This window comes from Dendrobates tinctorius, unplaced genomic scaffold, assembly GCF_039654945.1.
Source record: "Dendrobates tinctorius isolate UK_male_01 unplaced genomic scaffold, ASM3965494v1 ptg000140l, whole genome shotgun sequence".
Classification (NCBI taxonomy): domain Eukaryota; kingdom Metazoa; phylum Chordata; class Amphibia; order Anura; family Dendrobatidae; genus Dendrobates; species Dendrobates tinctorius.
In genome coordinates this window covers 18,099,941-18,172,029 of record NW_027361808.1, presented here as the reverse complement: position 1 = coordinate 18,172,029, position 72,089 = coordinate 18,099,941, and the positions used below count along the sequence as shown (strand labels likewise).

At 45.1% G+C, this 72,089-nt stretch overlaps 1 protein-coding gene across 1 annotated transcript; it reads left to right on the top strand.

Moving 5' to 3' along the window:
• The first annotated feature begins 15,517 nt into the window (after positions 1–15,517).
• LOC141049045 (superoxide dismutase [Mn], mitochondrial) lies at positions 15,518–69,440 on the top strand. The gene is made up of 5 exons (XM_073545159.1): positions 15,518–15,674; positions 61,503–61,696; positions 64,592–64,708; positions 64,796–64,975; positions 69,083–69,440. The coding sequence occupies exons 1-5, from the start codon at positions 15,661–15,663 to the stop codon at positions 69,226–69,228; spliced, it is 651 nt and encodes a 216-aa protein (XP_073401260.1). The 5' UTR covers positions 15,518–15,660; the 3' UTR covers positions 69,229–69,440.
• The last annotated feature ends 2,649 nt before the right edge of the window (positions 69,441–72,089 follow it).

Below are 72,089 nucleotides of genomic sequence, written 5' to 3'. Positions count from 1 at the left end.
GGAAATCCACACCGTTTAGCAAAATCCAAGTCCATTAGGTTTAGCGCTGCTCCCGAATCCACAAAAGCCTTGGTGGAAAATGTGGACGGGGAGCAGATCAGAGTAATTGCCAGAAGAAACTTAGGTTGAACACCACCAACAGAAAACGTGTGTGCAAAGTGTTTCTCTCGTTTAGGACAAACAGAAATAATATGCGAGGCATCTCCACAGAAAAAACACAGCTTATTACGCCTTCTGAACTCCTGACGTTGCGCCTTAGACAAAACTCTATCACATTGCATAGGTTCAGACGTCTGTTCAACCGGTGGCAACACCTCTCATGCAATCCTGCGTTCACGTAAACGCCGATCAACCTGAATGGCTAATGACATAGAATCATCCAGACTAGAGGGAACAGGAAATCCCACCATAATATCTTTTACGGCTTCTGACAAACCCTTCCGAAAGAGAGCAGCCAAGGCATTATCATTCCAGGTAGTAAGGACCGCCCACTTTCGGAACTTTTGACAGTACAACTCTGCAGAATCACGACCCTGGTTCAATGCTAACAGGGTCTTTTCAGCCTGATCAATAGCATTAGGTTCGTCATACAACAACCCCAAAGCTTGAAAGAATGCGTTCACATTAGTCAGAATAGGATCATCTGGTTTCAAAAGAAAACCCCCAATCCTGGGGATCGCCAAGCAGCAAAGAGATGACAATTTTAACCTGCTGCGCGGAGCTCCCTGACGAGTTAGGCTTCAAGGCAAAAAATAATTTACAATTATTTTTGAAACTCAAAAATTTAGATCGATCCCCAAAAAATACATCAGGTGTAGGGATCTTTGGTTCAACAGCATGCGAACGAGCAAGGTAGGCGGAAATTCCCCGCACTTCCACAGCAAGCTGCTCCACACGATCAGACAATTGCTTTATCTCCATTGAGAGAAAAAAAAAAATTCCCCCTACGGCCTCAGAGATATAGAGGAAAGAATATACACACACTCTTTTTTTTTTTAAACACAATTCTTTCCTGCTATTGAGTACCCTAGGATCTGCGGTATGGCGGGTGATTCTGTTATGATTGAGTCACCGTAGGAGGCAAAACAGAAATGCTAGCTAAGTCCAGAAAACCAGAGAAGTTGGCAGCTATCGGATTGCAGACCCCTGAACCTATCAACACAACTAGCAGTAGCCGTGGGGGGTTTCTACGATGCCCTAGACCCCTCGATCACAGCCGGAGAATTAAATAGGCCTAAAGAAAGAAAGGGGAAATCTAAACTGCCCCAGAGCAGACCCCAAAGCAAAAGGCAGCCCCCAACATATAATGACGGTGAAGCAAGATGAAAACACTAACACAGACAGAAAGATATACTGAGCAAAGACGGGGCCCAAGCTTACTAGATAGAAAAGGACAGGAAGGCTGCTGTCTGCAATCCGTGAAAAACCCTATGAAAATAAGAGCCAACAGACTGACAGTGAAAAAGGCCCTGAAGACGCTAGGCTTCAAAAAAGCTATGTCAGTACTCAGGAATATTCTGAAGACAGAGCTACAGGCAAAAGGAGATTCAGCTCACCCCAGCAGGGAATGGCAGAATACAGAAAAGCAAGGAAAACAAAAACAAAACATAAATGCTAACAGGCAAAGCAGAAAACTTAGCTTTAGAGGAGCAGGAATCAGACTGGTGTCCTAGAAGTCCACAGAGAAATCACCCGCAGGGCAGATGGGCGTCGGCAGCCTTATATCCAGTCCGTGACTCCACTCAGCCAGTCATCCTCATTAGGCTCAGGTGCCTGATAATCAGGCTCATTACCTTCCTTTACCAGAATAGGGAGTTCACCAGACCTCAGTGACGAAGGGGAAAATGAACTCACAACAGGCTTCCCTCCTCCTCCTCCTGTTCCTCCTCCTCTGCTGCAGACGCCAGATCCTTAATGTGCGTCAAACTTTGCATGAGCAGACGCATAAGTGGGATGCTGATGCTTATGATGGTGTCGTCTGCGCTTACCAGCCGTGTGCATTCCTCAAAACACTGAAGGATTTTACAGAGGTCTTTCAGCTTTGACCACTGCACACCCGACAATTCCATGTCTTCCCTCAAACTGCCTGCCCATGTATCCTCCCACATATGCATTACAGCCTGCCTCTGTTCGCACAGCCTCTCAACCATGTGCAGGGTGGAGTTCCTGTCATGATCCCAGTGCAGGTTTTTGAGCTGCACACCTGGCGTTAATGTCTGGAGCTTGGTGCAGGTTTTGACCTGCACACCTGGGGTTAATGATTGTGGTCTCTTTCTGGTTCTGGGAGAGCTTCTTAAACCCCTGGGAAGCTTAAATCCCTGCCAGTTATACTTTTGCCTTTGGCCTAGTGTGCTGACCCCTGTGTGCCTGTTTATTGCTATAGCTTGTTTATATGGTTCTGACCCGGTTCTGTTTCCCGTTGTGAGTTTGCCTGTTGATTTTGTACTGTGTAGTTATCTCTGTGTATGACTCATTGCCTGTGACCTGACTACTCTCTTCTCATCCCTCTTGTACCTTGCAGCTATCTCTGTGTGTGACTTATTGGCTACGTCCTGACTATTCTCCCTGTCTATGCCTCTGGTAACTTTGTCTCGCAGTTACCCTGCTGTGAGTTCTCTTGCAGCTCCTAGCTCTGTGGAGTTTAGGCCATGCCCCTAGCAGACACGTGCTTCAGGTCCTGCGGCTCTGAAGTACGCATCTACTCGGCTGCTGTCCGCTCCACAGGTATCTTTGAGCACTGTTCGCTTTACTCAGGACACGCGCACTGGCTCAGTGAGCAAGTTCAGTGCAGTGTTCCTGACAGTTCCGCCTTGTTGCAACGTCTATGATTAGGCGGTGCTTGGGGAGGTGGAGCAATCGCTGCAGCTTCTGCACACGACTGGAGTGGACGGTTGGGCGACGGATTTGCGAGCACAGTCTTCGCACCTTATGAAGCAGGGATGTTAATAATTATTAAGGAAGCACTGCATCACCAGGTTCAAAGTGTGAGCCAAGCAAGGTATGTGTGTGAGTTTTGCACAGGCTATGGCTGCCACAAAATTATGGCCGTTATCACTGACTACCTTGCCTGGCTCAAGATGTAGACTGCCCAGTCATGACTCAGTTTGTCGCTGCAAGTAGTCGGCCAGTACCTCCGCGATGTGTCTGTTGTCGCCCAAAAACATCATCTTTAACACAGCCTGCTGACGCTTACCACTAACTGTTCATTAGTGGGACACCTCGTGTGCAACACTGGCAGCTGCGGATGGAGTGCTCATGCGACTGCGCTCTGTGGACGAGCTTTCGCTTATGGAGGAGGAGGAGGGTCGAACGCCTACAGCCAACTGTTTCCTATACTGTGGGCTAGGCAGCACTGTTCCACCGTCACTGTCCCCTGTGGAGCCTGCATCCACCACATCAAACCAGTGCACAGTGATGGACACGTAACGGCCCTGGCCATGCCTACAGGATCATGCATCTGTTGTGCGGTGCACCTTTCCACTCACTGATTGCTTGAGTGCATGGACAATGCGGTCTTTTACATGCAGGTGGAGGGCTGGGATGGCTTTTCGAGAAAAGAAGTACCAACTGGGTACGTCAAAGTGTGGGACTGCATAGGCCATGAGCTCACGGAAAGCTTCGCTTTCAACCAAACGGTAGGGCATCATCTCTAATGAGATTAGTTTGACAATGTAGGTGTTCAAACACAGTGTACGGGGATGAGAGGATGAGTACTTTCTTGTCCTACTCAGAGTGTCTGGTAGGATGAGCTGGACTGGAGAGCTGCATATGGGGGAAGTAGTGGTGGACTGGACGGAGTGAGACGGGGTTGGTGATGGTATTGGTGGTGATGGCCTAGATTCAGTGTTGTGTTGCAAAACCATTGTGATTCCCTGAGTGCTTTGGCATTGCGACGACACCTCAACATTTAGTGCTGGTGGTGTGCTTAACGGTGGCGGTGGTCTTACAGTGGGGGAAGCGATGGAGCGTTGCTGGCTACCTTCAGTTGGAGCAGGTGCACATGTGCTACCTGAGGTTTTGTAATCCGTCCACACTTGCAAGTGCATGTTGATTAAATGTCTAAGCATGCAACTGGTATTCAAATTTCTGAGTTGTTTACCTCGGCTAATGGTGCTTCCGCACTTCTTACAGGTAACCTTTGCCTCATCAGTAGGATTTTGGACAAAGAAGTGCCACACTGCACTCTTCCTACTATGGTATACATTTTCTGGCGTTGCACGCTGTGCTAAGTTGACCGTCTGGCCAAGCTGTCCTGCAACTCTTTTAGTTTTTGGTCCACTTTTTTGGACAGCTACAGGCCTGCCAGATAACCACTGCTGCGATGTCAATGCCTGCTGGGGATCCTTCTTCTTATTTGAACTATTGCCAGCGCCACTCTCCTCCCCCAATGGAAGCCAATCCGGGTCAAGAAGTGGGTCATCCATCACCTCTTCAGTCATCTGCACCTTCCTCTTTACTTTCCTCTGTGTCACCGTGTAAGGTAGTATAGTATGCGGGAAGGGGCACCTGAGTTTCATCAGGGTCAGATTCTGGCTCAGTAGACTGCGAGGGCAATGTAGTGCTCTGGGTCAATGTACCAGCAGAATCATCTAGCAGTGGCTGTGCATCAGTGCACTCCATGTCAGATTCATCTTGGACTGGGGAATTCAGGATTTGACTGGATAACCCAGGCATGGTATGTGAAAAGAGCTCCATAGAGTAATCTGAAGTATGGGCTGCCGCATCCTTAACTTTTGGTGGGGGGTGAAGGACACAAGGTAAGGTGTTTTTCCTGACCAGAACCCTGCACTGACGACTCCGTGCTTGCAGGTTTCGAACGTTCAGAATAGGAGGCAATAGAGCTGGTGGCTGTTTCGGCAATGTACGCCAAAACCTGTTCCTGATGCTCCGGCTTTAAAAGCAATTTTCCTACTCCAAGAAAAGGGAACCTTACTGGCCTTCTTGGGCCAGACGATGACGCAGGCTCCACACCTCCTGCCTTAGCTGCTATTGTGCTTTTGCCAGAACCAGCCGATGCACCACCACCATCAGTACCAGCTGCGACCCCCTGCCCACGTCCGCGGCCTCTTCCACCATACTTCCTCATGTTTGGAAAAATGTACCAAAAATACCAGCAGAGAGATGGTACTGTATGTGGAGCATCCAGCTGTGTAAGGTGTATTAAAAAAATTAAATCTACATATATATGTTGTTAGTCACTGACGCTCTCCCAGTATGTATTTGACCGTAATCCAACAAGCAGATATACGGAACTCTATCAGAAGTGTACAGCTGTATACGTTTTTTGTGTAACAATCTCCATATATGTATTTATGGAGTGTCACACACAGACACTGACTCTGTATAGACGTGACTGTAATGCGAACGGCAGATATACAATAATGTTTTAGAATCGGACAGCTCTATACGGTGTCTGTATGGAAAATTGTCAGTCTCCGTCTATTTTTATACGGAGTGACACACGCTGTATCTGTATAGTTTTGAGCATAATCAAACAGCAGATATATGAAACTGTTTGAAAAGCGGACAGCTCGAGGTGTAGGTCTGGAAAAATGGAAAATCTCCTTGGCTTGTTTTTCCAGAGTCACACACAGATAGCTTGTATTTGTCCGTGATACTAGCCAGTACACAGTAGTGTGTGAGGAGCATACACCGCTATACGGTGTCTGTATGGAAAATTGTCAATCTCCGTCTATTTTTATACGGAGTGACACACGCTGTCTCTGTATAGTTTTGAGCGTAATCAAACAGCAGATATAAGAAACTGTTTGAAAAGCAGACAGCTCTATAAGGTGTAGGTCTGGAAAAATGGAAAATCTCCTCGGCTTGTTTTTCCAGAGTCACACACAGATAGCTTGTACTTGTCCGTGATACCAGTCAGTACACGGTAGTGTGTGAGGAGCGTACACCGATGTAGGTGTGTGAAAAAATGAATGCTCGGTAACTCACCAGAACAAAATAATAAAAGTTGGAGTGCTTTGAAAAAAGCAGTTTGAACAGCAGTGTGCACACAGCACTGCAGCTATCAGGTAGCCTTAACCCTAATCCCAATCCTAATTCCAACCCTAACCCTAATCCCAACCCTAATTCCAGCCCTAACCCTAATTCTGGCACTAATCGTAATTCCAACCCTAACCTTAATTCCAACCCTAACCCTAATTCCAACCATATCCCTAATTCCAACCCTAACCCTAACCTTAGCCCAAACCCTAATTCCAAACCTAACCCTAATTCTAACCCTAGCCCTCACCCTAGCCCTTACCCTGATGGAAAAATAAAAATATTTTCTTTATTTTATTATACGTCCCTACCTATGGGGGTGATAAGGGGGGCGGTGATTTACTTTTTTATTTATTTTGATCACTGTGACAGTGATCAAAATAAATGAATCTGCAGCGTCGCAGATTCCCGGCAGGCGCACGGCGCATGCGCCCGCCATTTTCCAAGATGGCGGCGCCCATGATCCGGGACGGCGGGACACTGGGACGGCCAGAGGGAGTTCGGAGGCCTCGTGGAGGGTGATAGGGGGTGATCGGAGGGCGGGGAGACCGGAGGGAAGGCGGGGGGGCAGATTTTGACAGCGGCTGCCAATCGGTGCTGTCTGATGGTGGCGGCGGCCGATCGGCGCTGTCAGTCAGTTGGGGGGGGGGTCGGTTCAGTGTCTTCAGCCATTTTACCCGATGCTATATCAGCATCGGCCATGGATGGATTTGTAATATTTCATCAAATTTCATTGATGAAATATTACAATCACTTTTAACATCCAATCAGAGCGATCGTAGGCACGTGGGGGCTAAGCCACGCTCCCTAGGGTTAACTCTAAGGTGTCCTCTATGTGCGGGTCGTGTGACCTTTCAGTGACCCCGGTCACCTGACCCGCAGGGGGGCTTTAAAGTCATGACACCACATAGGCGTCATGAGTCGTTTTGGCACCATTTTCATGACGCCTATGTGGCATCAAAGGTCGTGAAGGGGTTAAAAGGCAGCCTAATCACCATCATCGCTGCTGCACACAACAAAAATCCTCTGCACACTAATTGTACAGTGAAAAGCGCTATTAGCAGAAGCATTTTTTTTTTCTTCTTCCCTGCCTAACGCTCTCCCTGTTCAGAATCAGCAGCAGCATCTCTCCCTATTGTAAGATCGGCAGAAGTAAGATGGCGGTCAGCGGTCACAGCCTTTTATACCCACTGTGAAGCCACACAAAGCCAGCCAATCACTTCAATACCCTTCTCTAAGATGGTGGTGGCCGCTGCGCATGTCACATTGTGCTGCCCACAGTGTGCGTCCTCCATCATTGGCTGAGAAAAGGCGCTGGAAGCATTGTTTGAAACGCGACTTTGGCGCTCGGCTCGGCGACCTCATGGCCGACCTCACGCTATGGTCGGGTTTCGATCTGCGAAACCCGACTTCAGCTAAAGTCGGTGATTTTTTAATTTGACCGACCCATTTCGCTCAACTCTAGTGCCAAATACAGAAGTGGTGACGTGTTTCTAGTACACTGTCCCACTCCTGGTTTTGGCTTACACATGCTGAGGTAAAACACTGACCAAATACTGATAGTCTGAACGTGATCTAATACAACCACGCTATACTACACTGCCCCTGAGACAATCCCTAGTGTCTCCCCACTTGACGCCATACTTGCGCTACAGCACACCACGTGAACACACTGCTAGTAATGACACTAGTGATGTGTCGTTCATGAACAATCCGATTCAAAGAGCCGGCTCCCCGCTGGGAACGAAATGAGCCGGCTCTGCACTGTGAACGAGCCAGTTCTTTTTTTTTTTTTTCTTTTTCTGGCGCCAGGCAGTGGCAGTGATTTATCTGGGAGGAGGCGGAGCTGTCAGGAGACAGAGAGAAATGTGTGCTGTCTGTGCTGGAGTGAGTGGAAATATTTAAAGTGATATACTCCTCCTAGCTTCAGACATGCATGCATGGCATACAGTATATGGCATGTGACTGTAGAGGGGTTAAACTCAAGTGACAGCAAATTGGTCTCATGTAGACGCTCACATATACTATAGCATACTATTAGTTAAAGTCAGCCGACTCAGCTCAGCAGTGCAGCACTGAGTGAGTGAGGAGGATTCAGGACAGGAACCCTACAGGGAGAAGCGTCAGTTCTTGCTGAGGGTAGGGTAAAGCTGGAGTCACACATAGCAACTTACCAGCGATACCGACACCGATATCAAGGTGTCAGGATCGCTGGTGAGCTGTCACACAGACAGCTTCACCAGCGATCTGCACAGCGATGCCGAGCGCCCGGCATCGCTTGCCGTCCCTGTAAAAAATAGAATTTAAATAAAAAATATAGTTATTCTCACCTTCCGACGTCCCGCGTAGCCATCCCGCCTCTCCACGCTCCGGTCCCAGTGATCCTTTGCGAGAATGACCGCAAGATGTCACGGTCTCGTGGGAGCGTGAAGTCTCGCGGTCATTCTTGAAAAGGATCACTGGGACCGGGAGCGTGGAGAGAGGTGGGATGGCTGCGCGGGACGTCGGAAGGTGAGAATAACAATATTTTTAATTTAAATTCTATTTTTTACAGCTGATCGCTGGTCTCCCGCCTGTCACACGCAGCGATGCGTGCTGGCCAGTGGGAGACCAGCGACCAAAAAATGTCCAGAGGTTTCTTGCAGTGATCAGCGATACCGGCAGGGGGGGCCGCTCGCTGATCGCTGTCACACACAGCGATCTCGCTGGTGAGATCGCTGTTACGTCACAAAAGTTGGGACTCAGCAGCGATCTCGCTAGCGAGATTGCTGTGTGTGACTCCCACTTAAGGGTAAGCAATATAATAAAGTGATTTCAGGCAAGACTGTGCAGAGATCTAGGTCCAGCCCCAATAATTAGGCCATGTGCACACATAATTTTTGGTGCTGCGGATTTGGAAAAATCTGCAGGTAAAAAAGACCTGCGGATTAGCCTGCGGTTTAGCCCTGCGGTTTCACACCTCTACAATGGAGAAGGTGTGAACCACAGCGGATTCCGCACAAAGAATTGACATGCTGTGGATTTGAACCCGCAGCAAATCCGCGCGGAAAAATCTGCAGCATGTGCACAGCGTTTTTCAGTTTACCATTGAAAACAATGGTACTGTACAACGCACCTAAAGCTGCTGCGGACCCACAGAGCCTGAAATGCTGCAGATCCGCAGCAGAATCCGCACCGTGTGCACATGGCCTTATAGGGTTAAGCTGGTTTCACACTTGCATATTTTGGCTGCACACGGATCCGTTTTCGTCTCCATTGACTTTCAGTGGTGACGGATGGGACTTGTGTGTGCGTCCAGATGTCACCGTTTTCCCACAGATCCGTGTGTCTGCATATTTTATCAGATGCACAAAAACACAACTTGTTGCAGTTTTGTGCCATCTGAAAAACACACAGGCACAGGGAGACGCACGGATCCGCGGCTACACGTCAGGAATTAACATGGAGCTCTATGGAGCACGGATCCAGGACAACACGGGTCCATGTGCAGGGATCCGTGTTGTGGCACTGATGCTCGGAAGTGAGGGATGTGCTGTACGGGAAAGTGATGAAACTGCATGGGAACAGACTGCAGACATAATATAGACTATGTCCGCATGCTGCTCTGTCATACAGTGATCTTTCCCGCCTCACTAGAAGGGCTTATGCCCTGTGTTATAGTGTGGTAATGATAATAAAATGTATTGGGAGCATGTATATGACATGGGGGCACCTGGTTAGGGGCTGCGTTCACACTAGAGTTGTGGTACGTTGCGTTGTGGTACGTTGCGTTGTGAAGCGTAGCAATCCTGATCCAGATTTGATCTCTATACTTAACATAGGGAGGCACGGACCTGCGTTTGCATCAGGATCAGGAGGCATCAGGATTTTCCATGTTCTCCCAAAACGCAGCTTGTTGCGAATTTTGGGTGTTAAAAAAAATCTGCAGACATCCTGATATGTGTCAGCAAAAATATATGATTGTCAATGTAGACGCACCTGAATCAGGATGCCTGCATCCAATCTGCATGCGGATTTCATACTGCGCAGGCTCCGAGGCCCATTTTCTTTCACCAGTCTCTCTCTCTCCTCTCTCTTCCCTCCCCTCTCCTCTCCTTTCTCCCCCTATCCTCTGCCCCAGAAGTCATAATTTCACATTTCCAACCAGATCCTCATTAGGGTGCAGTTTCATGCGTTTGCATCTATTTGCAGAAAAAACACGGATGCGAATAAATCGCGTCCAAGAGGGAATGACTGCAGCAATGAAGGTGCGGACTACTAGTCTGGGGGAATAGACGTCCCGCTGGGCTACTGCTGGTTCATTATCAGATCACCAGTGCCGATAGGAAACTATTCTTACTGCACATGACTCTATTACAATGCAGGAATAGGGAGTCAGGAGGAAGGGCGCCAGTGGGGGAACAGAAAGGATCTTTTCAGTGTAATATGGAAACAAAACTGGCCCTAGTCCAAATCATTTTGCAGGCTTCAAATAAGTACATATGCGAGGGTGTCCATGACTTTAATGCTGGCTAACCTTAGAATAGGTCAGCAATGTCTGATCAGTGAGGGTGCGACACGGAGCCCCCCGGCCCGGCAGCTGCTCTAAGGCTGTGTGCACACGCAGCAGTTTTTGCTGCGGTGTACAGTACCATGATTCCCTATGGGAATCAAAAATCGCAATACAGACGGTGCGGAATTTTTCGTGCAGATTATCTGCGGTTTTCAATCTGCAGAAAGAATTGACATGTCAATTCTTTCTGCAGATTCTGCTGCGGTTTGCCATCTCCTCCATTGAGGAGATGAAAAACCGCAGAGCAATCCGCAGGTAAAACCGCAGGTATTTTGAACTGTGGTTTCACCTGCGGATTTTACAAAATCCGCAGCGTGTGCACGTAGCCTTAGGCTGTGTGCACACGCTGCGGATTCCGCTGCGTTTCCGCAGCGGTTTTGGCCGCTGCGGACACGCAGCAGTTTTAGCTGCGGTGTACAGTACCATTCATTTGAATGGGAAAAAAAAAACGCTGTGCCGACGCTGCGGAAAAAACCGCGCGGATTTGCTGCGGTTTTGAATCTGCAGAAAGAATTGCATGTCAATTCTTTCTGCGGAAACCGCTGCGGGTTCCTATCTCCACCATTGTGGAGATAGTGAATCCGCAGGACCAAACCGCAGGCAAAACCGCAGATAATCCGCAGGTCTTTGGACCTGCGGATTATCTGCGGTTTTTGCAAAATCCGTGCGGATTAATCCGCAGCGGATTCCGCAGCGTGTGCACGCACCCTTAGTGTCTGATTTTACCATTCAGTAGGGTTTGCTTACATATTTTGCAGTGTGTGTGTGTTGGCACAGCTTCCAACATACCTTTTACGGATCATACTGTTATACAGCGCCAACACGGATTGCAGCACTTACTAATCCAGACAGGACATGTACAGAAAACGCCACAGATTAGAAAGGGATACATGGTAACAGCGTCGGACTGGAACACCTTGGGCCCACCAGAGAAAATCATTCTTGGGGCCCACTATGTAGCTGCATAGAATTAAATACCAGACCACCAATTGTGCGGTAAAACACGCTAATATCCGGGTATAATATAAGGTTGTACATGTCTTAATTATGTAGCAGGAGTTGGGGTAGCCCCCTCATAGAATATAAAGCAGCCCCCTCACATAGTATAATGTAGACCCCTAATAGAATATAATGCAGCCATCTCATAGAATATAATACTGCCCCCCTCATAGGGTATAATGCACCCCCTCATAGGGTATAATGCACCCCCTCATAGGGTATAATACTGCCCCCCTCATAGGGTATAATGCACCCCCTCATAGGGTATAATGCACCCCCTCATAGGGTATAATGCTGCCCCCTCATAGGGTATAATACTGCCCCCCTCATAGGGTATAATACTGCCCCCCTCATAGGGTATAATACTGCCCCCCTCATAGGGAATAATGCACCCCCTCATAGGGTATAATGCACCCCCTCATAGGGTATAATACTGCCCCCCTCATAGGGTATAATGCACCCCCTCATAGGGTATAATACTGCCCCCCTCATAGGGTATAATGCACCCCCTCATAGGGTATAATGCTGCCCCCTCATAGGGCATAATACTGCCCCCCTCATAGGGTATAATAATGCACCCCCTCATAGGGAATAATGCACCCCCTCATAGGGAATAATGCTGCCCTCCTCATAGGGTATAATACTGCCCCCCTCATAGGGAATAATGCTGCCCCCTCATAGGGTATAATGCTGCCCCCTCATAGGGTATAATACTGCCCCCCTCATAGGGAATAATGCACCCCCTCATAGGGTATAATGCTATATAGATATATAGATATAGAGTTAGATAGATATAGATAGAAAGATAGAAGTAGAAATAGATAGATATAGAGATAGATAGTAGATAATGGATAGAAAGTAGATAATGGATAGATATAGATAGAAAGATTCATAGAGATAGATAGAGATAGATAGAGATAGATATAAAGATAGATATAGAAAGAAATATAGATAGATAGATCGATAGGTAGATAGATATAGAGATAGATAGAAAATAGATAATGGATAGATAGATAGATAGATATAGAGATACATAGCTATAGATAGAAAGATATAGAGAGATAGATATATAGATAGAGATAGATAATAGATAGAGATAGATAATAGATAGAGATATACATATATAATAATAATAATAATAATAATATAGACATATATAGATAGATATAGAGATAAATATATATAGATAGATGGCTATAAATAAAAATAGATATAGATATATATATATATATATATAGAGATAGATATAGAGATAATAGATAGAGATAGATAGATATAGAAAGATAGAGATAATAGCTAGATATAGAGATATGTATAGAGATAGACAGATATAGAGTTAGAAAGATAGATAGATATAGAGAGAGATATAGAGATAGATAGAGATAGCTAGATAGATAGATGGATAGATAGATATAGATAATAGAGATAATAGATAGATGTAATAGATAGATATAGAGATAGATATAGAGATAGATCAATAGATAGATAGATAAAGAGATAGAGATAGATAGATAATGAGATATAGAGATAGATATAGAGATATAGTGTTAGATAGAAAGATAGATATAGAGATAGATAGATATAGAGATAGATATGGATATAGAGATAACAGATAGATATAGAGATAGATAGATATAGAGATAATATAAAGATAGATAGATATAGAGATAATATATAGATAGCTATAGAGAGAGAGATAGAGATATAGAGAGAAACAGATATAGATATAGAGATAGATATAGAGATAGATAGATATAGAGATAATAGATAGATATAAAGATAGATAGAGATAGAGAGAGCGGTAGATATAGAGAGAGATAGATACAGAGATCGATAAATAGAGAGATAGATATAGATATAGATAATAGATAGATAGATAAAGATAGATAATAAATATAGAGATAACAGATAGATATAAAGATAGAGTAAGATAGAAAGATATAGAGATAGGTAGATATAGATAATAGAGATAGCTAGATAGACATAATAGATAGATATAGATAGATATAGAGATAGATAGAAAGATAGATATAGAGATAGATGTAGAGATAGAAAGATAGATATAGAGATAGAGCGATAGATAGATAGAGATAGATAGAGAAAGATAGATAGATATAGAGATAGAAAGATAGATAGATATACAAAGAGATAGATATAGAGATAGATAGATAGAGAGAGATATAGAGAGAAATAGATATAGATATAGAGATACTAGATATATATAGAGATAGATATAGAGAGAGATAGATACAGAGAAAAGATATAGAGATAGATAAAGATATATAGATATAGAGATAGAAAGATAGATATAGAGATAGAGCGATAGATATACAGAGAGATAGATATAGAGATAGATAGAGATATATAGATAGATAGCTATAGAGAGAGATATAGAGAGAAATAGATATAGAGATAGATATATAGATATAGATATAAAGATAGATATAGAGATAGATATAGAGATAGAGCGATAGATAGCGAGAGATATAGATATAGATAGATACAGAGAAAAGATATAGAGATAGATAACGGATAGATAAATAGATAGATAGGTATAGAGATAGATAGATATAGATATTAGATAGAGATATATATAGATAAAGATAGATATAGATGGTAGCTAGATAGATAATAAATATAGAGATAATAGATATAGAGATAGAGTAAGATAGATAGATATAGAGATAGATAGACATAATAGATAGATATAGAGATATATATAGAAAGATATAGAGATAGATAGATATAGAGATAGATGCAGAGATAGAAAGATAGATATAAAGATAGAGCGATAGATAGAGATAGATTTAGAAATAGATAGATATAGATAATAGATATAGATAGATAGATAGTTATAGATAGAAAGATAGATAGATATGAGAGATAGAGAGAGAGATAGATAGAGATAGATAGATAGATAGATAGATAGATAGATAGAGAGAGCGAGAGAGATATAAAAAAAAACAAAAAAACACAATACTCACCTCTCCTCCTCTCTCCCACGCTGATTCCGGCAGCCGGCTTCAGTGTCAGGAGCTGCCCCCTCTGCCAGACACACAGCGGGTGCGCGATGTAGTGACGTCATCGCGCACTGGCTGTGAGCCAGGAGCAGAGAGGACTGAGGGCGGCGCCGGCCCTGATGCAGAGCGGCTTACTGGGCTGGGGGCGGGGCCTCTGGGGGTGGAGACCTGAAATGATATTCACTGCTTCGCAGTGAATATTCATTTCTCTTTAGCAGCGGGGACAGGGGCTCCTGCCTCCTGACACCCGCTGCTGCTCCGCTGGCAGGGGCCCCCATAGCAGCTGCATGGTGTGCGACACACCACTGGCTGGGGGCCCCTGGAGCAGCGGGGGCCCTAGGCAACTGCTGGCCCTGTATGCCTGCAGGTGCCAGGGCCCACCAGATGCCAGGGCCCACCGGAGAATCCACCGGTTCTCCGGTGGGCCAGTCCGACGCTGCATGGTAAGACTGTCTGCAACCAAGGAGCCGGAGCCTGATCACAAGAGCTGAGAATCTGAGGAGACAGAAATGCTGAATAACAGTCTACACTGCGTCATTAGATCGTTCTATAGGTGGAGAATGAGGCCCTCACTTTACAGGCAAAGACCTGGAACGAGGACTGTGGAAAACGGATTAATATTAAAAAAAAGAGCCGTTAAAAGAGCCAAAAGAGCCGGCTCTTTAAGGTGAGCAGAGCCGAATGACCGGATCGCCAAAAAGAGCCGAACTTCCCACACTACTAGGGCAGGCCCACACTACTAGGGCAGGCTCACACGCAGTTATTACTAAACTACCACTGCGCCTGCGCACAAATCGGCACAGCCATGGGCGGAGACTGGGCGTGGTCTATGCACAGCCCGGAAATACATTACCACGTGCATACACTGCTTGTAATGACACTAGGGCAGGCTCAGGCTCACACGCAGTTGTTACTAAACTACCACTGCGCCTGCGCACAATTCGGCACACCCATGGGCGGAGACTGGGCGTGGCACGGCCCGGAAATACATTAACGAGTCAGTGGGTGGAGCTACAGAAAGGACGGACAGAGGCTGAGCTGCTGAAAAGCCAGTGACAGTCGCCTGTGCCGTATCTTCCAGCAGCAGTCATGCTATGCGCCAGGTGAGTGTCCCCTCACAGTGAGCTGTGCGCCAGCGCCTGACTGCACAGAGGTCGTGCGGGACATGGACGGCTCTGCCCTGCCTGTTGTGTAACAGTGAATGTGTCCCTGCGCCCCCTCGTGTTTACAGGAGTGCAGAGGACATTGGTGACAGGTGTGCACAGGGTTCAGCAGGGCGCCATAATGTGCTACACGCTGGCGATGATCCATTGCTGTGGTGGGGTGCAGGGATGACCAGTAGTGTGGTTGGGTCCCCACACCTAGTACCAAACATGCGACAGCCGTACTGTACGCTGTCACACATCTACAGATGGAACGATTATTAGCTTGGTGATGTCTCAGGTGTGCAGCTGTACACAGTAACCAGCCTCAGGGGCTGCTCTGCATGAGGCTTGTGCTTCCTGCACAGAATGCAGCTTGCTATGTGACCTGACACTAGGGCAGGCCAATTAACCCCTTCATGACCAAGCCTATTTTGACCTTAATGACCTGGCCATTTTTTGCAATTCTGACCAGTGTCCCTTTATGAGGTAATAACTCAGGAACGCTTCAACGGATCCTAGAGATTCTGAGATTGTTTTTTCGTGACATATTGGGCTTCATGTTAGTGGTAAATTTAGGTTGATAATTTTTGCGTTTATTTGTCAAAAAATCAGAAATTTGGTGAAAATTTAGAAAATTTAGCAATTTTCAAATTTTGAATTTTTATTCTGTTAAACCAAAGAGTTATGTGACACAAAATAGTTAATAAATAACATTTCTCATATGTCTACTTTACATCAGCACAATTTTGGAAACAAAATATTTTTTTGTTAGGAAGTTATAAGGGTTAAAAGTTGACCAGCGATTTCTCATTTTTACAATAAAATTTTCAAAACCACTTTTTTAGGGACCACCTCACATTTGAAGTCACTTTGAGGGGTCTATATGGCAGAAAATACCCAAAAGTTACACCATTCTAAAAACTGCACCCCTCAAGCTACTCAAAACTACATTCAAGAAGATTATTAACCCTTCAGGTGTTTCACAGGAACTAAAGCAATGTGGAAAGAAAAAATGGACTTTTTAATTTTTCCAACAAAAATTTTCTTTTAGCATCAATTTTTTTCATTTTCACATGGGCAACAGGATAAAATGGATCCTAAAATTTGTTGAGCAATTTCTCCTGAGAGCACAGATACCTCATATGTGGTCATAAACCACTGTTTGGGCGCACGGCATGGCCCGGAAGGCAAGGAGCACCATTTGACTTTTTGAATGGAAAATTAGCTCCAATCGTTATCGGACACCATGTCGCATTTGGAGAGCCCCTGTGCACCTAAACATTGGAGCTCCCCCACAAGTGACCCCATTTTGGAAACTAGACCCCCTAAGGAACTTATCTAGACGTATAGGGAGCACTTTGAACCCCCAAGTGCTTCACAAAAGTTTATAACACAGAGCAGTGAAAATAAAAAATATTTTTTTTTCCTCAAAAATTATTTTTAGCACACTATTTTTAATTTTCACAAGGCTAACAGGAGAAATTGGACCACAAATCTTGTTGTCCAGTTTGTCCTGAGTACGCTGGTACCCCGTATGTGGGGCGGAACCACTGTTTGGGCACACGGCAGGGCTCAGAAGGGAAGGAGCGCCATTTGACTTTTTGAAATGCAAATTACTTCCAATCGTTAGCGGACACCATGTTGTGTTTGGAGAGCCCCTGTGTGCCTAAACATTGGAGCTCCCCCACAAATGACCCCATTTTGGAAACTAGACCCCCTAAGGAACTTATCTAGATGAGTAGTGAGCACCTTGAACCCTCAAGTGCTTCACAAAAGTTTATGACGCAGAGCCGTGAAAATAAAAAAAAATTTTTTTCCCTCAAAAAATTATTTTTTAGTGCGCAATTTTTTATTTTCACAAGGTACCAGGATAAATTAGACCCCAAAATTTGTTGTCCAGTTTGTCCTGAGTACGCTGGTACCCCACATGTGGGGGGGAACCACTGTTTGGGCACACGTCGGGGCTCGGAAGGGAAGTAGTGACATTTTGAAATGCTGACTTTGATGGAATGGTCTGCGGGTGTCATGTTACATTTGCAGAGCCCCTGATGTACCTAAACTGTGGAACCCCCCCACAAGTGACCCCATTTTGGAGACTAGACCCCCCAAGGAACTTATCTAGATGTGTGGTGAGCACCTTGAACCCCAAAGCGCTTCACAGAAGTTTATATCGCAGAGCCGTGAAAATAAAAAATATTTTTTTTTCCACAAAAAAAAAAAAGATTTTTAGCCAGCAATTTTTTTTTTCACAGGGGTAGCAGGATAAATTGGCCCCAAAAGTTGTTGTCTAGTTTGTCCTGAGTACGCTGATACCTCATATGTGGGTGGGGACCACTGTTTGGGTACACGTCGGGGCTCGGAAGGGAAGTAGTGACATTATGAAATGCTGACTTTGATGGAATGGTCTGCGGGCATCATGTTACATTTGCAGAACCCCTGATGTACCTAAACTGTGGAACCCCCCACAAGTGACCCCATTTTGGAAACTAGACTGCCTAAGTAACTTATCTAGATGCCTGGTGAGCACTTTGGACCCCCAAGTGCTTCACAGAAGTTTGTAACGCAGAGACGTGAAAATTAAAAAAAAAAAAAATTTTTTTCCACAAAAATATTTTTTTAGCCCCCAATTTTTTATTTTCCCAAGGGTACCAGGAGAAATTAGACCCCCAAAGTTGTTGTGCAATTTTTCCTGAGTACGCTGATACCCCATATGTTGGGGTAAACCACTGTTTGGGCACACGTCGGGGCTTGGAAGGGAGGAAGCACCGTTTAACTTTTTGAACGCAAAATTGGCTGGAATCAATGGTTGCACCATGTCGCGTTTGGTGACCCCCTGATGTGCCAAAACAGTGGAAACCCCTCAATTCTAACTCCAGCCCTAACCCCAACACACCCCTAACCACAACCCTAAGTCCAAGCCTAACCCTAAGTCCAAGCCTAACCCTAAGTCCAAGCCTAACCCTAAGTCCAAGCCTAACCCTAAGTCCAAGCCTAACCCTAAGTCCAAGCCTAACCCTAAGTCCAAGCCTAACCCTAAGTCCAAGCCTAACCCTAAGTCCAAGCCTAACCCTAAGTCCAAGCCTAACCCTAAGTCCAAGCCTAACCCTAAGTCCAAGCCTAACCCTAAGTCCAAGCCTAACCCTAAGTCCAAGCCTAACCCTATTAGTTCTGCCTACCTATGGGGGTGATGATCGGGGGGTTTATTTACTTTTTCTTTCATTTTGATCACTGTGAGAGTGATCAAAATGAAAGAATGGAATCTGCAGCCGGCAGATTCGGGCGGGCGCACTGCGCATGCGCCCGCCATTTTCAAAGATGGCGGCGCCCATCATCCGGACCCGAGGGACACCGGGAGGGACAGGGGGACACCGGAGGTACCGGGGGGGTGAGGGGGGGATCGGAGGCTGGCGGGGAGCAGAGGGAATGGGAGGGGGGCAGATGATGACAGCGGTGGCAGATCGCCGCTGTCATTCAGTTGCGGGGGGGCGATCGCCGGTGTGGGGGGGTGGAATCGGTGTCTCCAGCCATGTCCGATGCTACAGCAGCGTCGGACATGGCTGGATTGTAATATTTCATCAATTTTCATTGATGAAATATTACTATCGCTCTAATTGGCTGTTTCACTTTTAACAGCCAATCAGAGCGATCGTAGCCACGTGGGGGCGAAGCCACGCCCCCTGTGGTGAATTACAAAGCCCCCTGTATCTGCGGGTCGGGTGACCTTTCAGTGACCCCGGTCACCCGACCCGCAGGGGGGCTTTGAAGTCATGACGCCACATAGGCGTCACTGGTCAGATTTGAACCAGGTTTCATGACGCCTATGTGGCGTCATTGGTCGTGAAGGGGTTAAAGGGATTATCTGTTACTTTAATATTGATGGGTGGGGGGGTGCGTCCGCTGCTGATTTAAGCGAAGTGCACACGTACCGGAACTCTCGCGGCAATTACCGCGAGAATTCCGGAATTCCAGTCCGCGGGAAAATCGCATTTTAAATTCCCGCGGAAAAACTAGCATTTTGCAAGCGTAATTAGCTTGCAGAATTGCTAGTGTTTTCCAAGCGATCTGTAGCATCGCTTGGAGAACTGATTGACAGGTTGGTCACACTCGTCAAACATATTGTTTGACGAGTGTGACCAACTTTTTACTACTGAGGCCACCTATGCAGCATCAGTAGTAAAATATAGAATGTAAAAAAAAAAAAATAAACGGTGTTATTCTCACCCTCCGACGTCCCGCGCATCCGTTCCCAGTAATCCTTTGCGAAAATGCCCGCGATGACGTCAGTTCTCGCGGGATCGCGACGTCTCGCGGTCATTCGCGATGACGTCGCACGAATGACCGCGAGACTTCGCGATCCCACGAGAACGGACGTCATCGCGAGCATTTTCGCAAAGGACTACTGGGACCGGAGCGTGGAGAGAGGCGGGAAGGCTGCGTGGGACGTCGGAGGGTGAGAATAACAATATTTTTTATTTTAAATTCTATTTTTTACAGGGATATGGTACCCAAAGCCCGGAGGACAGTCTCCTCTCCTCCGGACCGTGGGTACCATCCGCAATTGTTCTGCTTACTTTCCGCATGTTGTGCACAGCCACATGCGGAAAATAAGCGGAACAATGCATTCCTATGGGTGCGGGATCGCCGCGATTCCGCAAATTAATGAGCATGCTGCGGTTTTTACCGCAAAGCGATTCCACCGCGGTAAAAACCGCAGCATTAGCACAGCATTGCGGAATCCCATAGGAATGCATGGGATGCTTATTTTTCGCGGCAAAATCGCGAGGTTAAAACCGCCGCGGAAACGTGAAAAAAATGCAACGTGTGAACTCAGCCTTACTGTTCCCGGGCCCGGCGGCAGCCGGTTGTCCTCTGAACAGTAGAGCTCTGTCAGTGGTGTAGTGGCTGTGGCCAGGTACTGTACGTCAGGGACAAATCTATGGTCTGTGGCTGCTATCGTGCTGACAGTGCTGTACTGTTCTGCTTCACAAGTGAGCACATCTGGCCCTGGAAACAGCTGATCATCAGGTGGTGCAGGATGTATCCCCCCAAAATATCTGGTGTCTATCTATCCTAAAGATAGTGCACACATATGAAAGAACCAGAAAAACCCTTTAAATTGTATTGATTTGCCATGTGACTGCACCATAGTGTCTCTGCCCCAGCAGCAGTGTCTTAATCTTGTTAGGTGAGCAAATACTGCTGGAAGGGTAGAGGTGAGTTTGGGACCATCTACAAGGATCGGCCTATTCAAACGGTCCTGGGTGAGCTGCTATTTCCCTGCTGAGGCTCACGTCAGCGCATCGTGTTAGGATTCAGAAGCAAATTAGGTAACAGTGGAGTGCCGCCGCCCCCTCACCCCCTGGCAATTCAGAGGGAACTGATCGCTGCCACATCTGGCCGGGTCACTGCACCAGTCCAGTTGATTGACAGGATCCTCCCGATGCAATCACCTAAGAGACCTGTCGATCAGCTGGATCAGTGAGGGGTGGAGCTGGTCTCGAAACTAAGAAAAGAAAAAGAGTTCGGCACACCAGGCATTAAAAAACTGAAAAACCTTATTCAGCTTTCAAACCATATTTATAAATGCACAGAACCTCCTTCTCCTGGCTGTACACAATGGTTAGCATTGGGGAAAAAAAGAAAGGTGAGGTGACTGTCCATACATGTGCTGTGACTTCACTGGCACTTCCAGACACTTGTGTTTAAAGGGGTTGTCTGATCTAAGGCCGGTTTCACATTCGTGCTTTTGAGCGCAGCGCCGCCGCTAAGCCCCGCCCCCTGCCCCGCCTCCACCGGTATCTCCGCCTCCGGGCGCATGACGTTGCGTGCGTCCCCTATCTTCATTACAGAGGGCGCAGGCCGTGCGCAGTCTGCGTTTGGCAGCGCATGCATCCTTTTGACGGTGCGCCGAGCACAACCAAAATGCAACAGGTTGCGTTTGGCGCTGCTCGGCGCACCGTCAAAAGGACGCATGTGCCGCCAAACGCAGACTGCGCACGGCCTGCGCCCTCTGTGATGAAGATAGGGGACGCATGCAACGTCATGCGCCCGGAGGCGGAGATACCGGTGGAGGCGGGGCAGGGGGCGGGGCTTAGCGGCGGCCGTCGCTGCGCTCAAAAGCGCGAATGTGAAACCGGCCTAAAGCTGCTAGTCTGCAGTCACTGACAGCAGACTTGTGAATCCTCAGGTCACATGTGCTGTTAGGATCCTCCGTTGTCTAGAGCTGCGGGGGGGGGGGGGGGGGTGATTTTGGAACATGCATTCAGCGACGCCATACCTATCTGGTTGGGGCGTAGCCACAAGTGTACTGAGTGAGGCTGGACACCTGTAGTCAGCATGTGGCAAAGAGTATGCAAATCACTTACTTGCAGTCAGGTGATCGCCCGCTCCAAGCACCAGTCCTGGAGAATCCTCGTAGTGTTATCCATGTGAGAATTTACAAGTTTGCCCTCACATAGAGTAACTACAGACTTGTAGCTTTAGACCTGATGCCCCCCTCAAATGTCAGGGACATCTGTTATCCATTGGCTATTGTGATTATATCACACCACAGTATCCTGTTAAGGCCTCTTTCACACTTCAGTTATTTGCATCAGTTAAAATCCGCCAAAAAGGCAGACAAGCGGATCCGTTCTCCACTGATGAGAGAGAGAGAATTTTTTTGTCCGGCACCCAGACCGAATTTGGGGTTAATTCAGTGTCTGGAGGATCCGCCGGCCAAAAAAAAAATGTTGCAAGCTCCGTTTGGAAATCTTTGAGGATGTTGACGGACACTAACATTGTGGCGGATCCTCACAAAAACGGATGCAACGGACGGCAATCAGTCAGGATCCCCCAATAATGAAAGTCAATGGGGAAAAAAACGGATCCGCAAGGAAAAATGGTGGATCCGTTTTTTTTCAAAATTGGCGGATCTTGACTGTCAAAAACGGAAGTGTGAAAGAGGCCTTAGGTACCATTACACTACGCGATGCATCAGCGATCCCGACAACGATATGACCTGGTAAGGGTCGCTAGTAAGACGTCAACCAGACACATCTACTCAGCGACGCAGCAACAATCCAGCGATCCGTATAACGGCCTCGGCGGTCGTTGGGACCTTGTCACACAGCAGCTGTTCTGACGACTCCCGCCTGCGTCCCTGAGTTCTGCGTCACCAACAAGGTCGCTCATCGGCATCAAACACTGCGATGCATGCTGGCCAGCGGGACACCAGCGATCAAAAAATGGCCCAGGACATTCGAGCACGATCAGCGATATCCGGCGAGGTCGCTGTTGCGTCACAAAATCTGTGATGTTTCAGCGATCTCGCTATGTGAGACGGGGCCTTAAGAGAACCTGAGCGATTAAAGTCATCTACTGCACTATTCTAAACCCTTTTTGTGGCTTATACATATTGACCAGACGGAGGACAAAAGGACACTCTTTGGACCACTATCTGGCAATATAGGGCTATTTTTTTGCATGCTTTCCCAATATTCATCCTAAACATGTATGAAAACCTCAAGTGAACAGGGCCTAATATTTCTCAGTCTGGCTGCCATGTACAGAACACTACAGTATTAGAGTATACACATACAGTACAGTCTCTGGAAGCAGGAAGGGCCTTCACAAAACTCACAGAAGCCATAAGCAGGGATGTAACTGGAGGAGCACAGCACAAAATGGAGAGGACTGTAATGGGAGCTTTCTATTCTTGTATTGCCTGGCTCTGCTGACGATCAGTTTGTCATCCCTCTCTCTTTCTGTCCCGATAAGAGAGCCACAAGAGTTGCCTTGAGAGCCAAATTCATCCATAACAGTGTTGGGGGCCACTTCCAGAGGCTCCCGAATGGTGACATCTAGCTCCTGTCTCCCCCACAGAAGTGATGCCCATAGATTCATTAAAATGACTGTGAAAGCTTCCCACCAGAAACCATACTGAGGCTGCCTACGTGCTTGCATCCAGGGGTTCCCACTAGTGATGTGTGCTGACAGTGTGTCTTCGGCGTGCTCAAAAAAAATGTTCCGTGTCCCTGCGGCTGTTAGGCTGGTTTCACACTAGTGTTCGGCAGAGTTGGAGGGCTGTGTAGTTCCTCCGTAAAGCTGCACCCACTGCCGCACCTCTTCCTTCAGCTCTGCCTACGTCTGCATGCGGCCTGCGTGCCTATCTTTAACACTGGGTACGCAGGCCATGCGGATGCCTGCGCATGCGTTGTTTTGACACAGCGCTGACCTCAACAAAATGCAACGTGTTGCGTTCGGCGCAGCGTCAATACGACGCATACATTTGCATGGCCTATGTACCCAATGAAAGATACGTTTCGGTTCAAGTGGCGAACCTTTTTCAAGCCACTTCAACCAAAACGTTGCACTTATGAGCTAAATAAACAGCTCTCGTTTAACCCTGAAAAACCGATGTGCTGTTCCTGCTTTTTGGATTGTTTGCATCATAAAGGTTTGGTACATACCTTTTGGGAGCTTTGCACCTGAACTCTTTTTTATATCTTTGTGCTGCTTTGTTTCTTTTCTTCAATACAATGTTAAAGATGGGTACGGAGGAGGTGCGGCAGTGGGTGGGGCTTAACAGAGGAACTACGCAGCCCTCCGCAGCTTTGCCGAACGCTAGTATGAAACAAGCCTTAGACAGCCGCAACACATGCATTGTCTAACAGCCGCAGGGACTCAAACATATTTTTCGAAAACGCCAAAGACACTTGCTTCACACGAGCATGCTTGGATAGCGCATTATCCGAGAACGTTCACTCATCACTAGTTCCCGCCTTGCCATAATTTGATATTTTTGCATCAAGCACTCCCACGACGCTATCACATCCACCTTTAGGCACTGGAAGTATCATCATATGTCCAGCTTAGCACTTAAATGGAAACTGCCACCAGCTTTTTGCTCCCTCATTTGAGAGCAGCATGATGTAGGGGCAGAGACATGGGTTCCAATTATGTCACTTACTGTGCTGCTTGCTGCACTTTTGATTACATTTAGTTCTATCTGCTGCAGATCGACCTGTTCCCTACATCCTGAGCTCTGTATGACCCCGCCCATGCCACTGATTGGCAGCTTTCTGTGACAATGTACATGGGCAGAAAGCTTCCCATCAGTGGTGGTGGCGGAGCTCTAGAGAGCTCATGAATATGCTTGACTACCTGGCAGCTGGTTTTCTGGTCCTCTAGTGGTCTGCTGCTGATAAAAAAAAAAAAAAAAAAAAAAATATGATTTTAATAATCTTTATATAGCGCCAACATACTCCGCAGCGATTTACAGTTTAACAGTTTCAAAACACAAGTCATAAGTAACAACTTTAACAATAGAATAACTAAAGCAAAATAAGACGACTGCTCGTGAGAGCTTACAATCTACAATGAGGTGGGGGAGATACAAAGTACAGGTGTGTATTTACAATGATGGTCCAGCCATCTTGAGGGAGTGGGGTATAGATGGGGATAGTGAATGGGCTACACACACACACTTACACATAGAATGATTTTGATTAGTGAACATGAGAGGCCGCTCTGAACAAATGTGTTTTGAGGGAGCGCCTGAAACTATGCAAATTGTGGATAGTCCTAATTTCTTGGGGTAGAGCATTCCAGAGGATTGGCACAGTGCGGGAGAAGTCTTGGAGTTGGAGGTACGGATTAGTGCAGAGGTTAGTCGAAAGTCGTTTGCAGAGGGCAGCGATCGGCTAGGCCGATAAACAGAAATGAGGGAGGAGATGTAGGATAGTGGTGCATGTGGAGAGCTTTGTGGGTGAGAACAAGTACTTTGAATTAGATCCTGTAATGCAGGGTTCCCCAACTCCAGTCCTCAAGGCCCACCAACAGATCATGTTTTCAGGATTTCCTTAGTATTGCTCAGGTGATAATTGCTTCATCTGTGCAATACAAAGGAAATCCTGAAAACATGATCTGTTGGTGGGCCTTGAGGACTGGAGTTGGGGAACCCTGCTGTAATGAATGGGCAGCCAGTGTAATGACTGGTGAAGAGCAAACACGTCCGAGTACCGATTAGCCAGATAGATGACCCTGGCTGCTGTATTAAGTATGGACTGGATAGTCGAGTAACCGGGAGGCCAATTAATAGAGCCATTTAATAAAATTACACTAAGGCAAATCAGTGACACATACAGTGCCTACAAGTAGTATTCAACCCCCTGCAGATTTAGCAGGTTTGATAAGATGCAAATAAGTTAGAGCCTTCAAACTTCACACAAGAGCAGGATTTATTAACAGATGCCTAAATCTTACAAACCAAAAAGTTATGTTGCTCAGTTAAATTTTAATAAATTTTAAACATAAAAGTGTGGGTCAATTATTATTCAACCCCTAGGTTTAATATTTTGTGGAATAACCCTTGTTTGCAATTACAGCTAATAATCGTCTTTTATAAGACCTGATCGGGCCGGCACAGGTCTCTGGAGTTATCTTGGCCCACTCCTCCATGCAGATCTTCTCCAAGTTATCTAGGTTCTTTGGGTGTCTCATGTGGACTTTAATCTTGAGCTCCTTCCACAAGTTTTCAATTGGGTTAAGGTCAGGAGACTGACTAGGCCACTCCAACACCTTGATTTTTTGCCTCTTGAACCAGGCCTTGGTTTTCTTGGCTGTGTGCTTTGGGTCGTTGTCTTGTTGGAAGATGAAATGACGACCCATCTTAAGATCCTTGATGGAGGAGCGGAGGTTCTTGGCCAAAATCTCCAGGTAGGCCGTGCTATCCATCTTTCCATGGATGCGGACCAGATGGCCAGGCCCCTTGGCTGAGAAACAGCCCCACAGTATGATGCTGCCACCACCATGCTTGACTGTAGGGATGGTATTCTTGGGGACGTATGCAGTGCCATCCAGTCTCCAAACGTCACGTGTGTGGTTGGCACCAAAGATCTCGATCTTGGTCTCATCAGACCAGAGAACCTTGAACCAGTCTGTCTCAGAGTCCTCCAAGTGATCATGAGCAAACTGTAGACGAGCCTTGACATGACGCTTTGAAAGTAAAGGTACCTTACGGGCTCGTCTGGAACGGAGACCATTGCGGTGGAGTACGTTACTTATGGTATTGACAGAAACCAATGTCCCCACTGCCATGAGATCTTCCCGGAGCTCCTTCCTTGTTGTCCTTGGGTTAGCCTTGACTCTTCGGACAAGCCTGGCCTCGGCACGGGAGGAAACTTTCAAAGGCGGTCCAGGCCGTGGAAGGCTAACAGTAGTTCCATAAGCCTTCCACTTCCGGATGATGCTCCCAACAGTGGAGACAGGTAGGCCCAACTCCTTGGAAAGGGTTTTGTACCCCTTGCCAGCCTTGTGACCCTCCACGATCTTGTCTCTGATGGCTTTGGAATGCTCCTTTGTCTTTCCCATGTTGACCATATACGAGTGCTGTTCACAAGTTTGGGGAGGGTCTTAAATAGTCAGAAAAGGCTGGAAAAAGAGATAATTAATCCAAACATGTGAAGCTCATTGTTCTTTGTGCCTGAAATACTTCTTAATACTTTAGGGGAACCAAACAGAATTCTGGTGGTTTGAGGGGTTGAATAATAAATGACCCTCTGAATAAACTTTTCACAATTTAAAAAAAAATTAAACAAAGAAATAACATTCTTTTTTGCTGCAGTGCATTTCACACTTCCAGGCTGATCTACAGTCCAAATGTCACAATGCCAAGTTAATTCCGAATGTGTAAACCTGCTAAATCTGCAGGGGGTTGAGTACTACTTGTAGGCACTGTAACTGGAATTAGTCTGTCTCTAAATTATTCTACTCTCAGTTTAGGTGGCAAAAACCTGGTGACAGATTCTCTTTAATTTCTCTTCAACTGCAAAGCCAGTATGTGGACATGCAGGGCTACTCGCATGTTACCATTTGGACACCTGAGCTGCATAGCTATATGCTAGACCAAGTGCTAATGTGCAAAGCTGGCAGCAACAAGCCGTACAGATGGCTCACAAGTTACAGGTTAGGGTGCACTAAGGGTCTGTGCACACGCTGCGGATGCGCAGCAGTTTTCCATGCGGTGTACAGTACCATGTAAACCTATGGAAAACAAACTGCTGTGCACATGCTGCGGAAAATTCCGCGCAGAAACGCAGCGGTCTATTTTCTGCAGCATTTCATTTCTTTGTGCGGAATCCACAGCGTTTTTACAGCTATTCCATTCTAGGAATCCGCAGGTGTAAAAAAACGCAGGTGAAATCTGCAGGTAAAATGCAGGTCATTTTACCTGCGGATCCTGCAGAATCCGTGGGAAAAATCCGCAATGGAATCCACAACGTGTGCACATACCCTTATGATTTGGAAAGGCCCTTATACATAGCAGAATGTTGTTCTACAATTCTGTAAGGCTATGTGCACACGCTGCAGATTCACCTACGGGTTTTTCCGCGCGTATTCCCCGGTAAAACCGCAGGTAAAGTGACCTGCGGTTTGACACCTGGCCAATGGAACAGGTGCGGAATCCGCAGAAAGAATTGACATGCTGCGGTTTGTAAACCGCAGCATGAGCACAGCGGTTTTGAAAATCCATAGGATAACATGGTACTGTACCATGTCTGCAGAACTGCTGCGGATCCGCAGGGCCAAAAACGCTGCAGAACCGCAGCAGAATCCGCAGCGTGTGGACATACCCTAATGCTGCCGTCTGCTGGCCAAAGTAATTGTCTCTTAAATGAGACATAATGAGCTTTCTGACCGTGGACCCCCCCCTCTTCCTCTGTGCTACTGTGCAGCTGCATAGGCAGTATGTCTGTGTCTGATGTGTGGGGGGGTTATCCTGAAGATCCTCCTATGAAGTGTGACTCTCGGGTTTGTTTAAATAATGGACAGTAATTTCTCTGACTGATACAGATATTTAGCTTTTCTTGTAGTGCCCTCCAAAATAAACACCAGTAGCAACACTGGGAAAATCCCGTTTGCCTTTGCTCCTGCTGGAGCTGAATGTAAGGGGCTCACATATAAATTGGTTTTCTGTAGTAAGACAGACTCCTTTTGTATTTCATCTCTGATAAAAATACATTGAACCTGCGCACATAGCATATACCTTATGTGTAGAAGGCCTAGTTACCCACAGCACCCTATGAAACAGGTTGTAAGCTACTATGACTAATGCTCCTGCATTGTTGGCCCTTATAGCTGCAATCAGACTGCAGAAAGTAAAAGTCCCATAGTGGGACCAAGTAAAGTGCAAAAAAAAAAAATCACAAATAATTATGGTAAGGTATGTTGTACCCATAAATATTATAAAAACGTCAGTGGGTCCCGCAAAAAAACAAGCCGCCATATAGCTCAATTAGCTTAAAGATAAAAAGTTATAGCTCTCAGAATAAAGCGATGCAAAATTATATTTTCTACAAAAGTTCTTGTGTAAAAGCGCCAAAACATAAAAAAAAAATAGAATTTCGCTGTAATTGTACTGACCCCCTAGAATTAAGCTGCCTTATCAATTTTACAATACGCAGAACGGCATAAAAAATAAATTACTGAATTGCTGGTTTTGTACATTCTGCCTCCCAAAAATTGGAATAGAAAGTAATCAAAAATGTCACGAGCCCGAAAATGGTACCAATAAAAATGTCAATTCGTCCCATGAAAAAAGACCTCACATGAATGACTCTGTGGGCCAAAAATGGAAAATTTATAGCTCTCAAAATATGGTCATGCAAAAATGAGTTTTTGAATAAGTGTCTTTTAGTGTGTGACTGCTGCCAAACATATAAACCGGATCTAAATCTGGTATCACTGTAATCACACTGACCCAAAGAATAGTCTGTCTTTTATTGCACAGTGAACAGCGTAAAAAAATAAAAACAATTCTTCATCTGCTGGTTTTTTTTTTTTTCATTTCCATTCCGCCTCCCAAAGATTGCATTTTATTCTGCTCTCTACGCTGAGCGCTTACATCAGGGTTTCTGTGTAAATCTCTAAATTATGTGAATCAGACAGAACCCCGGCGGAAGATTCCCAATAATGAGGCAGATGGAGACACTGTGGACTCTCTTATTAGGAGTGCCTAAAAGTGCTGTCAGACAGTTTTGTGCACCTCTGGGAACATGGCCGAACAGAGTGCAGAGTGAAGGCCCCTTTACATTTAGCGATGCACCAGCGATCCCGACCACGATACGACCCGGTTAGGATCGCTGGTGCATCGCTAAATGGTAGCTAGTGAGCTGCCAAACAGGCAGATCTCACTAGCGATGTAGCGATGCTCGGCGGTCGTTACTTACCTTTCAGACGCGGTAATCCTGACATCCTCAATTACATCATATCAATTACATATATACAGTACAGACCAAAAGTTTGGACACACATTCTCATTCAAAGAGTTTTCTTTATTTTCATGACTATGAAAATTGTAGATTCACTTTGAAGGCATCAAAACTATGAATTAACACGTGTAATTATATAATTAACAAAAAAAGTGTGAAACAACTGAAAATATCTAAAATTATAGGTTCTTCAAAGTAGCCACCTTTTGCTTTGATTACTGCTTTGCACACTCTTGGCATTCTCTTGATGAGCTTCAAGAGGTGGTTACCGGAAATGGTCTTCCAACAGTCTTGAAGGAGTTACCAGAGATGCTTAGCACTTGTTGGCCCTTCTGCATTCATTCTGCGGTCCAGCTCACCCCAAACCATCTCGATTGGGTTCAGGTCTGGTGACTGTGGAGGCCAGGTCATCTGGCGTAGCACCCCATTACTCTCCTTCTTGGTCAAATAGCCCTTACACAGCCTGGAGGTGTTTGGGGTCATTGTCCTGTTGAAAAATAAATGATGGTCCAACAAAACGCAAACCGGATGGAATAGCATGCCACTGCAAGATGCTGTGGTAGCCATGCTGGTTCAGTATGCTTTCAATTTTGAATAAATTCCCAACAGTGTCACCAGCAAAGCACCCCCACACCATCACACCATCTCCATGCTTCACGGTGGGAACCAGGCATGTTGAGTCCATCCGTTCACCTTTTCTGCGTCGCACAAAGACACGGTGGTTGGAACCAAAGATCTCAAATGTGGACTCATCAGACCAAAGCACAGATTTCCACTGGTCTAATGTCCATTCTTTGTGTTCTTTAGCTCAAACAAGTCTCTTCTGCTTGTTGCCTGTCCTTAGCAGTGGTTTCCTAGCAGCTATTTAACCATGAAGGCCTGCTGCACAAAGCCTCCTCTTAACAGTTGTTGTAGAGATGTGTCTGCTGCTAGAACTCTTGTGTGGCATTGACCTGGTCTCTAATCTGAGCTGCTGTTAACCTGTGATTTCTGAGGCTGGTGACTTGAATGAACTTATCCTCCGCAGCAGAGGTGACTCTTGGTCTTCCTTTCCTGGGGCGGACCTCATGTGAGCCAGTTTCTTTGTAGCGCTTGATGGTTTTTGCCACTGCACTTGGGGACACTTTCAAAGTTTTCCCAATTTTTCGGACTGACTGACCTCCATATCTTAAAGTAATGATGGCCACTCGTTTTTCTTTACTTGGCTGCTTTTTTCTTGCCATAATACAAATTCTAACAGTCTATTCAGTAGGACTATCAGCAGTGTATCCACCAGACTTCTGCACAACACAACTGATGGTCCCAACCCCATTTAGAAGGCAAGAAATCCCACTTATTAACCCTGACAGGGCACACCTGTGAAGTGAAAACCATTTCCGGTGACTACCTCTTGAAGCTCATCAAGAGAATGCCAAGAGTGTGCAAAGCAGTAATCAAAGCAAAAGGTGGCTACTTTGAAGAACCTAGAATATAAGACATATTTTCAGTTGTTTCACACTATTTTGTTAATTATATAATTCCACATGTATTAATTCATAGTATTGATGTCTTCAGAGTGAATCTACAATATTCATAGTCATGAAAATAAAGAAAACTCTTTGAATGAGACGGTGTGTCCAAACTTTTGGTGTGTGTGTATATATAGATATATATATATTTTTTTTTATATATTTTAGCTGAAGAGCCCGGCGCTGCCTGGGCATAGTAACTAACTGTGGTTAGTTATAACAAATTATAATTATCCTCCATCCCATAGTCCTGTGCCCATATGTCCATCATACATATCCACGATCCCATATACCCGTCATACATATCCTCCATCCCATAGTCGAGTGCCCATATACCCATCATACATATTTGCCGTCCAGTGCCCATATACCCATCATACATATTCGCCATCCCATAGTCGAGTGCCCATATACCCATGACACATCCTTCATCTCATAGTCCATTGCCCATATACCCATCACACATCCTCCATCCCATAGTCCCATGCCCATATACCCATCATACATCTCCATCCCATAGTCGAGTGCCCATATACCCATCACACATCCTTCATCTCATAGTCCCATACCCATCATACATATCCTCCATCCCATAGTCCCGTGCCCATATACCCTTCATACATATCCTCCATCCCATAGTCCAGTGCCCATATACCCATCACACATCCTCCATTCCATAGTCAACTATTATGACATCATAGTGAGCGGCGGGGCTTGCAACCTATGATGACATCAGCGTCGCCATGGCAACCATTGTGACATCATAATGAGGGGCGGGGCTTGATACGCACACAGTTTCCCCAGTATGTAGATAAGGGCAAAGTTGTTTGGTGAATTGGAATGCGCGGGGTTAAAATTTCGCCTCACAACATAGATTAGGAAGCTCTCGTGGTCCAGATGTGTGACTGTGCCAAATTTTATGGCTGTGGCTGCGACGGTGCGGATGCCTATCCCGGACACACACACACACACACACTTTGATGAGCTTTATATATTAGATTTTAGGAGTCGGTCCATTTTATTCCGACTCCACCAAAATGAACTCTGACTCCACAGCCCTGCCGGGAACAGATCACCGCCGCAGGGTGTCCCCGCATGCCGGACGCGGCACATCACTTCGGGTCACAGTCAGGGGCAGGTCGCGGCCAGCGCAGGACGGCCGTGTCATTTCCGGGTCACAGCCTGCACAGGGCGGGCCGCGTCACTCCCGGATCACGCCAGTAGGAAGCAGGGTGACGTCTTCTCCGGAGGGAGTACTTTCGGAGCAGGTCAGGCAGTGCGGCGTGCCAGCAACCAGGTACGCTGTCAGCAGGCGGTACAGCAGCCCCAGGGCAGTCCTCCATACCCGAGTATGGAGGATCAGGCTAAAACTGAGATGGGCCAGAGAGCCAGGGTCACGGGGGAACCTCCACCTCAGTGGAAAAAGAGTCCAGGAGAGGGAGGGAGAAGTGCCCCATTTTGTTCTAAAAAAAAAAAAAAAAAAAAGGACCCGTGGCAAAAAGCCCTATGTGATACATGCACCAGATGTATATTGGGGAAGGAGCAGGCCACACATGTCTAACATGAGATCGATTATAAGAAGAGGTGCAGGCTTCGGTGTCAGGCCTTGTCTTCCCCCAAACCCCGCAGACTAACCCCCAGGTATCCAGGAAAAGGCAAAGGGAATCGGACACCTCATCTGAGGAGATCCTGTCCGAATCAGAGCTGGAAGAGATAATAGAACCTCCAGAGAAAGGGGAAAAAAAATCTCTTCATCTGGGGATACGGACGAACTATTGGGAGCAGTAAGGCAGACTATGCAGATCGAAAAGCTCCCAACAACTCTCTCAGTACAGGATAAGATGTTTGGGGGGGGGGGGGCTGCGTTCGCAGACCTCAATGGTCTTCCCAGTAAACACTCATACGAGCAGTGATCTTAGAAGAATGGGAAGAAGCAGAGAAAAGACTGACTATTCCCAGAGACTTTAGACTTCGCCTACCGTTTGACCCAGAGGAGGTCAAGCTCTGGGAGGAAATCCCCAAAATAGACTTCCCGGTAGCGAAGCTATCTAAAAAGACGGTTATCCCCTTTGAGGACTCTAATCTAAAAGAGCTCATGGACCGGAAAGCGGATGGGCTCTGTAAGGCAGTGCTTGTCAGTGTTGGGGACACTCACTTGGCAGCGGATTCATGTCACACAGGAACACTTTCCACTTAAACAGTCCATGTGGTTTATTAAACAGCATAAACCATGTTAGGCAACGCAAAGAATACTGTCTTGCATCAGACAGATTAATCCTTAATGATCATTTTCGAGCTCCGCTCTCTGTTCATTAGTGTCCATAGAACATCACGGGCACCAACAGTTATATCCCCACGTCTGGGGTTAGCTCGCAGGAGCTCCGGCTCCAGATGCCGACTCTTTGGTAGTCCTCTCAGGGAGGCTGCCGAACTGAGATCACCGTCCCAGACACCGCCTTGCTCACCAGGCCACCTGACAGTCCAGATCCACAGACGGACAGTAGCTCCCCCCAATGCAGTGCCGTCACAGACTCTGCTCACACATGTGACCGGTCCGGGTGCTGTTCAGGGATGCGAACCTCCTCCTTGGGTCTCCCAACACACCGACCTCACCCAGGTCCAAGGTCGCAGTAGGTGCTATTCAGGAAGGCAGCACACCTTCCAACACCTGGACCTTCCACATGAAGTAATCAGGGCCATGCACTCTCTCTGTGACCAGACCTCAGGCACATTATATGGTCCATAATCACACCCACAGGTGAGGTATGGATCACATGGTTATAAGATCTCACTAAAGGTCTTATTTTACTCTTCGCCACGACAGCACCCACTTGGAGGTATCGGATCCGCCCATTTGGAACAGGAAACCCTACAGGAAAGATAAAAGGGGCGGTCCGCCTTTCCTCCTCCGTTTTGGTTTCCTGTTCCAAATGGAGCAGGATCCTGCAGGATCTTACCTGGGCCATGCATCCGCCTGTGCGGTGTCCTCGGGAACGGCAGGGGCTGCGGTCCGGAAGCAGCGTCGGGGGAGACTCCGTTTGACGGTTGCCCCCTCGTCTGGCGGCAAAATGGTGATGTCCGGGTATGGCCGCCCGGTCTTACCAGGGAGTGGACCGGTCTGGCATCCGGAGGGCCCCCCCCCCCTTCGGTGGTGACACAGTGTGGGAGGTGAGGCCATGAGCGCGCGAACCGCGCGTGTGAGAATCGGGGGCGCAGGAGCCGGCCGGCGCCTGACGCTCCTATACCCCGGAAGTAATGGTTGAACTTCCGGGGTAGGATGGCGATGATGCGGCGCATGCGCCCTGACACAGGGCGACTTCCGGGGGCACGACAGGAGAAGATAAAACAGCGCTGCAACGATGGAACCATGTCGTCCCCCACGGAGTCGCAGGCCCCAGCAGGGGATTCAGCTGGGGGCAATTCCACCAGGGACCGCAGCGCCAGGACAGAGACTGCCCGCAGGAGCGAGGCAGCAGAAACCCGATCCAGACCGTCTCAGCCATCCGACCCGGTATTAAGCTTCACTGGGTGAGTGTGCAAAGTATATACTCTACCTATTAAGCTAAAACCTCTCCCCCCCCCCCCCCTCCCCTTTCTCTCCTTTCCTTTGACCTCCTACTTCAGTCAAAGAAAAAAGAAAAAATTAAACATAAAGAATGCGCATTATGTTCAGAGCCTCTCCCTGACTCCTACCCCAAAAAACTCTGCAAACAATGCATGAAAGAGACCAGGCAGGGGTCGACGATATCTTCTAAAGATATCCGAGCCATAATTAGGGAGGAGATACAAGCCATCAACCGCGCCAGCACTCCCTCAGAGTCCAGTCATAAGAGACAGGCCGTTGTTAGTTCAGAGTCAGAGGAAGAACAGGAGTTAAACTCAGGCTCCGCATCCACGTCCTCATCGTCATCCTCGGAGATGGAAGGACGCGCATGTTTTCCACTGGACAGCGTAGATAATCTAGTAAAAGCGGTCAGAAATACCATGGGGTGTGAAGAGGAAAGGGGCGCCCAAACCGCGCAGGACATTATGTTTGCGGGATTGGCAGAAAAAAAGGAGATCATTTCCGGTGATACCGGCAATTAAGGACCTCATCAAAAGAGTGGGAAAAGCACGACCAGAGAGGTTTTCTCCCATCAGCCTCAAAACGGAAGTATCCGTTCACTGATGAAGACCTATTGAAATGGACTAAAATACCAAAAGTGGATGCCGTCATAGCCTCCACTTCCAAACAGACCTCGATCCCGGTCGAGGACGCAGGATTGTTAGCAGACCCATTAGACCGAAAGGCAGAATCTTCGCTCAAAAGGTCCTGGGAGTCCACCACCGGGGTATTCAAACCTGCAATAGCCAGCACATGTACTGCTAAATCAATGCTGGTATGGCTAGATCAGTTAGATCAGCAAATCGAACAAAGAATGTCAAGGGAGAAACTGCGTGCAGCCATCCCGTTGATAAGAGGTGCAGCTGCCTTTATGGCAGATGCTTCAGCGGACACCCTAAGACTGGCAGCGAGGTCGACAGCCCTGGTGAATAACGCCAGACGCGCGCTGTGGATAAAAAGCTGGAAAGGGGACGCACAATCAAAATCCAAAATTAGTGCAACCCCATGCGAGGGTGAGTTCCTCTTCGGAAAAGCCTTAGACGAAATTCTCGCCAAGGCAAAAGAGAGGAAAAAGGTCTTCAGTGATTCTCCCATTCCGTTTTATAGGAAAACCTTTAAGAGACGGCCATTCGGGAGAAGAAGACAGTCGGACAGAACGAATAGATGGGCCACGAAAGACGAAAAACAGAAGGGTACCATCTTCAGAGGGCCAACATATAGGAGAGATAAAAATTAAAAGTTTAGACCCACCAGTTGGGGGTAGATTAAAATTTTTTGTTACCAAATGGGAACAAATTACGTTAAGCCCATGGATTTTGAACATAATCAGGGAAGGAATAAAAATTGAATTCCTTCAGATCCCTTATGAATTCTTTGTTATAACTCGCCTTAATTCCTCAGTTCAGCAAAAGGCTCTCGAAGACGAGATTCGAGTGCTTCTAGCTAAAAAAGTTTTAGTTGATGTCCCTGAGGGACAAGAGGGTAGAGGCTTTTATTCTCCCCTGTTTTTGGTTTCTAAACCAGACGGTACATTTAGAACCATTATTAATTTAAAGAAGCTTAATTCATTTATAAAAAATTATAACTTCAAAATGGAATCAATTAGATCCACTATAAAGCTTCTGTTCCCAAATTGCGTAATGGCAGGGATTGATTTAAAAGATGCTTATTATCATCTTCCTATTCACAATAGATTCCAGAAATACCTAAGAGTCGCAGTGGAAGTCGAGGGCAGGATTCGTCATTTCCAATACGCGGCCATGCCCTTCCGGGCTTTCCACGGCACCAAGAATATTTACCAAGGTGATGGCAGAAGTGATGGCCTACCTTCGCCAAAAGGATACACTGATCGTGCCATATTTAGACGACTTCCTAATAATTGGGAATTCAGTCAAACAATGTGCCGAACGCGTGACTGACGCAATCTCGTCTTTTCAGAGCCTTGGCTGGATCATCAATATCCAAAAGTCCAGACTCGATCCACAATCTCTCCAGACATTTCTAGGATTTCAACTAGATTCCTTGACCCAGAGATGTCTACTACCTCAGGTAAAAATCACCCTCACGAAACAAAAAATACGAGCAGCTATAGATAAACCACGGGTATCCTTGAGAGGAGCAATGTCACTATTAGGATCACTAAATTCTTGCAGTCCGGTGGGCCCAGTACCATGTCCGTACACTACAACACCAGATCCTCCAAGAGGATAAGCGACATAGTGGGCATTTACAGAGCAAAATAACCCTGTCACAAGAAGTCTTGACTTCTCTAGAGTGGTGGTTAGATGATGACCATTTATGTTCAGGAGTTCCATGGCTTATAGTTCCATCCTGTATCGTAACCACCGATGCCAGTCCCCGGGGCTGGGGAGCCCACATGGAGAATGAGTTTCATCAGGGAAAGTGGAATAGAGAGGAATGTGAATACTCATCCAATTTAAAAGAACTGACTGCAGTGTTCTATGCTCTATACAACTTCCTTCCGCAGCTCCAACAGAAGCATGTCAGGATACTATCGGACAATACCACCACCGTGGCCTATATAAACAAACAAGGAGGAACTCGATCAGAGACTCTGATGTCTTCAGCGGCAAGAATTTTAAACTTAGCAGAAAACTATTTTTTGTCCCTCTCGGCCCTTCATATCAGAGGCGAGAGCAATCAAAAGGCAGACTTCCTAAGCCGACACACTCTGCAGCAAGGAGAGTGGTGCCTCAATCAGAAGGTCTTCAGGGACATAGTAGCCCTATGGGGACAACCTGAGGTGGACCTTTTCGCCACAAAGGAGAACAGGCAGATAAAAACATTTGCCTCCCTATCTCCATCAGACCACCCAGACATACTAGACGCCCTTCTAGCTCCATGGAATTTCAACCTGGCGTATGCATTCCCTCCATTGATCCTCCTACCTCAAGTAATTCGGAAGATCAGAGACGACAAAGCAAGGGTAATCTTAATAGCACCGTTCTGGCCAAAAAGACCGTGGTTTTCGTGGCTGCAGACTATGTCAATAACAGATCCTTGGGTCCTTCCTTCAACTCCCAACCTACTCTCCCAAGGCCCCTTTTTCCACCCTCAAGTGGTCAGCTTGCACTTGACGGCGTTTTCAGGTTTTCAGCCCCATCCTCGATTTATATTTTAGAAAAAGTCTCAGATGAGAAGAAAGGGTTCCCCGAAGAGAAACGCAAAAAATATCAGCCCTTTTGTAGACCCCTACGGACTACAGAGGGAAAGAGAAATCGGGTAGATGGAGCTATCCCAAAGGAGGAGAGAGCAGGGGTAGAAATAGAGATACCATGTTCTCCGGCTCAGGGTCAAATTCCTGAAGGAAATGACGCCACCAGAGTAGGGGGACGATTGCTCAGGTTCCTGGAGGGATGGTGAGAATTTTCCAGCAGCCACTGGGTGCTACAGGTCATCTCTCAGGGGTACAGGATAGAGTTTGACTCCCTCCGAACAGATTTCCAGTAACCAGCTCCCACCTCTGTTCAGCCTCCCCTATGTGGTTGGATATTCGGGACCTCCTGGAGACGGCTGCAATCATTCCAGTACCCGCTCGAGAAGAAGGGAGAGGACACTACTCAAGCCTCTTCTCGATTTAAAAAAAAAAAAAAAAAAAACATCTGGGGAATCCAGAACCATAATAAATCTCAAACCCCTAAACACATGGCTAAGATACAAAAGGTTCAAGATGGAATCGATAAGATCCACGATTCCCCTCTTAGGAAAGGGGGCGGTAATGTGCACTCTAGATTTAAAGAGTGCATATTACCACGTTCCCATCTACCCAAACCATCAAAAATATCTCAGATTTACAGTAGAAAAGGATGGCAGGATCTACCATTATCAGTTTAGCTGGCTCCCCTTTGGCTTAGCAGCAACCCCAAGAGTCTTTACAAAACTGATGGTAGAGGTAGTGGCCTACCTAAGAAATCGTAACATCACGGTGGTCCCTTACCTAGACTATTTCTTAATCGTAGCAGATTCGGTAGCTCAGAGTCGACTGTCAGTCTTTGATCTCCACACTGCAGAAGTTGGGTTGGATCATAAACTGGCAAAATCAGATCTAATACCCAAGCCAAAAATAAAATTTCTGGGGGTCATGCTAGACTCAAAGAGAAGAATGTTTTACCTACCGAGGGAAAAGCAAGCCAGCATGAAGGAGAGGATTCGTCAGTTCACAAGGAACCTGGTCTCAGGGATGCGATGAAGATTCTGGGCCTAATGACCTCCTGCATTCCCTGCGTCAAGTGGAGTCAATTTCACTCTCGGGATCTACAACAAACAGTCCTAGCTTCCTGGGATCGAAGGCAGAGCTCGCTAGACAAGATGCGATTGTCTCCCCGAGTCAGAGTCTCTGTTGTGGTGGACCATTCCGAGATATCTGCATGCTGGTGTCTCGTGGGTCCAGTCTCGAGAGGTCATAGTCACCACGGATGCAAGTCAACAAGGTTGGGGCGGACACGTCCAAGGAAGATACTACCAGGGACGATGGAGTCTGGAGGACAGCAAGGAATCCTCCAACTTCAAGGAACTTCATGTGATCTGGAAGGTACTATCGTCCGCCCGGTACCTGGTGATAAACAAACACGTTAAGGTACTTTCAGGCAATACCACGACAGTAGCCTTCCTCCGTCACCAGGGCGGTCCAAGACACCCAGCGCTACAACGCCTAGCAGAACAAATCTTCAGGTGGGCAGAGAGGGATATTCTCTCGATCTCAGCAGTACATCTGGAGGGTACCAGAAACCAGGTCCGTGGACTTCCTCAGCAGGAGAAGAGTAGCCACAACGGAATGGGAGCTGAATGACGAGGTGGTCAACGGCCTATGCAACCGGTGGGGGAAGACCGGAGATAGACCTATTCGCAGTCAAGCAAAGGTCAAGACCTTCTACTCTCTGAACCCTCTGGGAGGTCCAGCAGGAATCGACGCCCAGTCATAATCATGGAGCAGATGCCTTTTATACGCCTTCCCTCCTCTCGCTCTCATCCCGAGAACTCTCGGGGAAAATTTGCGAAGACAGGGCCAGAGTCATACTAGTGGTGCCATTCTGGCCAAAGAGGACTTGGTTCCTTTGCTGAATAAAATATCAGAGGAACCCATTCTCCTATCAAGAAGAGAAGACCTCCTCCACCAGGGTCCGGTCTTGCACCAGAGGCCAGAAGCACTCCAGTTATCAGCCTGGATCCTGAGAGGCAGCTCTTGAGATCTAGGGGTCTGTCAGACGACGTTATCTCTACCCTCCAAGCAAGTAGAAAACCAGTGACCGCTGCAATTTATAGCAAAATCTGGAAAAAATTCTGCAGCTTCTGTGGAGAGGCGACAGTTGATACTGACCACCCCGACATCCCAAAGATCCTTGACTTTTTATAGGTAGGGTTCAGGAAGGGCCTTTAGACCCAGTACTCTAAGGGTACAGATCGCAGCCCTAAGCGTGTTCTATGATTCTACCCTATCGTCACACAATTGGATAGCCCGATTCTCCAGGGCTGTTCAGAGGCTGAAACCCTTAATAAGGAAAACTGTCCCTCCTTGGGACCTTAATTTAGTCTTGAAAGCACTATGCAGACACCCATACCAGCTAGGGGCAGAGATAGAGATTGGTAATCTCACTCAAAACGGCATTCCTGGTAGCGATCACGTCAGCGAAGAGGCTAGGAGAGCTTCAGGCCCTATCTATCCAAGATCCTTACATACAGGTGCTTGACCCGGCTTTTCTCCCTAAAGTTATCTAGGATTCAAATGTGAATCAAGAGGTGGTGCTCCCTTCACTCTGCCAGTTTCCTAAGAATAAGAAGGAAAGTACCTACCATAACTTGGATGTCAGGGAGACAGTACTCAGGTACCTGGACGCAACCAGGCATTGGAGACAGGATGATCTTTCTGTCCAATACAGAGGTCCAAATAAGGGGAACAAAGCATCAAAATCCACAATCGCGAAGTGGATTAGATCCACAACTAGCCTAGTCTATAGGGCATAGGGTCAGAGTCCCCCAGGGAGCCTTAGAGCCCACTCAACTTGAGCCATGGCCACGTCATGGGCAGAGAAGGGGGGAGCTTCAGCAGAACAGATCTGCAGGGCCACATCTTGGGCCGGTCTCAGTACCTTCTCTAATCATAAATTAGACGTGGTATCCACACAATTGGCATTTGGCAGAAAAGTGCTCCATGCAGTAGTCCCACCCTAGGACCAATCTCCTTTTGGTACTACAGCATGCTGTCAGGTGGTGACCTGGAAAACGGTAATTAGACCTATCGGTAATTGTTTCCAGGAATCCATTCTGACAGCACTTAGTTCCTTCCCTATGATATTTTCCATACTACTGTGATGTAACATGTGTATGATGAATGTTGGCTTAAATAAAAATCTCTTTTTGCATCCATCCAGATGTTACTTTGAGAAATCACCTGAAGGGTGGTAGGGGGGGGGTCCTCTTAAGCTCTCGTGGTTTCCTGTCCCACTGTGGATAAGGACGTCCTCCAGCATACTGTCAGGATGGATTCCTGGAAACACAATTACTGATAGGTCTAATTACCGTTTTTTTTCACTCAGCGGCATCCACTGCTGCTTGTCTCTGGGGGAAAAAAAACCTGTGGCGTCAAAATCATCACAACACCTTTAAATTCCTAAAGGGGTATAATTTCCAAAATGGGGTCACTTGAGAGGGAATTCTGCTCTTATAGCATTTGGTGGCACTGTATATGGAGTCTGCAAACTATTAGGCTATGTGCCCACATTGCAGAAATGCTGCGGAATTGTCCGCAGCACTTCCGCAACTCCCCGCCGCAGGTAAAACACATGCGGAATTCGCATGCGTTTTCCCGCAAAACACTAGCGTTTTGCAAGCGGTTTTAGCTTGCAGAATGCTAGCGCTTTTCCAAGCGATTTGAAGCATCGCTTGGAAAAGTGACAGGTTGGTCACACTTGTCAAGCATAGTGCTTGACAAGTGTCACCAACTTTTTACTATTGATGCTGCCTATGCAGCATCAATAGTAAAAGATGGAATGTTAAAAATAATAAAAAAATAAATATGGATATACTCACCTCCTGGCGGCCCCTGATTTCCTAAGCAGCGCTGCCAGCAAGTTCTGTTCCCAGGCATGCTTTGCGAGAATGACCTTTGATGTAGTGGTCGCGTGACCGCTACGTCATCAGAGGTCATTCTCGCAAAGCACGCCTGGGAACGGAACTTGCCGGCAGCGCCGCTGAGGACTCTGGGGGCAGACTGAGGGTAAGTAAATCCCTATTTTATTTTAATCCTATTTTTTACAGGAATATGGTACCCAGGGCATGGAGGAGAGTCTACTCTGCTCCAGACCCTGGGTACCATCCGCACATGAAGCGCTCACTTTACGCATGGTGGGCATAGCCACATGCGTAAAGTCAGCGTTTCAATGCAATCTTATGGCCTTTATTTCGCAAAATTAATAGATATGCTGCAGACTTTGCCGCTATGCGATTCCGCAGAAGAAAAATCCGCAGTATTGGCACAGCAACTGCAGAATCCCATAGGATTGCCTGGGATGCGTTTTAACTAGCGCAAACGCTTAAAAAAAAAAAAAAAAAAATGCAATGTGGGCACACAGCCTTAGAGAAAACTATGCCCTCCAGAATGCCCCCCTGTTTAACTGTACTGCTTAGCTGTTATGAATGAGTCACCGGAGGAGGAAAAAACAAAAATGCAAGCTAAGTCCAGAAAACCGGAGAGGTTGGTAGCTAGCGGAATGCAGACCCCTGATCCTATTCACAACAACTAACAGTAGCCGTGGAGCGTTCCTACAGTGGTCCTAGACGCCTCTTCACAGCCGGAGAACTAAATAAGCCTAAAGAAAGGGGAAATCTAAACTGCCCCAGAGCAGACCCCAAAGCAATAGACAGCCCCCAACATGTAGTGTCGGTGAAAACAGATGAAAACACAGAACCGAAAGAAAGACAAAGACAGGCAGAGCAAATGATGGGGGCCCAACTAATTAGATAGGAAAGGACAGAAAAGATACTGGCTGCAATCTGCAAAACCCTACCAAAAATGTCCCAACACGTCTGATAGGAAAAACGGCCCTGAAGTCACTAGACTTCAAAATCCCTATATCCGCACTCCAATATATTCTGAAGACAGATCAAAAGAGATTTAACCGATCAGGGACAAAAATAGAAATTCAGCAGAGCCCCAGCCGGGGCTGGCAGAACACAAAACTAAGCAAATCAGACAAAATGTCATGGAACAATAACAGAACAAAACTTAGCTTTAGAAGACAGGAACTGAACTGGAGGCCAGAGCTCAGAGCAGAGAAATCACCAGCAACCCTACAGGGTGTCGGCTGCCTTATATCCACTCAGACTCCGGATGTCAAATCGCAATCCACCTGTGCAGGTGACAGGTTTCTCCCATCCAAATCAGTTTTACCACCTCCTTTCACCAGCAGAGGGAGTTCATCGGGCATCAAAGGTGAACGAGAAAATGAGCTCACAACACTTAGCCATATGCAGAGTCTCACCGTATGGCTAAGTGAGGTTTTTCTACATTCACCAAAATTTGTGGGACAAATTTGGGTGCCATTTTTACTTGTGTGAAAATGTAAAATCAGGGGCTCAAACAAAATTTGTGTGATTAAAAATATTTTTTTTTTTTGTTCAATGGTATAAAATTCTGTGACCCACCTTTTGGTGTCAATATGATCACTGCACCACTAGATGAGTAAATTGAGGTGTAGTTTGTAAAATGGGGTCTCTTGCTGTTTTGGCACCTCAGGGGCTCTGCCAATGTGACATGGCACCCTCACACCATTCTGGCAACATCTGAACTCCAATATGGCGCTCCTTCCCTTCTGAGCTTTGCCCTGTACCTCAAAAGTAGTTTTGGGGCCCATTTTCCAGTTCACCACCTGACAGCACTATGGAGGACATCCTTCTTACCCTCATTGGGACAGGAACAATGAGCGGTTAAAAGGACCCTCCCCTTACCACTCATCAGTGTTTTTTTTCCTGTCCCACTGGGGATAGGAACAGCGTAGCGTGTCCTCGGACGGTGCTGTGCAGATGGTGAGGATCGGAGGGCCCTGCCTTTCCCTTCCCGCTGCAAGAAATCTGCAGCTGATACCTGCCATGAGGGGGTCCCTCAGCCAGCCCCAGTGTAGCGCTGCTCCTGGGGATGGGGTCCGCTTCCTCCTCCTTGGGGGCTCTCGGTCCTGGCGCCATGCCGCTGAAGCACAGCGGTCTCCACGGCAACTGGCAGGGAACGGGCCGGCGAAGCACATCTGGGCGGCTGGAGCCATACCGCTGAAGTGCGGCGGGGCCGGCAAGACATCCGGAGCAGTGTCCGGGAGCAGGGTTCGTGGCCGCACGTCAGCAAGGGGGGGGCGCATCACTGCCGGGTCGCGGCAGAGCCCAGCGGCGGCGCCAGCCGCATGGAGGGGCTTTGACAGCACGGTCATGCCGCACAAGACGGCGGTCGAGGATGAGCAGGATCAACCAGGTTAAAGGGATATAAAAGAGGGAGGGCTCAGGACCCATCGCCGGCCATTCTGAGCTGTGGGAACAAACTCAGGCAGTCTGCGCCGCATGATGGAGGACACAGCCAGGCCTGAGGGAGCAGAGCAAAGCCTGGGGCACGTGAGTAGGCTACTCACAAAGCCATATCACAGGTGCCATACTAGTACCCTATAGACACGAAGGTAATACTAAATATCTGTGTGTTTTTAGGGAGAGCCTTCCACCCGGTCAGCGGGGAAAAAATGTCCCATTTGTACAGCCAAATTCCCAGAAAATTGGCCGAAACCACTCTGTGAGGCCTGTACATTTAAAATCGTTGGGAAGGAACAAACATCATTAATGGTTGATATGGGGTCACTGATAAGACAAGAAGTCCAGGCTTCCATCTCAAGCCTGTCTTCCGCATGCCTGCCAAACGGAACCCCAGAGGTCGCGAAAGAGGCCTAGGGAATCTAGCCCTTCCTTGGACGAAGAGGATTCAGAACAGGATGGGAAAGAGGAGCCAATAGGAAGGGGGAAAAGATATATATTTTTTCATCAGCAGACACAGATGAGCTTCTGCAGGCTGTTCGGGACACTATGCAATTACGTGACTCCCCGGAAGAAGTATCTATACAAGATGAGATGTTCGGTGGTTTGCGTACCCAGGTGACTAGAGTATTTCCAGTTGTTAACCACATCCAATCCATGATATTGGAGGAGTGGGAAGATGTGGAGAAGAAGCTAGTAGTGCCAAGAGATTTCAGGCTCAGATTGCCTTTCAACACAGAGGATATAAAGACTTGGACGAGGTTCCCAAGATAGATGTTCCATTGGCTAAAAAGACGACAGGAAATATAACTCACAGAAATATACTTGCACAAAAAGGAGATGCAGCACAGAACAACACTACGAAGAACAATGCACCTAATAGAGCATAGGTAGCACCCAGAAAAAGTATCAGGGCTACCCAGATGTCCAGCAAAATGAAGTGAAAAGACACTATTGAGCACGCCACTACAGCAAGTATGATAGGGTGAAATAAACAACTAAACAAATTAAAAAAAAAAAAAAAAACATCAGAGATAATACACACTCTCAAAATTGGTATTGGTATCAGTACTAAGAGTCCCAATCAAATTATTAATCATATATCTTGCATCAGGTAGTCCTGAGAGGTGACTTCTTTGATTTCCCCCCCCCCCCGAGCATCTGATAATTTGATTGTAGAATTCATCATCACTTGCACACATAGCATCGCATGACCTCTCCTCAAGAAAAGATCATAAGGCCCAAGGAAAATTCACCAAACAATTGTGGATACTAAAAAACTGAAAAGAAAGGTCATTAAAATATATCATTAAAAACACAACCAAACAGACACAAGAAGGGGGCAAAGCTTAGAACCTCATTAAGTCTCCAAGGCTGAACTGTATTCAACCTGTAAATCCATTCCACTTCTGCCTGGGCCAAATTCATTCTCCAGTTGCCTCCCTGTTGGTCAATAAAGACCTTGTCAATCCCCATCACTTTCAAAAATTTGGGGTCACTCCCGTGATACCTCTTAAAGTGTTTGGGAATTGGTTTAAGAGCAAGCTCATCTGCTTCCAGAGCATTTTTTATATCTCTGTAATGTACTCTCACTTTTAAGGGTCTGGAAGTCATACCTACATATATTTTCCCACACGGGCATGTGGCATAATATATTACCCCAAAAGAATTCCATGTGATGTTATGAGTTCACTTTCCCCTTCACCATTGAGGTCTGATGAACTCCCTCTTCTAGTGAAGGAAGGTAGTGAGGCTGATTACCAAACACCTGAGCTGGTAGAGGATGACTGGGTGACGGGAATTGCTGACTGGATATAAGGCAGCCGACGCCCTTCTGCCTCGCTGGTGATTTCTCTGAGGGATTCTAGGAGACCAGTCTGATTCCTGCTCCTCAAAAGCTAAGTTTTCTGCTTTGCTCTTGCATTTGTGTTTTGGTTTTATTTTGCCTTTCTGGATTCTGCCATTCCCTGCTGGGGTGAGCTGAATTCCTTTGTGGCTTTTTGCTCTGTCTTCAGAAAATACCTGAGTACTGACATAGTCTTTTTGAAGCCTAGCGTCTTCAGGGCCTTTTTCCCTGTCAGTCTGTTGGCTCTTGTTTTGATAGGGTCTTTGAAGGATTGCAGACAGCAGCTTTTCTATCCTGTCCTATCTAGTTAGCTTGGGCCCCATCATTTGCTCAGTCTATCTTTCTATCTGTTAGTGTTTTTTTTTCTTCTTGCTTCACCATCATTATATGTTGGGGGCTGCCTATTGCTTTGGGGTCTGCTCTGGGGCAGTTTAGATTTCCCTTTCTGTCTTTAGGCTATGTAGTTCTCCGGCTGTGATCGAGGGGTCTAGGGCACCGTAGGAACCCCCCACGGCTACTGCTAGTTGTTGATAGGTTCAGGGGTCTGCAATCCGATAGCTGCCAACTTCTCTGGTTTTCTGGACTTAGCTAGCATTTCTGTTTTTGCCTCCTACGGTGACTCAATCATAACAGATGTGTTGCGTGATGTCATACGTTTTACTACCGTCGCTAGAGGTGAGGGTAAATGCTTGTACCATGTTGGGACACAAAATGCATTCTTTGCAAGGAAAGAATCCCCATTTTTGGGCCTTTTGATCCAAAAGCTTTTACAGGCCTAAGCCCACCATGATGGCTATGGACCAACTTATCCCTGAGATTGTTAGACCTTCTATAAGTAATGGCCGGGTATTTGGGAACAAAGTTCTCCAATGTTTTATCGGTCATCAAAATGGGCCAGTATTTCTCAAGTGCTCTCTTCACTTCACACCATCTGTCTTTAAAAGATGAAATAAACCTCACTTGATCTATCCCTTTAGATTTCCTACGGTGCCTGAGCAGTTCGGTCTGTTTGGCCTGTTCTGCTCTCCTTATGCCTTTCCTTATGCTCCGTTTAGAGTACCCTCTAAGCAGAAATCTTTGTGTGAGGTTAACCACTTGACCCTGAAAGGCTTCATCACTCGAACAAATCTGTTTGGCCCTAAGGAATTGACCTGTCGGGATACCCTCTATTAGAGACTTAGGGTGTGATGATGAGGCGTGCAGAATAGAATTCACCGCCGTTTCCTTCCTGAACATATCAGTATGTAATATCCCGTTAGTACCTCTGACAATTTTAATATCCAAAAAGTCTAGGCCAGTCTTGCTGCATTTGCACGTCAATTTAACATTAATAGAGTTGTCGTTAAGTATGTGAAGAAAACTGAGAAGGTCCTGTTCTGAGCCCTGCCAAATCATGAAAATATCATCAATGTAGCGGACCCACAACAGGACCCTCTCGATTAAAAGCAATGGGGTGGGTAAAAAAAAGGTATGTTCCCACATGCCTAAGAATAAATTGGCATATGAGGGGGCAAACGCCGCCCCCATAGCCGTGCCCTGTTTTTGTAAATAGATGGTTTCTTTAAACATAAGTATGCCCTGGAGCATAATTATTTTAAGTATTATCAAAAAATTGACCTGCATCTCATCCAGACTAGACCTCATCAGATAGAATTTAGTGGCTAGCATACCATCTTTGTGCTAACTAGATGTGTAAAGTGATTCAATATCAAGGCTTACTAGCCACATATCATCATCTATAAGGAATACCCTCAATTTTCCGGAGAACATCACTTGTATCTTTCACAAATGATGGAAGATCACAGACAAGTGGTTTTAAGTGGAAATCCAAATATTTAGAGATGGTCTCACAGAGACTACCATTCCCTGATACAATAGCCCGTCCTGGTGGGGTCGTGCTGTTTTTGTGAATTTTAGGGATAAAGTATATGCATGCCACACGAGGGTGTGTTGGCACTAAATTATCCCTGAATTCCTTTGTAATAACACCATCCAGATACGCCTGTTCTAAAATGCCCCCAAGCTCTTTTTAATAGGCTGAGGTAGGGTTATAGGTCATCTTTTGGTAGCAGCTGCTATCCCTTAGTTGTCTAAGGGCCTCCCTCTCGTAAAGTACAGTCAGCCATACCACTACATTCCCACCTTTGTCCGCAGGCTTGGTGACCACCTCTTTGAGGTTGCCAAGCTCCTTTAGTGCCTGCCGTTGGACAAAGGTGAGATTGCTGTGGACAATGTGTTTGGGTATTTTTTTCAAATTCGTCAGTGACCAATTTTACAAACAGTTCCACGTTTGGATAGATGTTCAGGGGGGGAAGTTTTTTTGGGGGCTGGTAGTATAAACTTACCCCTATCAGTTGGTCCTTGACCCTCCTCATATAGTTCCTCTAAAGCGGATATGGCCTCCAATTCTTTACTATTCCATGTCTCCCCTCCACCTTTTTTTTCATGTAATTTTGAGGACAAGTTTACGAGCAAATAGATGGAGATCTTTTATTGCTGAAAAACAATTAAATGGGGCCGTGGGTGAAAAGGAGAGTCCCAGACTAGGGACCTCTATCTGTGGTTTAGTTAGTACCACTTCAGATAAGTTAATTACCTGTAATTTGGAGGATGTCGGAGTGTCCATCCTTTTGTCCCTTTTCTTATAGTAATCATTGCGTCTCCTATTAATATTTTTCCTCAGATTATACATGCGATTACTGGATCTAGTCTCATCCTCTCTAGAGGACATTGAAGATAAAGAGGATGATCTGGTCATACTCTCATGTCACTGACCGCCATTTATAAATATGTCCATTCCTATGATCACTTACGTCCCTTTGGAATTTTTTAGCCTTTATTTCCTTCACCTCTTTCTCCCAGATATTAAGTTGAGCCTCAATCTCCTTGTTGAAAATTACCACTTCGGATCCCGACAGTTGCTTAGCGGTATCAGCGGTCAAAAAAGGGTGGATTTAAATAACCACCTTGATTAAGCGCCTCAATGAGCCCCATCTACCCTATCTTCGGTTGTCCAATCACAGAGGAAAGATACATATTAGTAAGCCCCAATATACTATTAAACTCACATGGATACGTGTTATGAACGAGTCACCGAGGAGGAAAAAACAAAAAGCAAGCTAAGCCCAGAAAACCGGAGAGGATGGTAACTAGCGGATTGCAGACCCCTGATCCTATCCACAACAACTAGCAGTAGCCGTGGAGCATGCCTGCAGTGGTCCTAGACGCCTCGTCACGGCCGGAGAACTAAATAAGCCTAAAGAAAGAGAGGGAAAATCTAAACAGCCCCAAAGCAATAGACAGCCCCCCACATGTATTGTCGGTGAAACAAGATGAAAACAGACACAGGTAGAAAGATAGGCTGAGCAAACGATGGGGCCCTCGCTAACTAGAAAGGACAGGAAAGAAAAGCTGCTGTCTGCAATCACGCAAAAAACCCTGCCAAAAACAATGTCCAACACGTCTGATAGAAACAGGCCCTGAAGTCGCTAGACTTCAAATCACTATATCAGCACTCAGGTATATTCTGAAAACAGAACAAAAGAGATCAACTGATCAGAGACAAAATGGGGATTCAGCCCAGTCCCAGCCAGGGCTGGCTGAACACAAAAACTAAGTAAACCAGACAAAAAATCATATGAACAATAGCAGAGAAAACTTAGCTTTAGGAAGGCAGGAACCAAACTGGAAACCAGGAGCCACAGTCAGGAAAAATCAGCAAGAAACTAGGGAGTCGGCTGCCTTAAATCCAGTCAGAAACTCCTGATGTCCAATCGCAGTCCTCCTCAGGTGGCCGGTCTCTGCCATTTAGATCAGCTTCATTAGCTCCCTTCACCAACAGAGGGAGTCCAGATAGAGAACTCCTCCTCTGTCAGCACAGCCAGCTCCATAACCCTCACCAGAAGCCAGAGGCAAACCCGAAAATGAGCTCACAACAGTACCCCCCCCCCCTTGAGGAGGGGTCACTGAACCCTCATCCACGCCACCCGGCCGATCAGGATGGGCCCGATGAAAAGCACGAACCAATCTATCGGCATGAATATCAGAGGCAGAGACCCAAGAATTGTCCTCCTGGCCATAACCCTTCCACTTGACCAAGTACTGGAGTCTCCGTCTATCCAGACGAGAATCCAGTATTTTCTCTACCTCATATTCCACATTACCTTTAACCAATACAGGGTCAGGAGGTGCAGCCATAGGAACTACTGGCTCAACATATCTCTTCAACAGCGACTTATGAAACACGTTATGTATCTTAAACGTAACAGGAAGAGCCAATCGAAAAGAAACCGGATTAAGAATCTCCAAAATCTTGTAAGGTCCAATAAATCTTGGCTTGAACTTTGGAGAAGCCACCTTCATAGAGATATTGTTTGACAACCAAACCATATCACCCACTTTAAACCGGGGACCAATGGTCCTATGCCGGTTAGAAAACCGCTGGGCCTTTTGCTGGGAGAGAGACAACTTATCCACTACTTGGTCCCAAATCTGCTGCATTCTCTCTACCACAGTGTCAACACCTGGGCAGGCTGAAGATTCCACTTGCCCTGAAGAAAATCGAGGATGAAACCCAAAGTTACAGAAAAAGGGCGACATCAAGGTGGCAGAACTAGCTCTATTATTTAAAGCAAATTCGGCCAAGGGCAAAAATGAAACCCAATCATCCTGATAGCAGATATAAAACATCTCAAATAGAACTCCAAAGTCTGGTTTGTTCTCTCCGTCTGCCCATTGGTCTGACGGTGAAACTCAGAGGAGAAGGACAACTGAATTCCCAGCTTGGAACAAAAGGCTTTCCAGTATCTGGAAACAAACTGAACTCCTCTGTCCGATAAAATGTTCTCAGGAATCCCATGCAACCGAACCACCTGTTGTAAAAACAAGGGTACCAACTCTGAGGAAGATGGCAACTTTGGGAGTGGTACAAGATGGACCATCTTAGAGAATCTATCACAAATCACCCAGATAACAGTCATTCTCGGAGACCGGAAGATCAGAAATCCATTGAAATATGGTCCATGGCCTTTTAGGCACCGGCAAGGGCATCAACAACCCACTAGAGCGGGAACAAGTCCCACAGGACTGCACAAAATTCCTGACATCACGAGATAAGGTGGGCCACCAAAAAGACCGACTCACCAAATCTCTGGTACCAAAAATACCTGGATGACCAGCCAATGCGGAGCAATGAACTTCAGACATCACTCTCCTCCTCCACTGGTGAGGAACATACAATTTTCCCATAGGACAACGCTCAGGTTTGTCCTCCTGGAATTCTTCCAGAGCACGTCTCAAATCGGGCGAGATGGCAGAAAGAACTACCCCCTCACCTAGGATTGTAGTGGGCTTGGTCACAATAGGAGAATCAGCAAAGAAACTCCTAGAAAGGGCGTCTGCCTTAACATTCTTAGTGCCTGGAAGAAAGGAGACCACAAAATCAAAACGCGTAAAAAAACAAGGCCCACCTAGCCTGTCTAGGATTCAAGCGTTTGGCCGACTCAAGGTAAATCACATTCTTGTGGTCAGTGAGGACCACAACTTGATGTCTAGCTGCCTCCAACCAATGTCTCCACTCCTCAAATGCCCATTTCATGGCTAGCAATTCCCGATTCCCCACATCATAGTTGCGTTCAGATGGGGAGAACTTTCGGGAAAAGAAGGCACAGGGATTCATTTTAGACGTCACCGGATCTTTTTGGGACAAAACAGCTCCTGCACCAATCTCTGAAGTGTCTACCTCCACCTGAAAAGGAAGTGAGACATCAGGTTGGCGCAAAGCCGGAGCAGAAGTGAACCTCCGTTTCAGCTCCTGAAAGGCCGAAACAGCCTCTGAAGACCAATTCAGCACATCAACACCCTTAGTTAAATCAGTCAGTGGTTTAGCAATACCAGAAAAATTAGCTATAAATTTACGATAAAAATTAGCAAAACCCAAAAACTTCTGGAGAGCCTTCAAAGAAGTGGGTTGAACCCAATCATAAATGGCCTGTACCTTGGCCGGGTCCATTTCAATAGCTGACGGAGACAAAATAAATCCCAGAAATGAAATCCTCTGTACACCAAAAAGGCACTTCGATCCCTTAACATACAAGGAATTCTCCCTCAAAATGTGGAACACAGTCCGAACATGTTCCACATGAGAATCCCAATCCCTGGAAAAGATCAAAATATCATCCAGATAGATGATCAAAAACTTATTCACAAAGTCCCGGGAAATATCATTCATGACGGATTGGAAGACAGAAGGGGCATTAGTGAGCCCAAAAGGCATCACCAGGTACTCAAAATGTCCCTCCGGAGTATTAAACGCCGTCTTCCATTCATTCCCATGCTTGATGCGAATAAGATTATACGCCCCCCTGAGGTCAAGCTTAGTAAACCAGCAAGCACCTTTAACTCTGGAGAATAAATCAGAAATCAGGGGTAACGGATACTGAATTTTAACCGTAATTTTGTTGAGGGAACGATAGCCAATACAAGGCCTTAATGAACCATCTTTCTTGGCCACGAAAAAAACCCAGCACCTAAGGGCGAAGAGGATGGTCTAATATGACCCTTCTCCAATGACTCCTTAATATAAGATCGCATAGCCTTGTGTTCGGGTACAGATATATTGAAAAGTCGACCCTTGGTAAATTTGCACCCAGTTCTCAACTCAATTGCACAGTCATAACTTCTATGAGGAGGCAAAGACGCAGACTTGCTCTCACTAAATACATCATAAAAATAAGCCAAATAGTCAGGAACATCATGCGACTGGGGAGAGGTGGAGAAAACAGGAGTGTCGCCAAGAGCACACCGACAACCCCAACTCACCACCGACACAGATTTACAATCAAAAACAGGATTATGGATTTGCAACCAGGTTAAACCCAGAACAATGGTATCATGTAAATTATGCAAAAATCTGCAACTTTCTTGGTGGTCTGGGGCGACCCCCATTATCACCTGGGTCCAAAACTGAGGTTCATTCTTCGCCAAAGGAGTAGCATCAATACCCCTCAAAGGAATAGGCGTCCGCAGAGGTGTCATAGGAAAACCACAACGTTTAGCAAAATCCAAGTCCATTGGATTCAAGGCCGCTCCTGAATCCACAAAAGCTTTTGCGGAAAATGTGGATAAGGAGCGTATCAGAGTAATTGCCAAAAGTAACTTAGGTTGTACACCACCCACAGCAAATGTGTGCAAAACGTCTATCTCGTTTAGGGCAGACAGAAATAACATGAGAGGCATCTCCACAGAAAAAGCACAGCTTATTACGCCTTCTAAACTCCTGACTGCGCCCTAGACAAAACTCCATCACATTGCATAGGTTCAGACATTTGTTCAAAATGTGGCAGCGCCTCCCGTGTAGTCTTGCGTTCACGTAAACGCCGATCAACTTGAATGGCTAATGACATAGAATCGTCAAGACCAGAGGGAACAGGAAATCCCACCATAGTATCTTTTAAAGTCTCAGACAAACCCTTCCGAAAGAGAGCTGCCAATGCACTATCATTCCATGTAGTAAGGACCGCCCACTTTCGGCATTTCTGACCAGTATAACTCTGCAGGATCCTGACCCTGGTTCAATGCCAAAAAATGGAAAATCTAAACTGCCCCAGAGCAGACCCCAAAGCAATAGACAGCCCCCAACATGTATTATCGGTGAAACAAGATGAAAACACAGACACAGGTAGAAAGAGAGGCTGAGCAAATGATGGGGCCCTCACTAACTAGAAAGGACAGGAAAGATAAGCTGCTGTCTGCAATCACGCAAAAAAAACCCTGCCAAAAACAATGTCCAACACGTCTGATAGAAACAGGCCCTGAAATAGCTAGACTTCAAATCACTATATCAGCACTCAGGTATATTCTGAAAACAGAGCAAAAGAGATCAACTGATCAGAGACAAAATGGGGATTCAGCCCAGTCCCAGCCAGGGCTGGCTGAACACAAAAACTAAGTAAACCAGACAAAAACTCATATGAACAATAGCAGAGAAAACTTAGCTTTAGGAAGGCAGGAACCAAACTGGAAACCAGGAGACACAGTCAGGAAAAATCACCAGCAAGAAACTAGGGAGTCGGCTGCCTTAAATCCAATCAGAAACTCCTGATGTCCAATCACAGTCCTCTTCCTCAGGTGGCCGGTCTCTGCCATTTAGATCAGCTTCATTAGCTCCCTTCACCAACAGAGGGATTCCAGATAGAGAACTCACTACTCCTCTGTCAGCACAGCCAGCTCCATAACCCTCACCAGAAGCCAGAGGCAAACCCGAAAATGACCTCACAACAGATACGCGCGACTAGATGTTATCAGGACCCAGCGTTCACTCCACAGTGGAACACATTCACAATAACCTGGGACCTTCCGGTCTATGACATCACATCCGCTGCCATGCATTAGCAGGAAAAACGCTGTAAGGACCCGGCACGTGCGAAAAATAGAGCACAAACACACAATAGCCAGCGGCCTTAGGCTACGTGCACACGTTGCGGATTTCCCGCGGGAATTCCATTGCGCAGGAAAACCGCATTTTAAAATCCCGTGATTTTCCTGCGGGAAAAACTAGCGATTTGCAAGCATAATTAGCTTGCAGAATGCTAGCGTTTTCCAAGCAATCTGTAGCATCGCTTGGAAAACTGACAGGTTGGTCACACTCGTCAAACAGTGTGACTAACTTTTTACTTCTGAGGCTGCCTATGCAGCATCAGTAGTAAAAAGATCTAATGTTAAAAATAAAAAATTGTGTGTGGGGTGTTTGTGTGACATAGGAAGGTGAGAATTTGATTTATTTTAAATCTATATTTTTTTTTTTTTTTTTTTTACAAGGATATGGTACCCAGAGCCTGGAGGACATTCTCCTCTCCTCAAGACCGTGGGTACCATCCGCAGATGTTCTCCCTACTTTTCGCATGGTGGGCACAGCCACATGCGGAAAGTAAACAGAGCAATGCATTCCTATGTGTGCGGAATTGCCGCGATTCCGCAAAATTAATGGGCATGCTGCGTATTTTTCCGCGATGCGATTCCACCGCGGGAAAATCTGCAGCATTGCGGAATCCCATGGGATGCTTTTTTTTTTTTTTTGCGGCAAAATCACGCATTTAAAAAAGCAAAAAAAGCTACGTGATTGTGAACACAGCCTTACATTATCATAGCCTAACATCTCAGAGAAGCAATGTTTTGAGACACAAAACGTCGTTATAACAGGCTGTTAAATATAGCGTTATACACTACCGTTCAAAAGGTTGGGGTCACCCAGACAATTTTGAGTTTTCCATGAAAACTCATACTTTTATTGATCAAATGAGTTGCAAAATGAATTTAAAATCTAGTCCAGACATTGACAAGGTTTGGAAAAAGATTTTTGTTTGAAATTCTAATTTTCTCCGTCAAACTTTGCTTTCGTCAAAGAATGCTCCCATTGCAGCAATTACAGCATTGCATATCTTTGGCCTTCTAGTAGTTAATTTGCTGGAGATATTTCACCCCATGCTTCCAGAAGCCCCTCCCACAAGTTGGTTTGGCTTGATGGGCACTTTTTGCATACTGTACGGTCAAGCTGCTCACACAACAGCTCAATGGGGTTGAGATCTGGTGACTGCGCTGGCCACTCCATTACAGATAGAATACCAGCTGCCTTCTTCTTCCCTAAATAGTTCTTGCATAATTTGGAGGTGTGCTTTGGGTCATTGTCGTGTTGTAGTATGAAATTGGCTCCAATCAAGTGCTGTCCACAGGGTATGGTGTTGCAAAAGGGAGTGATAGCCTTCCTTATTCAAAATCCCTTTTACCTCGTACAAGTCTCCCACTTTACCAGCACCAAAGCAACTCCAGACCATCACATTACCTCCGCCATGCTTGACATATGGCGTCAGGCACTCTTCCAGCATCTTTTCAGTTGTTGTGCGTCTCACAAATGTTCTTATGAGTGATCCAACACATCAAAATTGGATTCGTCTGTCCATAACACTTTTTTCCAATCTTCCTCTGTCCAATGTCTGTTCTTTTGCCCATAATAATTTTTTCCTTTTATTAGCCAGTCTGAGATGGTTTTTTCTTTGTCACTCTGCCCTGAAGGCAAGCATCCCGGAGTCGCCTTTTCACTGTAGACGTTGACACTGGCGTTTTGCGTGTACTATTTAATGAAGCTGCTACTTGAGGACCTGTAAAGTGTCGATTTCTCAAACTACAGACTATAACGTACTTGTCTTGTTGCTCAGTTGTGCAGTGGGGCCTCTCACTTCTCTTTCTACTCTGGTTAGAGCCTGTTTGTGCTCATCTCTGAAGGGAGTAGTACACACTATTGTAGGAAATCTTCAGTTTCCTGGCAATTTCTTGCATGGAATAGCCTTCATTTCTAAAAACAAGAATAGACTGCGTTTCACATGAAAGGTGTGTTTTTTTTTTTTTTTTTTTGTTTTTTTTTTCTGGCCATTTTGAGAGTTTAATGGAACCATCAAATGTAATGCTCCTGATTCTCAACTGAAAGGAAGATCAGGTTTATAGCTTCTCTAATCAGCCAAACTGTTTTCAGCTGGGCTAACATACTTGCACAAGGGTTTTCAAGGGTATTCTAACCATCCATTAGCCTTCTTACACAGTTGGAAACAAAAGGTACCATAAGAACACTGGAATGATAGTTGTTGGAAATGGGTCTCTATACACCTATGAAGATATTGCATTAAAAAACATATGTTGGCAGCTAGAATAGTCATTTACCACATTTAACAATGTATAGTGTATTTCTGACTCATTTAATGTTAGCTTCATTGGAAAAAACTGTGCTTTTCTTTCAAAAATAAAGAAATATCTAAGTGACCCGAAACTCTTGAACGGTAGTGCAAATTATAAAAGACAAATTATATTGGGGTCAAAAGAAAATAGGAAAAATCAGAAATAAACAAACCTAAAAGATAAATATGCCATACAATGTAGCATATGTCATACAGACATACTCCAATAGACCAAGTAGATGAAAACCCCCCCACCAACATCAACTACTTAGGACATAGTTTGCCAACCAGGACCATTCTTCATATAAAGCAGGTAAAAGGCTGTAATTGACAAGGGACAAATTATAAACTTGTCATCACATACTTTATCTGGGGATGAATGTCTTTTATTGCAGAAGGGTCTCAGCTTTGTGCCGACGAATACATACAATTGTTTCAATTGGGTAAAAGATTTGAATCTGATTGGACGAGACCTAAAATGAAAACTTTTTCAAGCCGCATGATCGTGATCAATGCCTCCGATTAGGACTATCAGAGGAGGATATGGAGGGACTTGGAAGTCCTGACTGGTCTCCTGAGGGAGAATGAACAGCAGCGGGGGGTGGACCCGTTCACTACTCCAAAAAATAGAAGCACTAGAATGCCGGAGAATAAGGAGGTCACCAGTATTGATATTTTCATCAAAATGGTAGAGGAGGACCTTCGTAAAATTCCATGTATTAATCGGAATGGTCCATCTAATCTCTCACCGGGTGAGGAGATGGCCCTTGAGAGGCTGGAAAAAAAAGGCTAAGATAATTATTAAGGCATCAGATAAAGGTGGTAATCTAGTGCTCATGGATCATAAGTATTGTGGGATGTGTTATGCACTTTTAAATCATGAGGATACCTATGAGGTTCTACGAGGTGATCCGACAACCGAATATAAAAACAAACTGTTGTCCATTTTGAATGGGGCAAGGGAAAATAAGTTAATTTCGGATATTGAGTTTGATTTTTTTTGTTACACAGTGCTCCTGTAACAGCGACATTCTATGCCCTGCCCAAGGTGCATAAGGGGTTAGAACCATTAAGAGGTCACCCCGTTGTCTTTCAAATAGACTCCCTGACTCAAAACAGTGGGATCTATTTGTATAGGATCTTGAGACCCTTTGTGATTGCACTTCCCTCGTATGTACGGGACACATCACACTTGTTGAATCTGCTTGAAGAGGTCACACTGGAGGACAATACGTTATTAGCATCTATTGACGTAGAGGCACTGTATAATTGCATTCCACATGAATGGGGCCTGGGAGCAGTTGCACATTTTCTGCAAACAAGGGAAGTGGAGTGTCGGACACATAATGTTTTTGTTGAGAAAACTATTCAGTTTTGTCCTTACAAGGAACTACTTCCTCTTTGATTCCAAGTACTTCCACCAGCTCAGGGGGACCGCAATGGGGAGCCCTTGTTCCCCAACATATGCAAATATCTTCCTGGGCTGGTGGGAGGAAACTCGCATCTTTGGTAAGGAAGAGGAGTGGTGGACCCCTTTTTTTCAATCTCTGGGCCAGATATATTGATGACATCTTGATGTTTTGGTCTGGCCCAGAGGTGGACTTCCACCGCTTTGAGACTATCAACAAAAATATGGTTGGCCTGAGGTTTACATTGGAGTGTCACACTACAAGCATCAACTTTCTTGATTCGACAATCTCTAAGAAGGCTAATGGTGGGATTAGTACATGTACATATAGAAAGCCAACTGCTATGAATAGTCTGAGATGGACAAGCCATCACCAGTGACTTTGAAAAGGGGAATACCTATGGGGCAGTTCCTTAGAATCCGGAGGAACTCTTCTGAAGTGGGTACCTATAGGAGACAAGCGAGAGACCTTTACAATAGGTTCAGAATGAGAGGGTACCCCCACAGGCATTAAATGGACCACAACATGAAGCATTCGTAGCGGATAGACCTTCCCTTCTTTTACAACAAGGAAAAGGGGCCTCTAATCGAACCAGTGACAACATGGTTAGATTTATTGGGACTTATGGCCAGTCTGATAGGGTTTATCATGTCCTTAAAAAACATTGGGTATTCTATTGGCTGATCCCAATTTGAGAGGTCTTATTGCATCAAAACCAAGTGTTACCTACAGAAAGGGGAGGTCTAACGGGGATTAGCTTGTACATAGCCTTTACCAGAGGCCGACTGGGGCTGGTACATGGCTGGATAGGAAGCCCTTGGTCTTTTTTTAAATGCGGTAACAGCTCTAGGTGTAAAAACATGTCTCGGTGTAAAACCTTCATTAGTTCGACTAATGGGAAAACCTTCTGCATTAGAGACTTTGTAAACTGCAGATCGACAGGTATGGTCTGTAATGCCACATGCACTTGTCCTTTGAATTATGTGGGTAAGACCACAAGAGAACGAAGGGTGAGGGTGGGAGAACACTTAGAGGATATCACAAATAAACAAGATACCCTAGTCGCCAGGTATGTGAATGCCATACATCAGGGCCGTGCGGGCGACATCTCCTTTAACATGACTGAGTTGATTAAACCAAGGATCAGGGGAGGTAATTTGGATAAGATTATTTTGAGACGGGAGTGCGAGTGGATTTTCAGGCTGCAGTCCCTCTCCCCTGATGGGTTGAATGAATTAATGTCATATACCTGCTTTATATGAAGATAGTTTGCCAACCAGGACCAATGTCCTAAGTAGCTGATGTTGATGGGGTTTTTCATCCATTTCGTCTATTGGAGTATGTCTGTGTGACAGGCTACATTGTATGGCACATTTATGTATCCTTTTAGGTTTGTTTATTTCTGATTTTTTCCTATTTTGGCCCCAATATAATTTTGTCTTTTATAACTTATAAAGCTATATTTATCAGCCTGTTATAACGACGTTTTGTGTCTTAAAAAAATATTGCTTCTCTGAGAAGTTGGGCTATAATACTGTAACGCCACTGGCTATCGTGTTTGTGTTCTATTTTTAGCACGTGCCGGTTCCTTATAGCGTTTTTCATGCTAATGCATGGCAGCAGATATGATGTCATAGACCGGAAGGTCCGAGACTATTATTCTTGCGTTCCATTCTGGAGCGCAAGCCCGGGCTCTGCAGCATGTTTCCCTGTAAACACATGGCAGCGGAAGTGATGTCAATAGACCGGAAGTTCCCAGGCTATTGTGGATGCATTCCAGTGTGGAGCGCACACTGGGTCCTGATAACATCTAACCGCGCATATCCATGTGAGTTTACTAGTATATTGGGGCTTACTAATATGTATCTTTCCTCTGTGATTGGACCACCGAAGATGGGGTAGGTGGGGCTCATTGTGGCGCTTAATCAAGGTGGTTATTTAAGTCCACCCTTTTTTGACCACCGATACCGCTAAGCAGCATCATGGACATCGGCAGCATCATTTACACCTCCTGATGAACCGCTACGGCGGGGAAACGCGGCGGGGTGTCTCCACACACAAGTGACCTTTTTGGATCTTTCACCTATTTCTATTATACCCCAGAGTTGGAAATTGTTGGTGTTTTTTATCATGTCTTTCAGGCATATTGTTGGCTTTGAGGTATCATGATGTGGATTTATTTGATTTTTACCTTTTAATTATTTTGGTCCTGGATTGTCTGCACTAGAATTAGTGCAGAAATGGAAAATCAGAGTGACCTTGTTTTCCCTCTTGTATAATCAGGGAATGGTAGGGGAGTGAGGGACAGTCCTCGTTGAGTGGGGACACGGAAAAATAGATCCTTAGGGTGCCAGCCTCCACAGTCAGGCAGATATCAGGCCTGTGCAGCATCTCAGAATGGGTCATTTTTCTTTTTTCATTGTGGCATTCGCCAAGAAGTCTCACGGAGAAGGTGTTATTTTTAAAATTAATTGAATTAAAATAGGTTTTAAGAGGATTACATGTTCACTTTACTGATGTAAAGTAGACATGTGGGAATGTTATTTATGAACTATTTTGTGACATCGCTCTGATTTTATGGGCATTAATATTAAGTTTGAAAACGGCAACAATTTTGCCAAATTTCCACTTTTTTTTCACAAATGAACGCAAGTCATAAAGAAGAAGAAATGTTACCACCCCTATATTAAAGTACAATATTTCACGAAAAAACAGTCTCAGAATCAGTGGGATACATTTTAAGCGTTCCAGAGTTATTGGCACAAAAAATGGTCAGAACTGTAAAATTTGGCCTGGTCATAAAAGGTGCAAACAGCTTTGGGGGGAGTAAAGGGGTTAAAGTATGCAGACGTTATGTTTATGATACTAAAATCTAAGTGGAGGGAAGAAACTAAATATATATATATTTTTACTTTATTTAGGACAAGCCTGAGACTTGCACCTGTTTTAGCCTCCCGACAGAAGCATACATTGCCAGACTTGCCTTATGATTATGGTGCACTGCAGCCCCATATCAATGCGGAGATCATGCAGCTCCACTACACCAAACATCATGCCACTTATGTGAACAACCTAAACGTTGCAGAAGAGCAATATGCCGAAGCCCTGGCAAAAGGTGAGCAACCTAAAACTCTAGACTCAAATCAGAAACAGAAGAAAAATCATGTTAAATCTGCATATTAGGTCAGAATTCACACATCTTGGAAACAGACCAATACCAAGCTCAACCACTGGGCCTCCTGCCCTGAGCTATGCCTATCAGGCAGTTGGGCCTCATCAGGAAATCTGCTGATGAGGCCGGGTGATGCAATCTGTACACGGCACATGTTTCATGGTTGTGTGATTTCTGTTCTGCATGGTGATCACTATTGTGTTTTTACAGTTTGAGCAACATAGTTGTTGTTGTGTTTTTTTTTTTTTTTTCCTAAAATCCAAGTCGTTTGCTGTCATCTAAGAAAGATTGTTGAATAAGCATCAGCAAACTGGCCATATAATGTTACTAAACCTAAAAGATGCCCTACAACACAATAAAATCTATCCTACATCCCTTGCTATTGATCGCTAGGATGCAGCTTTATGGATTCAAAAGATTCTACATTTTTTGGACATTTGATAACCTCTGTATTTTAAGGTTTGGCCATTGTATGATTTGCTCTCTAAGTGAGTCAGTAAACGCTGCAGGTTGGATGATGAATACTTGCGAAGCATCCAACCTGCAGCTTCCAGATGTTAAGCATAGTGGATGGGATGTCAAGAAATCCCCCATGCCACTATGCGTGCACAGACACCCGCAGCTCTCCCGTGGAGACAGACATGCGGCGCGTCTCTCTAGGCTGCATCACGTCTATTTAGCTTGTGGCGACGCGAGTCTCCGCAGGATAAATATCACCCATACAATGTATTGGATGTGATGATTCCGCACGGTTCAGTGATCACATGCGGAATCGCCTGCGTTCAATAGCCGGCAGCACTTTGGATGCAGCGGACATGTACTGCATCCAAAGCGCTGGCCGTTACGGAATATGTGAGTATACCCTTACAGTTTTGGTTCAGATCTTGCATTCAATTTTTGTGGTTGGAAAAAATTCACAGCATATTACAGGAGCAACAAAGTGGATCTTGCTGCAGAAAAATCCCATATGACAATTGGTGCAATTATGCAGTTTTGTCAATTTATGCTAGGGACTGCATGGCATTTTTTTGCAGCCTCAGTACCACAGCCAAAAATTGCTGTGTCGCTACTTCAACGCAACATAAAGCAGATGGTGTCACATTGTAACCCCTAGCGATAACCTAGCTCAAAAAAGCCATAAAAATCAAAATGGTTCCAACTCTTCTGACTCGATTGTCGCTGTCTGTAACCTGGGGGTCACATGTTCCTATTCACTTGCCTCACAGAGAAGTCTTTGTCCATGTGACTTGTGTTGCAGCCAAAGGTAGTGTAACCCCAGCCTACGGGTATGCTTACACTGGTGTATGTTCTCTCATTCGAGATAATCGGGCAGATTATGCTAATGACATGCGGCTCAAACACTGAGCTTTTGAGCTGAGTGATCTGATCCCCTCACATGAAAGAATCGCTGCACTGTTGCAGAGAAAATGGAGAATGTAATTTCTCCTTTATCTGTGCACATACATCTAATTGCACTCAAATGATATTCAAGTGCAGTCCAATGTTTCACACGCAACCATTGATTTGTATGGGTAAGCGCAATCTCAATATCGGAGGCACTCGCATCATGCTGCAATTGTCTTCTCATTAAATACCACGAAAAACCCTGTATTTATGGAATAAAGTATAAGCAAAAACTCAAACTCAATGAACAATATTATGTACCAAACCCATACTATCAGGATCCTGTCAGCGCAGGCGAAGTACCATGGCTGAGCAGGGTGACTCACCCACACTTCGGGAGGGCCCGGGGTCAGATGCTGCAGGGGAAGCTCGGGCAGACGGGACCTGGGATGCTGAAGGTAGCAGGAAGCAAAAGTACCTACGATCATGTGACCACAGGGGGCGGGGCTTAGCGTCCTGCTGCTGGAGATGAGTGCAGGATGCTACAGGCACCCTGGAATAGAGGAGAGGGGAACTCAGGTTGTACAAACGGGGGTCATACACGGAGAGGGCGGCGCAGTACAGGAGGGTTGAGCAGAGAATAGTCAGAACAGCGCACTACAAGAGGGGCAATCAGAGAATAGTCAGGACGTAGGCAATGAGTCATACACAGAGGGCAGCGTAGTACAGGAGGGACAGGCAGAACTTGTAACGGGAACAGAACCAGATCAAAACCAAGCAAGCATAATGTAGCACAGGGTCACACACTCGGCCAAGGGTCAAAGTATAAGCAACTGAGGAATGACTCCACAATGAGGCTATAAGAAGCCTCCCAGAGTAAGGCCGTCCAGTTTAACCTCTGAACTACCAAATCCCACAAACTAAGCAGATCATGACACATACAAGCTAATTGCAGCAAGAAATTGATTGGGAATAGAAATGAGTATCTTATGCCAAAATAATTTTTTATTCACAAATGAGTAATTTTCAGAATAGTACTACCGTAGCAGGAGACAGGATTCTAGTGTAAACTTTCTGAACATTTACACTGGAATCCTTTTTCCTGCTACAGCAGTACTATTCTGTAAAATGTTTTAATATTTGTGAATAAAAAATTATTTTCGCATAAGATACTAGTTTCTATCCCCATTTTCTTGCTGCAGTTAGCTTGTATGGATTTGGTATATAAAATTGTCTTCTCATGCTGATTTTTGGCATGAGAAAATTATCACAGATCTGCACTTCCCCATAGTATAACATTGGGCTGAGTGCTATTCGCTAAAAATTCAGAAAGCACTTGGCCGTGTTATATGCCAGTGTGAGCGAGTGCTAAGTCAAATTTTCATCACCAATTTTTCCTTTTCCATCAGTTATATCTTTGATGAAGCCACGTGTATAGAGTCTCAACGTGAGCAAACTTGAAAAGTATAACCTGCCTTTCTAATTCGCTTGTAGGTGATGTGACTGCACAGGTAGCTCTTCAGCCAGCTCTTAAATTTAATGGTGGTGGACATATAAATCACACAATTTTCTGGACAAACCTTTCTCCCAGTGGTGGTGGAGAGCCTCACGGTCAGTATCACGTGTGCTCCATTTTATGAATATTGCTGCTTCTTAAAGCTGTGACTTTTCACCAGTGATTAATTGTATTTGTGACAGGTGACCTGTTAGAAGCAATCAAACGTGACTTTGGCTCATTTGAGAAGTTTAAGGAGAAGCTGTCTACTGCATCAGTAGTGGTCCAGGGATCAGGATGGGGCTGGCTAGGTTACAACAAGGAATCGAGACGACTGCAAGTTGCTACTTGTGCCAATCAGGACCCTCTACAAGGAACAACAGGTGAGACCTTACTTGGCTTTCTCATCTTCAGGCTGGGGTACACTGCTCCATTAGTATTTGTAGCATGGATTGTATAAAATTGTTTCCAAATTGGTCACTTGAGGTTGAATTCTGCTCTTCTGGCACTTGGGGGCTCTGTATATGGAGTCTGCAATCTATTCTACAATAACTTGTTCTCCAGGAGTCAAATGGCGCTTTTTCTTGACTCTGTGTGGCTAAGCAGTACTGTACAGCTGTACAGCAACAAATAGAATACTGCCACGTCCAGCAGAAATTGTGACAACTCTTGGTGCCGTTTTTACACATTTCCCCATGTGAAAATGTAAAATCTGAGGCTGTGTTTTTTTTTTTTTTTTTTTCTCACTGCTCAATGGTATTAAATACTGTGACTCACCCATGGTCTATAATGATCACTGCACCCTTGGATAAATTCATGTAAATTCATGGAGAAGGTTAGCTTGTAAAATGGGGTCACTTGCACCAACTAGAATGTTAGATCTCCCTTGAGAATCTGCCTCCTTGACTTGATCAAATGAGTTTTTAATACTTGCGGCCACCCCTGCTTTTTTTTCTTTTTTTTTTCTTTTTCTCACATATTATAAATCTTTTCCTGGGATTATTTAATCCTCTGACATAGGTGAGAAATTTGTTACTCATGCTAGAAATTTGTGCTGTTATAGATAAGTGAAAACAAAACAGAGTAAGGGTACCGTCACATTTAGCGATGCATCAGGGATCCCGACAACGATACGACCCGGTCAGGATCGCTGGTGCATCGCTAAATGGTCGCTAGTGAGCTGCCAAGCAGGCAGATCTCACCAGCGATGCAGCAGTGGTTGGCGGTCGTTACTTACCTGTCAGACACGGCGATGAAGATGTCCTCCCGCCCTTTGACCGCCCCACTATATGACGAATATTGTTTTAATTTAAGCCCTTCTCAATTGGAGTCATTTTTTTTTTTATTTTTTTTTTTGAGGAGATCTTGACTTAGTTGGGCTGATCAGTTTTGGTGGTGTCTTCCATCGTGTTTGGGACCCACATTGTGTTTTGAAGCATAAGTTACAAGGAAAACGCCAGGTGTCTGACCCCAGCCAATAAACATGAATGAAGGTAAAATTGCGAGCGATGCCTGTTTTTTCTTTCACTGTGCCATTCAGATGAGGCCTGGTCTATTGAGAGGTAGGACACTAGTGATCGGAACCATCCATATTTGGGTACACCTTGCCATGGTTGGATGGCTTGTACAATCAGCATTTTTTTTTAATCAAAATGCCTTAACATTTTTATCATTTACCACAATAGCTGAATTCATGCATTCATTAATAACAGGGTGCTGATGTGTAGTGGGACTATATTGGGGTCAGATTAGAGGTATAAAGACACCTTTTTTGATTTCACTGCTATTAAATCTGAGTTAGTATATAACACAAAATGGTTAAATCACATTTCCCACATGTCAGTTCTGCATCAGCACAATTTATGAAACTATTTTTTTTTTTTTCTGTTATGAAGTTATAAGAGATTAAAAGTTGAGCAGCGACTTCTCGTTTTTCCAACAATTTACAAAATCCTCTTTTGATCACATCATGTTTGAGGTGCTGCACAGGAATTTTTGCAATGTGGAAGGAAAAAAATGAACGTTTACCTTTTTGTCACAAATTTTACTTTAGACCCATTTTTTTTGCAAGGGTAACAGGAAAGAATAAACCCCAAAATGTGTTTTCTAGTTTGTCCAGAGTACTCCGTTACCCCATATGTGTGGGAAAACTGCTCTTTGGGCGCACAGCAGGGCTTGGAAGGGAAGGAGCGCCATTTGACTCTTTGAATGCAAAATTTGTTGGAATAATTAGCGGACATCGTGTCGCATGTGGAGAACCCCACAAGTGACACCATTTTCAAAACTAGACCCTCAGGGAACTTGTCAAGATGTGTGGTGAGGACTTTGAACCCCCCCCCCCCAACTGCTTCACAAAAGTTTATAATGTAGAGCAGTGAAAATGAAAATCACATTTTTCCCAGAAAAGTGTAATTTTAGCCACAGTTTTTATTTTTTGTAAGGATAGCAGGAGAAAATGGAACCCAAAATGTCTTGTGCAATTTCTCCTGAGTACGCCAATATCCCATGTATAGTCGAAAAAATACTTCTAAGGCACAGTGCAAAGCTCAGATGGGATGGACTGCCATATTGGAATTAATTTTGCTGGACTAGTTTGAGGGTGCCATGTCACAGTGTCAGAGCCTCTGAGGTGCAACAGTTAACAAATTACACCTCTCAACGATTTCATCTGTGGTCACAGTGATCATATTGACACTACAGGTGGGTCACAGAATTTTATACTATTGGCAAATGAGGAAAAAAAATTACGTTTTTACCGCCAAAACTGTTTTAGCCCCAGATTTTACATTTTCGCATGGGACAATTGGTAAAAATGGCAGCACAATTTGTCATTTCTACTGAATGGAGAAATACCCCATTTGTGGCTGTACAGTAATAGTCATAGGCAAGACTTGGGAGCGACTGGCGCTATTGACAAATTACTCCATCCCTGCTTGTCTCACCCTATGACTAAGTAGTACTGTTTATACTGGAGGTATCCTGTAGCGCAGAATTTTCTATAATGGTTGGAGACTCCATATACAGAACCCCTAAGTGCTAGAAGTGCAGAATCCCATCCCTGCCCTCAAATGACCCCATTTTGGGAATAATACTCCTTTTGTGAATTTATCTACATGCAAATCCAATGGGTGGAACAGTGCACTGAGCCTCTTTGCCATACCAAGGTTGCATCAAACATATTTTTATCATTAAAATAACGGACACGGCAGTATATCATTTTGTCCGTTTTTGTAATATGTTTGTATTACTACAAATTTGCCGTACTTTGCGAACTATAAGATGCACCCCAAATTTCTGGGAGGAAAATAATAAAAAAAATAAAATGGTGGTGCATTTTATAGTCCCATCTTGCAGTAGCTTACCTGGAGGTCAGCAACAGTGGAGCTGGGTCACAGGATATGGGGTCTCTGCTTCAGGAGGCAGGTGGCAGGAGTGAGGTGATGCTGCGGGTTCCAGGCTTGGGCATCTGTCTCATCCATTTCCCTGCTGTGAGCATAAGGAAAATGGCTGCCAGAGGCGGCGCAGCTTAAAGGGAATCTGTCACCTGGTTTTGGCGGGCTATTAAATGAGGTCTGTCCGGTCCTATGGGCGGTGTTTCCGAACTTTGCCGCCTCCCCATCCTTGGCCACCGGCCACAGTTTTTTCATGAATAGGAGTATGTGTCCGCCATCTTTCGTGTGTACGCTAAGCATTCTTGGCACACGCAGTATGCTTTGCCCAACTGCGCGCAAAGCCGAAAAGCCTTACTGCGCATGTACCGGTTAACTAGGCCCCGGAACAGAGCAAAATACTTCCGGGGCTTAGTTAACCGGCGCATGCACAGTAAGGCTTTTCGGCTTTGCCCGCAGTTGGGCAAAGCTTACTGTGCGTGCGCGAGCCAAGAATACTTGGCGCACGCGCGAAAGATGACGGACACCTACTCCTATTCATGAAAAAACGGCAGCCAAGGATGGGGAGGCGGCAAAGATCGGAAACACCGCCCATCGGACCGAACATACCTCATTTAAATAGCCCGCCAAAACCAGGTGACAGATTCCCTTTAAGATTCTAGGAGACGGGATCTCCATAGCTGTACCAACTCCCTCACCCACCCTGCCTTTCCCCTGGCAAGCTACTTTTGGACTATAAGATGTGCCCCAATTTTCCTCCTCCCTAAATTTTAAGGGGAGTGCGTCTTATATTCCAAAAATAGTGTTCAGTTTAACTTTATCCAGTTTTTTATTATATAGGTAAGGATTATTCAACAGTCTTTAGTATTTTTTTATTCTTGAACTTGTAAAATTTCTATAAAAACACAGAGAAAAAAACTGCAGTGATTAGCAGGTTTCATTAATGGCATTTCTAATGGATAGCATAAAAATAAATTCAAAGATGGATCGGCCTCCAACTTATTGGCATCTTGGGGATCGCTACAGGATGATTTTAATTTTTTTTTCTTCATTTGTTCAGTTGCCATTGCGTTCCTGAATAATACTTATTCTGCTTTCCAGGTCTTATCCCTCTTCTGGGTATCGATGTTTGGGAGCATGCCTACTACCTGCAGTACAAGAATGTTAGACCTGACTATCTGAAGGCAATCTGGAATGTTATCAACTGGGAGAATGTAGCAGATAGATATCGGGCCTGCAAAAAATGAACTTGATTTTTGTAATCCTCTTAAATAAGCACTTAGAACCCACTGAAATGTAGGTGGGCATTCATAGAAGTTTGTTAATATAATAGAATTATACCATAATCCATGCTACATCATTTAGAGCATTTGTACATTTCTGGAAACCTATAAAAAGTTGTGCTTGATTTGTTTGGGAATGAAAGTGCAATCTGGAATAAAGTTAATGAAGTAAAGTATATTTTATTCTGTCAATATACACTACGCAGGCAAGAGTATTGGGACCTACACATTACCCGTCCAAAAGCTTTTGACATGCCATTCTAAACAATCACTATTCACCCCTTCCGAACATGACTATTTTCCATTTTTTTCCCCCTTCTTCAAGGGCCTATAATGTCTTTATTTTCTTTATTTTTCAGTCAATAGAACTGAGGCTTTTTTATCTTTTGTGCAGCCATTTGTACTCTTAACCCCTAAACGACAAGAGGTATTTTTGATTCTGCACCTTCATTTGCTTCTTCCCAGAGCCATAACTTTTTTTTTTTTTTTGTTAAAATGGCCATATGGGCTTATTGTGTTTTTTTTTTTTTTTTTTTTTTTTTTTTTTTTTTCGTTGGACGAGTTGTACTTTTGACCGACACCATTGGTTTTAACATATTGTTTACTGAAAAACAGGAAAAAACTCCAAGTGTTGTGAAATTGCAAAAAAGTCCAAAAACACAAATTTTTTTTTTTTTTTTTTTTTTTTTTTTTAAATACCATGTTCACTAAATGCTAATACAGACCCACCATTGTGATTCTCCTGGTCATTGAGTTCATAGACACAAAACATGGAATTTTTTTTTCACCACTTAAAAAAAAAAATAAACTATACAACGTTTGTTAAAAAAAAAAAAAATTGCGTTATTTTCCGAGACCCGTTGCGTCTCCATTTTTCATGATCTCTGGTTATAGGTGAGGGCTTATTTTTTGCATGCTGAGGTGACGTTTTAAATGATGCCATTTTGGTGCAGATACAAACTTTTGATCGCCTGTTATTGCATTTTAATTCAATGTTGCGGCGGCCAAAAACACTATAGCATTTGACTTTTTTTTTTTTTTTTTTTTTTTTTTTTCTCGTTACGCCGTTTAACAATCAGATAATATGGAAAAAAGACGAGTGCAAAGTATAGTGCACACAAGGCAAATAATGAATAAATAAAGGCTTTATTGAACACAAAAGGCCAGACAGGCAATTTACATTAAAAACAGTTAAAATCGTGATGGAGCGACATGCAAAATAATGAAAGGCAGGTGAGTGAAAAAACAATATGTACCAAATACAAAAAAGCAGTAAAATAAAATTACAGACAATTCTAATAATGAACTAGATGTGTATTTCCTGAAGTAAGTACAGATAGTGCTTTGAAATGGAGACCGGGCTGCCCTTTAACCCCTTCATGACCAAGCCTATTTTGACCTTAATGACCAGGCCAATTTTTGCAATTCTGACCAGTGTCCCTTTATGAGGTAATAACTCAGGAACGCTTCAATGGATCTTGGCGATTCTGAGATTGTTTTTTCGTGACATATTGGGCTTCATGATAGTGGTAAATTTAGGTTGATAATTTTTGCGTTTGTCAAAAAATCAGAAATTTGGCGAAAATTTAGAAAATTTTGCAATTTTCAAATTTTGAATTTTTATTCTGTTAAACCAGAGAGTTATGTGACACAAAATAGTTACTAAGTAACATTTCCCACATGTCTACTTTACATCAGCACAATTTTGGAAACAAAATATTTTTTTGTTAGGAAGTTCTAAGGGTTAAAAGTTGACCAGCGATTTCTCATTATTACAATAAAATTTACAAAACCATTTTTTTTAGGGACCACCTCACATTTGAAGTCACTTTGAGGGGTCTATATGGCAGAAAATACCCAAAAGTTACACCATTCTAAAAACTGCACCCCTCAAGCTACTCAAAACTACATTCAAGAAGATTATTAACCCTTCAGGTGTTTCACAGGAACTAAAGCAATGTGGAAAGAAAAAATGGATATTTTAATTTTTCCAACAAAAATTTTCTTTCAGCATCAATTTTTTCATTTTCACATGGGAAACAGGATAAAATGGATCCTAAAATTTGTTGGGCAATTTCTCCTGAATACAACGATACCTCATATATGGTCATAAACCACTGTTTGGGTGCACGGCACGGCTCAGAAGGGAAGGAGCGCCATTTGACTTTTTGAATGGAAAATATGCTGGAATATTTAGCGGTTGCCATGTCGTGTTTGGAGAGTCGCTGTGTGCCTAAACATTGGAGCTCCTCCACAAGTGACCCCATTTTGGAAACTAGACCCCCCAAGGAACTTATCTAGATGCATAGTGATCACTTTGAACCCCCAGGTACTTCACAAATTGATCTGTAAAAAAAAAAAAAAAAAAATTCTTTCTTTTCACAAAAATTTTCTTTAAGCCTCAGTTTTTTCATTTTCACATGGGCAACAGGATAAAATGGATCCTAAAATGTGTTGAGAAATTTCTCCTGAGTGCACAGATACCTCATATGTGGTCATAAACCACTGTTTGAGCGCATGGCAGGGCCCAGAAGGCAAGGAGCACCATTTGACTTTTTGAATGGAAAATTAGCTCCAATCGTTATCGGACACCATGTCGCATTTGGAGAGCCCCTGTGCACCTAAACATTGGAGCTCACCCACAAGTGACCCCATTTTGGAAACTAGACCCCCTAAGGAACTTATCTAGATGTGTAGGGAGCACTTTGAACCCCCAAGTGCTTCACAAAAGTTTATAACAGAGCAGTGAAAATAAAAAATAATTTTTTTTCCTCAAAAAAGATTTTTAGCACACTATTTTTAATTTTCACAAAGCTAACAGGAGA

What these genes read in the sequence shown, in the direction of transcription:
- LOC141049045 (XM_073545159.1), top strand. An exon ending in TGCCGAAGCCCTGGCAAAAG is followed by an intron (nt 61,697 to 64,591) that starts GTGAGCAACCTA and finishes ATTCGCTTGTAG; the next exon opens with GTGATGTGACTGCACAGGTA. An exon ending in TGGTGGTGGAGAGCCTCACG is followed by an intron (nt 64,709 to 64,795) that starts GTCAGTATCACG and finishes TATTTGTGACAG; the next exon opens with GTGACCTGTTAGAAGCAATC.